This window comes from Aythya ferina (genome assembly GCF_964211825.1).
Source record: "Aythya ferina genome assembly, chromosome: 20".
Lineage (NCBI taxonomy): Eukaryota > Metazoa > Chordata > Aves > Anseriformes > Anatidae > Aythya > Aythya ferina.
Genome location: NC_140318.1, coordinates 7,046,247 through 7,118,335, shown reverse-complemented (window position 1 = coordinate 7,118,335; position 72,089 = coordinate 7,046,247). Strand labels below are relative to the sequence as shown.

Here is a 72,089-nt window from a genome sequence, read left to right as displayed (position 1 = left end):
CAGTTACTACAGAGTAGTCCAGATGCTTGAGGAGACCAGCTTGCTGGGGACAATCTGAAATATCCCTTCTCCCACAATTAACCTGAGAGCTCGCAGTTTTTACTTAGGTAGTAGACATACAGCATCCCTATTGGAAGGGGAAATGGACCAGAGACAGCGGGGGAGCCCTGAACCTGGCCATAATCCCTCCAGCCCCACCAGCTTGCTGAGAACAGCTCATGGGGCACTGCTAGGGGAAGGGCAGTAGGACACAGGGTACAACAAGTAAATACAATCTTTATGGTACATCTCTAGGGTAACATTATAGCATAGCAGTATTCTTTATAATTCTTATTTTGCTTGTTTTCATTCACTGTTGCTTCCAGTAACTTCATTTTATATCAGATATCTCCAGTGGCATCAGCAGTCCCAGTATCTTCTGTTTATTCTGTCTGTTTATTTTGCTACTGTTTTCTTTCCTTTTTTTTTTTCTTTTTTTTTTTCTTTTTTCTTTTTCTCCCCTTCTTCACAGTTACTTTCTTTTTAACTAATATTACAGTGAGGTAGAGAAGAGCTGGTCGTCTGAAAACTGACCTCTTTTAACCCATTTCTTTTTCTTCATTTTAAAATTAGAACAGAAAGCTGAGAAATGGGATGATTGGACTTTATTTCTCTATCTTGCCGCTGGCTGGCTTTGTTAGCCTGGTCAAAACCCTGTCTCCAGTGAATTTGTGACTCTAAATAACCTACTGTTTTAATATTGCTGTAACAGGAAAATGTTCAATATACTGGGCCTAATTGTTTGCATGTACTCGCCGAGGCTGGGGGTGAGTCTTTGCACACCTGGTGAGGAAGCTCACGTCCATGCTTTGGTTCTGACCTTGAACCTCGGTCACTTCTGTTGCCTTCCAAGCATGCCCACTTTGCAGTTCTCTGTATTCCTGAAATGACTTTAAATCACACATCGTCGGGTGAAAAAGATCATAAAGGAACAACAAAGGATCAGCAAATATAAAATAGAAGAATGGCAGCCTCCCCACCTTACGCTGCAAAAATCAAAAGGAGTTTTCAAACAGCCCCATTTCCAGTCATCTGGAGATTTAATTCACACGGTAATTTACTGTGTCTGCACTTTTTTTCTGCCATCCCCCCCTTCCTCCTTCTCTTCTTGTTTTTCTCAATAGTTACTCTTTTCTTGGCCTATAATAAGAGGGACCTAATGACTAAGCCTTACATGCAAATAAACCTCTCTCTCCAGTGTGTGCTGGACAGAGGGGGAATGATATGGGAGGTTTGAGTTGGGTGGGGGAAAGCCATTTATTGCAAAAATCTTTTGTATTGTAAAGTAATTCTAGTATTTAAAGAAAAGGGGACAAGTTCACAGAGAAAATTATGCCAGCTGAGACTGTTTGAGTCTGCAATTTTCTTTGCACGCTGCTGGGGCCAGTGATCGCTCTGAATTTGTGGGTGTCCTTACCCAGCCCAGCACTTCTGTTTTCAGTAGCAGATCTTGTTTGTTAACTGTTTCCTCCTCTGGTGGGTGACATGTTTTCCTGGTGATTTTTATTAGATAATGGCTCAGTGGGAAACCGAGCAGAAGAAACATTTTCATAATTGATAGCTCAATTTCAGTCCTGAAAACACTCAATGGCTTTTTCAGCCTCACTAACATTGGAAATTATTAGAAATTATAAACTGAGATGTGGCTGGAGCATATCAAAATGGACAAGAACCAAGAAGCACAGACTTGATGGGCTTCCACCTTTTTTTTTTTCTTCTTTATTTTTATTTTTATTTTTTAAGGGGTGAGTATTATGGGGAAAAGAGGTTATTGCAGAATTTCACAGAATAAGCATAAGAATCATTATTTTCTACGCAAATTAAATTAGTGTAGGACAGCCAAGCTGCAGGGGTGCTTCAGAAGCCATTATGAAGTTTGATATGTGAGGACAAATGAAGCTTAGAATAAGGTTAACCATCAGGATTTTCAGGAGAGAGTCTCCAAAGGACCTGGCAACCACGAGACAGAATAGGACTAAGTTACCTCTCCTCACCATGACAGCTACAGGATTTTGGTCTTAGCTCCCAGAATAAGATATGTTCAGCATCTGTTTATAAGCACAGGAAAACAGAATCACAAAAGGAATACGCAGTTTTGTTCCTGACCCCATGTGATTATTGCTAAAGAAGTTTGTGCTATTATTATTATTATTATTTTATTATTTTTAAATTAAAAAGCCTATACCTTAGAAAACAAGGATCCAGGATACCTTCAGGAAGGGGATGGAGATGGTAAAACGTAATGGAGATATAAATATTTAATAACCAGCATTTTTCTTCCCCCATCCCAGAACATGTGACCTCTATACATCATTCTCCCACAGCAGCATAACATAGCATAACTTTAAACATCCGAGTCCTATATGTCACATAACCTTAGTGAGAAGGAAGGAAGGAAATCTGTGCATCTTCCTGGATAATCCTGACCCAGAGACACTTATAACCAAATAAAGCCAGATGTTGGTCAGCTGTTCCCCTAATTTCACCACACTGAAGGCTGTACTTGGAGAGGAAGGAGAGTTTATTTCAAGGACCACCTTCTAAGGTTCTTCATTAGTGGAGATCTAGTGACAGATCCCAGCAGGAATAAATGCGTTTGGACACATCATATGACACTGTGTTGTTTTTTCTCTCACGGCACCTCTGCATGGTGGAAGAAACAAGGCATTTCTATTTTCCATGCTGGCCCCAGAAGTCATTAACAGCTGCTTGACCCCAGCCACCTCTGTACAGCAGCGTTTGCTCCGCAGCCACAGCTGAGCACCAGCCTCTACATATTCTGCTCTTTCAAGGACATACATTAAGGGAAGCTGTCTGCCTCCAGGCAGGCCTTGCTGAATGGCAGTCACTGTGGAGTACCTCACCATGAATAGATCCTTCCTTAAGGCAGAGATTTTATTGTTCTTTTATTAAATTGCCACAGGACAATATTACTGCCCTGACAATGATGTTGGGAAAGTGGTGTGTAATAAAGGCATGAGGCAGAGCTCTGCTGCAATGATGCTATTCTTGCTATGCACCATGCCATTTTATCACAACCAGAGTCAGCATTAGCAGAGCTGGTGGAGGTCCTGGGGATGTTTGTGAGAAAAGCAGAGCTACTCTACTAATAGGAGAAAGTCTGTGCTGGAAGTGGCTTCCTAGGGGGAATGGTGCAGGTTAACTTGCAAATTATCTCCATCTCTCATTTCACTTTAATCTGGTAACACCATTAATCCATCTCACCACCTTGAGCATGGCTATCATTGCATTACTGAGGGGATGCTGAGATTAAGCACTAAGACGTGTAAAGACGTGCCTTAGTTATGCTGCTGATGAAGGGAAAATATGGTTACAGGTTAGGTCCTTGGAGAGATCTGTCTTTGTGTCCACTTTCCAGGGGGATGCCCATTTGCAGCTTGCTCACTGCAGGTAGAGGCAGCCTCTCCAAAGAGCTGGATGCCACTGATTCCCTCCTCCAAAGCGATGTAGCAAGTTTAGTGGGTTACAGAAAGAGCTGTATTAAACCCTGATGCAGCCAATCCATATTTCATTTCATTCAGAACTTTTATGATTAGAAGCAGAACTTTTAAGTTTAGTCTTTCTATGCAGACATCAACCTGAAGGGTCATTGATTACTTTAAAAGCTAGGGTGTTTTTTTTTTTCCTTTTTCTTTTTTCTTTTTAAGTGGATAGCTGCAAGCTTTGCTTTCTTTAATGCAAATGATCTTATTTAGACCTGCTGACATTAGAAACAATTGCATGCTTTCTGAGTCTAGCATGGAGGCGGAGAAAATAGAATATTGTATCAGCTCATTTTATGAGAGCTCTCTAGACTTAAAACAACGACAACAATGAAAACAGACAAACAAGCAAACAAAACATGAGAAAAAATTTGCTGCTTGTCTGTCCCCTGGCATTCCCTTCCTTCTCCCCCCTTCCATTTCTGTCCCTTCAGGGACTTACTAGAGCCATGGGATTAATGGACACCTAATGCCATCTCTGCTTTACAGCCTGGAAATTCTCTTGTCTAGTTTACATTGATTTTTCTTTTCTGATGCATTTGCAGAATGTGAGATACTGATGGTGAGAAGCATAGATAAAGAGGGAAGACGTGAGAATGAGATACATCCTCTGTCTCTACCCCCAGTGCTGAAAACATTTCTAGACTTTGACGCTTGCACGTACTTCCAACAGCAAATACCCTCTTACTCTTTCTTGCCATCATAGAGGACATGGGAAGGGCAGCAGTGATAATCTTGCTCTCTGGTGGGCTGGCGTTATCCATCACTCAGAAACAGATGGGGAATGCATTGCTTAACAACAATTCCCAGTGCAGTGAGGTCCCTCTTGTGTGATTTGGCAATATGCTCCTTTTTATTATAGTTCTATTTTTATTATAATTATTATTAGCAACACCAAGGTAATTTCCCAGGATCTTCTCCATAAATGAATGGACACAATGGTCATCCTCATGAGGAAGCTAATACCTACCCTCCTGGCTGCGCAGAAAATGTGCTGCTGAATGCAGAAGAGCAGTAGGCAAATCTCACCAACCTGAATTATTTCAGAAATACTAGAGGGGAGGAAAGACTAGGAGTTTTGTGAAACCTTTTGCTGTGTCATCAGCCTCCTTGTGCACTGCTCACCCTGATGCCATCATCCCCAGTGACTCTGCTCCAGCTGGGGAAGGGTCTTGCTCTCTGCCAAACTTCTCCTCTATACATGGGGAGGAGCTGGAAGCACAGCCTGTTTCTCTATTCAGTGCTATTGGTCTTTCCCCTAACAAAGTACTGAAGCAAAGCAAGGCTGCTGCACTCTGTACCTATGGGGTGAAATGACCTGAGGGCAGTAGAAACAGCTCCACGAGCCTCCTCACAGCCCCCAGACCCTCACCAACAACATCACAGTACTTGACAGCTCTGCAATATTATGTATTAGTGATATCTGCAATATTATGTATTAGTACCATGCACAGGTGTCACCCATTAGTAATACAGAAAAGATGGCTAATCTTTTAGTTAAGATGCTAAACGCTGCTGGGAGCCAGGCTGTTTATTAGTAATAGTCACAAAAACACCGTATCAGAAAGAACAGAAGGAGAATGCCATACTGTGACCATGCTACTCTCATCTTCAGCATCTTGGGAGTCACCTTTGTAAAGATTTTGGAACAGAAGATGGAAAAGGCCAGAAATGACAGGTGGTGGTAACCCAACCACAGCCGGGATCCATCTTCCACTTGCTCAATGGATGAGTGATGCCTTGAATAGAGAGCTCTTTCATAGCTTGCTTTAGTGATCTGTAGTATTTTCAGGTATTTTAGAGGTTCCTTAATGGACAGTTAGGACTCCCTGTTAGACATCAATTTAGGTGTGTAGCAGGGGTAGAAAGGGAGAGGGAGGTAGACTGATGCTGTCCTATGTCATTCACTGTTTGCTGAGCGTGGTTCTCTTTGTGCGAATGACTGACAACGTTGTATTTCGGGAGCAGCAGGAGCCATTCAGCTTTGAGTGATGGTGCTGCTCAGGTGGTTGCAAAGGCATCTCATTTCCCTTCAGCTGCCCCATAATGCAGTCTCACTTCCCCAGCATCGTATCCCATCGTGCCAGCATCTCAAAGCAAGTGGGTCATGAGGCTTTTCTTTCCTCCGTGAGCTCCCAGTTCCAAGCAGCTTTTCTCGCTCTGCCATGCAAAGGAGTAAACTGTTGTTCAAACAAGTGTGACCCTGTGCTTTTCTGTCATCAGGACAGCTTTTTAGAAGACATTTAATGCTTAATATGGAGCTCTTGACAGAAATGAGCTATTCCTTGCTGGGTTCCTGACAGACTGCTGGAGAGTCTCAGGAGGAACAAAAGAGATTTATCAGAAGGAAAGTTTTCTACTACAGGCAAGGAGAAAAATAGGAGCGTGATCGTTAAAAGAGCAAAAAGCAGGAAAATGAAAGGAACCCTGGTGATAGGTCCTGTTTCCCAGCTAGCTGAAGAAAGAGACTTGCAAGCATTCAGATTAATCTTGTGAAATAACTGGTATCTGAAGTTTTCATTGCAAGAAATTACATGTTGTCACCATGATTATTTATTTATTTTTACTCCAGTTAATAACTACATTCAGGAAATTAAAAGGAAAAATAGCGTGATTTTCTATTGGGCAGACTGTAAGGAAACACATCAGCAATTGAGGAAAAATAGTACACATATCTCAAAAGCATTGTTTTTTTTTTTTTAAACCAATTCCACATATAGTTTAACCTTTAAGGGAACATGGGTTTGTTCACTCTGTTTTGTAAGACTGGATTTCTTCCTTCTGGGGGTCCCTATAAAAATGCCAGCTATTTGAGATGGATCCTGCAAAACTGCAGAGTTTCTTTTCTTCTGCTTTTGAAATTCTGAAAATTCTTTTTTTAAAATTCATTATTCACCTCTCCCATTGTTTCACTGTGAACAAGAAGAATTAGGCAGTGCCTTAGCTGACTGACTGCACAGTATGAACAGTGAAGAGAGAGTTTTCCAACAGCCCAAAGTCTAAAATCTTTGACATCCTGTGGAGTGAATCCTGAAAGATAAACCAGTGGGAAGAAATCTTTTATAGGATGTGGTTGCCTTAATACTGTTCACTTCAATGCATGTCTGACCTCTAAACCTTCCGGATTACTTTGAGAGTTGCACCCTACTTCCATGCATTACTGGGTTCAGAAATCATAAAAGAGAGGCATTACATTTTGAATGAATATGATTTACCCCAATGTGTTCAGCAGCTAACCTGAACAAGCTATGAGGTGATCCAAACTCCCTAAGCCCGGGGACATGACCACAAGAAAGGCTGGATGCTACAAAGACTCTAACATGAACAGGCCAATAAACATGGTGCAAATTTCTATCTCTTTACTGAAATCAGGAGAATCGTGCTGAATTTAATCTCTTAAAAATTTGTATTGAATCATCTAAACTCTCTGGAAAGGTCCAAAAAAACACAGGAGAATAGAGGTGTTCAGAGATTACAATTTCTGATGAAATTCAGATGGTGACAGTATACCCCATGCAAATAAAGAAGGCAAGTCAGAGTCTCCAAAAGTTAGATTTAATCTCAGGAGGGTGGGAAACCCCATGGCAAATAGAGGGAGGAAGGATGGAGAAGGGATGTGAGGAAGGATGGAGAAAGGATGTGAGGAAGGATGGAGAAAGGGAACCTGTTTCTAGCAGTATTCCATTACACATAGTATTAATCTGCTCATTACAAGACACAGAGCAGAGGAACAGACCTCAAGTATGCTCTCCCCCAAAAGAGATCTATGAAGACCATAAAAGCCACCAGCCTCAGCAATGAATGTTTTTCCTGAGGACCAGGGGTTTGTCCTTTCAGTGCCTGTGCCCTGCACTTCAGTTCTGCGATTCCAGTCATCAGCCCAGCCAAGTCCGGACATAATCCTCTCATTATTGTTTTATTTTTACCACAAAAGCACCTTGGAGAAATAACCAAGGATCAGCACCCTGTCACATTAAACATCCTAAGAAAAGAAAATAGAAAGGCTAGACTGTGCCCCAGAGATCCCACAGCGTAATTGAAATTCCAAGAACACACCCAGATTTGAGGAAGGGCTCTGTTTATTGCATTGTTCTGCAAACCAGTTTTCTCCTGCTCATCAAGACAGAAAGTTTCCTTCTTCACCTCTCCTTATTAAGTAAAACCCTACTTTTTTTTTTCTTCCTTTTTTTTTCACCCTCCTAACACAAGAGGAAAAGAGAATGAGAGGTGAGAGCTGATTGAGTGAGCAACAGCGGGGGAAAGAAATGAGTATTTATCAATGTTCCTCTCCTTTTAAAACACATCAATTCTGAAGCTGCTGACAGAGGTCTTGCTGTAACTGCTGGAAGAACCTCCAGGAGCTAATAATTTTATGTTCAGGCTTATGTAAAACCTGTTTTGATTAATTATTGATGCAAAGTTAGGAAAATGAACATTCTCCCTGCCTCGACATAGCCCTATCAAATAAATGGAGCAGCGGCAGTGGCTGCACAGCGTGCCATTCACCCCCCAGTCCTGTTTGCGGATCTTCATTAGTGGGGAGGTCTGGATCCCTTGCAGGGGGCAGCCTGTCCCCCCCATAGCAATGTCCTTCAGAGGGCTCATTTTCAGGTTCCTGCAATTCAGGAGCAGCTGTGCCAGGCAGCGCAAGCTTTCCTTATCCGCCTCAGCCAGAAGTGGACCATATTCCCTTTTGCGTGATGGTTGAGCTGGGCAAACGTGCCTCTTTTTGAACTTCTGACTTGAGATTAGTGCCTGAAATCTCTTTCTTATTTTGTCATTGTTTTGTGGAGCTGGCTGGGGGTCAGCTGAAGGCACAGTGTTCCCATGTCCAGCACAGCACTCCTGTGGGTTTCCAAACAATGTATTCGTGCACAGAAAGCAGCCCTGACAATAACTGCTTAGCAGATTCAATTCAATTCTGTCTAATTAAATAGGTTCAGAAGCACAAAGACTGCAGAAATGGCTGTCATTTCATGCTAGACACGCAGCTGCAGAGCTGCAACGCACCCTTGTAAAAGGTGCCAAAAGTACATTTAACCTTCCTTTAGGGGAAAGCCCCTCACAATGTAAAAATCTCTACAGTGCAAATATATCAAAGGGCTACACTCAGACTTCTGGATGCTGATGGTAAGATGCAGACCCACAGGTAGATACACACCTTTGCTCTGTACACAGCAGTACTCCCACCCGATGTTAGACACACACAAATCTTCTTTTCCATTCTGCAATACCTTTTTTTTTTTTTTTTTTTTTTTTTTTTTTTTTTGGCTGGATCCAGCTCCTCGTTTGTCCTGGTTTGTGTGGGACTGCACTGGTCATGGTTGGAGCCATATAGTGGAGGAGCACATCAATGGGTAAAGGAGGGAGTTTTATCAACTGCTTCTAGGTAACCAAACAGCCTAAGTCATCTGGCCATTAATGAGCATGTCATAAAACTCAGCTCTTCACTTCATCACTTTTGTGTCCTTTCCAGAGTGATGCCATTTTACATCCCGCAGCCTTTTATAAGCTCCTGATGTCCAATACAGATAGTCTCTTCTTATCATCTCTCGCTTTTTCTTTTCAGCACTCCTGGCTTCCCAGAACCATTTTCTAGGGCCTGCTTTTTACAATGGTTTCAATTCTTAGCTCTTCACTCTTCCAATTGTTCTTTACAGATATGGAGGGTGGGTGACTTAAAAGCGCCCTGGCTTAATTCAGCTCCCCTTGAAGTCACTAGTATAGAAAAAGTGAACTGCACATTTCCATTGATTTCAACGGGGGAAAGAGTAAGGCGAGTGCTCTGGGCTTTAGAAATTCCCCCCCTTGATGTTTTCCCATCACCCTGTTCTGTCATTAGCACACTTTGTACCACTGCTCCCACTTCCTCTATAAAGTATGCTCCTATTTTCAGTCCCCTTTGCACCCGTCCATCTCCATGCTTTAACATGTTTGAATTTCTTTCTGTGAGTTTTGTGGGACTGTAGCCCTCACTTGTGGGAAAATTACAGCTGCTTTGTAATGGAGTTTACACAGAGTTGTTCTCAACCAGAGCTCCATTTGATTAGGAATAATATATCATACAGCCATACACGGAGACATCATCTGCAGCCTCACAGCTAAGCAGCAAGGCTTTCTTCTCTTGCATAGCCAACACTATCACCCTCAGAACCAGAAGCAAATTATTAATGAGAAATTTTCAAATAAAAGTTTGCTTGACAGTATAGTTAATCTGAAGTTCATGTATGCACTATTTTATTAGAGGAAAATAAATTGAGGCAGGTTGTAACTAAACTTGTTGCTTTTCTTTGTATTTCCTGAAGTCCAATTTTGCAGTACAGTACAGTGGAGGTTATCTCTTTAACTGAGCCATGGATTGTACTAGAAGTTTTGTACTATGCCTTAAGAGAAAACATAAGCTGTTTACCCTCAGCTCTACAAAGTTAGACCTGCATTCTCAAATGCCAGCTGTGGAGATCATTCTGCAGACTTTCCTTGTGAGATTTTCCTGAGCAGCACAGTTAGCCACAACTTTGTTCTCTTGCCAAATGGAAAAGAGACAAAGATTTGAAGACAAACCCGTAGTGCGGTCCCACCACTGAGGTGTTTTCTTCACCTTCAGTGTCCTCCCATGCAGTGAACCAATGTCAGATGGATGGATGGACATCAAGTAGAGACTTTAACTGATGTAGAGGCTTGATGCTGCACCAAGGCAAAAGCCACCACTGGTGCCTTTCCCACTTGCTCATCTAGCTGTATACAACCTAGACAACAGAAGTCATGTCTAAACTCAGGTGAAAACTTACTAAAATGGCATCTGAGGTCTTATTGATCACTCCTCTTCAGGCAGTTGTACAAGACATTTTTCCCAACACCCAAAATTATGTCTGAAATCAGTTTAGGGAATGAGCAAGTCTTTTAATTAAAACAGTCTGTTATGATGAATCTGTTATTACAAAGTCTTACCTATGTAAAACATTAATAATACAAATTTCATTTGTTTATGTCAGCACCAAGCATTAATTTTTAATGGCGAAACGTATGAGTTATGAAAGGCATTAATGCAAAACAAATCACCAACTGAGAAGGGAAAGGAAATCCATTTTTTAGGGTAAGCAGTGGGAATGAAATATTATTGTGGTTCTAACCAGGGGAAAAAAAAAAAATATTTCTTAGGGCTCCAAGAGCAATTAAAAAAAAAAAAAAAACAACACACAAAACACAAACCAAACAGTGAAGCCTTGGGTTTTATCATCGTGCTTAGTATTAGTTCTATATCCAGAAAAGATTGTGTCCATTTCATGCAGCCCGTGCCTTGATACCATCTCTGAGGAAGCCTTTTACACAAAATGATTCTAATTGCCATGCAACTGCCATGAAAGCAGATCGGACACACACTGCATAACAAGCAACTTGCTGCTGCAAATGAGCAAGATCTCAGAGAGCCCAGAAGTTACTCATGGTGGCTTGGTGGGCCAAATTCATCACAGATGTAAATGGCAGAAGCTCAGTGTGATTTAAGAGTCACTCCTGCTTACACCAGCAATGAATTAACTCCAGGCATTAACTGCCAACTTGCTTCTACAACATCTGATTATAATTCTGCTGGATAAATCAGTACCAGGTCATTTTCAAAATGTACTGTTAGGGAGTTGGATGTGCTGTGCTGGTCCTGGGTCTGAGGCAGAGCTACTGAGAAATTATAGCTTCGATAGGACCTTGGCTTCTGCAGCACCTGGCCTCCTCACAAACATCTCACCCTTACCGTCACAACAGTTTCACAAGACAGAAATGCTATTAAGGCCCAGGCACATAGAAAAGAGAGAGATTTATCCTCGGGTAGTTAGGGAGCAAGTCTCACTGCTACAGGGCCAGGTCTTTAGCAGGTCTTGGGCTGGTAGGTTATAAGGGGTTGTTGGCAACACAACTATAAAGGTCTGCAACCTTTATAAGGATAAGGGGCTTGCAGAGTGCCCCTGAAGCCTGGAAATAACATCTATGCATAGCATGGACAGTCTGGGACTGCAGTGTGTTAACAGCTCAGGGTGGTGGATGTCATGCTCTGCATCAACAATAAACCCAGGCCACATGTTTTAGCAGAGGGATTTAGCGCAAGCAGCAAAGCGGGTCTCAGAAGTCACTTAGCTCCTGCTCCAAGGGTCTTTATGAACCACACTGGGCATTGCCCTGGCACAGGACAATCAGCATTTTCCCCCATTACCAGTCTAATCCAGCTGTGGCTGTTGAAGGACTGCTACAGAGCCAAAGAGTGTGGACTTCAGATGTTTTTTAAGATTTACAGGCCTGGGCCTTACCTTTCTTCCCTAGTTAAGACTTCAGCACCATAAGCAATGCATCTTGTAGCTTCCATCTCTCTCCCACACTCTTCCTTTCTCTCTTTCTTTCTTGTCTCTGTCTAAAAATGTTGCTGATATTAGCAATAAAGCAAGAATTTAATATCATCCTACAGGGCGCTACGACAAACTGCCCCTTGGTTCCATCGATTCAACAGGCCTGAAATATAGGAAGGCATCTAAAGGGGAAGAATGCAAGATGAACTTTGCAGATATAAATCCTGTAATATTGGATTTCTCCTAGTACATTTCAGGGCTGTGTTGTGTCACACTGGCATCTCTCCCTCTTGTGCTACAGGATCTCTGTTAGCTAAGCAACAGGCTCTTGTTGGTGAAGCATTTGGAGGAGACCACGGTATTTCACCTCAGCAATAGCCCTAATATCACAATGCATGACACATCCACTGCTTCAGACTTCCAATAGAGACACACCACCTAGCCTGGGGGGGAGCAGAACCTGTTTGGAAGGCATCTGAGGTTGGTTTTTGCCTTCAGAATCCCTGTGTGGTGACATAAATATAGAGGGGGTTGTGACTCTACTGCAGAACTTGCTAACTGTATCAAAGACCTGATAACAGGACCAATTGCAAATATTCTGTAATCTGTTATTTCTTCTCCCATGCACATGTTTTCCAGTCCAACCTGTATATATTCATTTGACAAAGTTATAAAATATTTAAGTCTTAGTCTTTTTCTCTTTTTTTTTTTTTTTTTTTTGTGTGTGTGTGTGTTTGTGTGTGTGTGTGTGTGTGTGATTTTTGTGTGTGTTTTTTTTGTTTGTTTGTTTTGTTTGTATTGTTTTTGATACTGCATGAGCTCATTTTGAGGATTCTTAACCTGAGAACTGAGATGAGGTTTAGCACATAAGGCAACTTCCAACCTGCTTTTCCAAAAGTAAGATTCCATATCACTCTGAAAGTATTTCTTAGAAATTCTGAATCTGGTACCTCTTCTGATGTGCAATTCATAGTACCAAATAAGCAGGCAGTGGCCTCCATGACAGCCTTCTGGCCATTAAAATTAAAACCAAAGGAGGATGAGAAAAGCTCACTGCATTTCTCTACCATTTTAGGAATTGGCTTTGACCTTCAACATCCTTTCTTTTGAGACTCTGGCTAATTTCAGATTATTCAGAAGGGGTCAGGGATCATACTGCATATGGTGCAGAATACAGTGGGATGTGCAATAAATGGCATTTATATTTGCACAGTAAGTTTAGTGTAATATTATCGCTAGAGTCTAGCTCTGTAGGCAAGGTCTCATGGCCAGGTCTCTGAACCAGGCACAGAGAGGATGGACTCATGTTTGCTGCAGGAACAGCAACATAAAATGCTGTTAAACATGATGCCTTGTGTTAAGTGACATCAAAAGCCCTGTGATCAATCAGCAAATCGAAAAGACAAAGCTGTGCATTTCTGGTGTCACATTTCCCAGAAGCCCAAAGTCTTTTCATTTCTTAGAAATGAGAGTGGAGAGTGGGGGGAAATGAGCAGTTTCTGGCCTGGGTTGTTTAAGATACAGCCCTCCTTGAAAGGCAGGACAGAACTAGTCTGAATGTGGTGAAGTTTGTGTATAATCAATAAAAAGAACTTGAGATCCACTTGAAAGAGGGAAGGGGTCAGTGTTGATAACCTTCACAATTCTTTTTATTTATTATTAATACCTGCTTGCTGGAATTCCAGCAGCAAGAAATAAGGAATACTAGGCAAAGAAGAGACTCTTCTCTCCACTCCCAACATCCTGACTACCCAGCTGTTTTATTTCTCCTCTAACTCCATTCCTTTCATTCTATTGTTCTTGTGTCTCCAGGGACTGAGCCTAAGAAACAGTGAGTACTTTGGGGCAGCAAATCTCAAGTTTCTGAGAATAGTGTGAAAAGTTGTTTTTAAGAATAGTTTCTCTAACAGTGAAGAGGAACAATTGTGGTAGAGGATGACAGAGGTTTGTTTTTTTTTTTTTTTTTTTTTTTCATCTCCCAACATGGAGAATGTCTCTGTTTCACCACCTCAGGGCACAGGACAGAGATCCATCCCTCGCCTCGGGATATAGTGACTGTGTTTGTTCCAGCACAGGACTGTGCTCTGTGAGGAAGAAAAGAGAACAAAGCGCAGGGCATAGAAATGCCTGATCTGCCCTTTGTAAGAAAAAGGTATGAGACTGTGAAAGCAGAAGGCTGTCAAACCTATCAGTAGCTTACCTGCTATGTGGGAGCTCAGGTAGTTGATGGCATCTCTGCATGACCTTTTGCAAACAGGTACCTGAAAGCTATGACTGCTCAGCGCCAGCTGGAGGCTGGGAGGTTGCTGTCAGACCCATCCAACTGTCTGTTACTTCCAGTATTTCCAGAAGTTTCAGGACCCACCCTGCTTTCTCCAGACTGGTACCAGTTGCACCGAACTGACTTGTCAGACATTCTGGGCTGGGTACTCAGCTGATGTACTTGAGAGTGAAATAGCCAAAAAGTGAATCACGTCTGTCTGTAATGAAAAATTAAAGCTAAAATAGTCTTTTTCTGAAGGTCTTAATCAACAAGAGATGTCCCCAGGCACAAGGCAACTAAATAAATACCTTTAGAAATGGTATACTTCCCCCCAGTTCAGAAGGTCAATCAGATTCAGAGCCTATAAATGCTGTAGGGTTTTGGTGGTTGGTTTCAGTGAAGGGAGAGAGAGAGAGATCCTTGATTTCTGTTTTCTTTCTGCTGCAAATTTGGAGAAGCAGAAACCCATCAGGAGCACTGATAGCTTCTGCATGGAAATTCTCCAGCAGCTTTACTGCTGGTACTAAGTAAATTATTTCAAATCTTGACATCATCCTATAAAATAGTCACGTGTAGGTAGGTATTTTACAAAAGCAAGTTTCCTCCACTTTTATCCTGGATCAGTTCTCCTCTGGTTATGCTGTTCATCCTCTTGCAATGGCAGGGCAATTTCCTTCAGCTTTGTGTCCTCTTCTTTCATTGGTATCAGCCACCAGATCTACATTTCCCTCCATCAGCTCTTTCCTACAGGAAAAATTCTCTAATGTAAGGTGTTTGCCAATAATCATCTTCAGCTTTTCTTCATACACCAGAATGATTTATTATAGTTATTTCAACTGTCCCTACCCTTTGGCTCTCAAATTATTCTCTTTACTGTTTACTATTATTATTTATATTATTGTAACTTCTAGTTGCAGACCAGAACAAGAACGTGTTTTGCATTCTGTGCTGCCCAGATTCCTGCGTGGGTTGTCTCTTTGTTATTTCACTGAAGGACAATGTGTGTATAAGCTGCAATTTTCCAATGTAGCACAGCTGTAGTTACCTGTGTAGATACACAACTGAATTCACAGGCATATTCAGTACTTCTTCACTTAGGCACTTCATAATATGAGCTCAAAGTGTCTGATGTGGGGCATGTGAACTGTGGGGGCTCAAATTCCTTCACATTCTATCTTACAAGACATTCATTGAAACACTTCCCCCAGGATTTCTTCTATCTGACCTTTTTTTTCTAACCTTTCCCACATCACAGTAAGGTGCCCTGGGTTGTTTCTTGTGAAGAGAGGAGGGCAGCTCAGCCAGGCACCCATTTGTAACCAAACCAGCTCCTTGGACGAGCTCGGACTTGTCTCTCCTGAGACAGTAGTTGCTAGAGGCTTCATGGTCATGTAAATGCACTCGCACCATGTTATGCTGTGCCTCAAAGTCAATTCACAGCCTTGCAAAAGCCAGCAGAAAAAAAATAATAATAAAAATCTGTTGCCTTCATTTGGCCATAGACCAAACCCTAACTGGCATTTAAACTTGTCAGCACACAGCTGAAAAACTGTTTAGCTTATGAGGGAGGCACAGCACTATCAGATGCCATTTGCCACTTGAAAATATAAAGAGCGCCCTTTCTTTGAAATGTAATCTGAACATAATATGACTCCAACACTAATGTCTATTATTTAGTACTTTCTTTTAAGTTAAATTTTAACCGGCAATTTTTTAAAACTATGTAGTTTTAATCTCAAAGAAAGTTTAAAGCAATTTTTTATTAGTGCATAACTCTAAAATACCACTTTGGAATGAAGAATTATCTCTCAAGCACTTACTAGATAGGCTTTACTTTACTGTTAGTTAATCTGACAGTGTTTTATTAATAATCAGCCCTTTTTGTATTGCTATTATGCATTTTTTCTATTAACACAGTTTATATCTCTAGCATCACCATTATAAAGAAGACTATGAAATATCTCCCAGATATGCTGTGTAGGAACAAAGTAGATAAATATTACTTACAAATCACAGGCACTATTTTTTTTCATTGAATTTTCTTGCTGTTAATAAACAATGAAACATTTAATACCAATTTTAAGAAATATTTTTATAGCTAAGAATCAGATTATTGTGCACTCTACATCCATCGTAAGGAAAGAGGAAAAGAATAGGTACTCTTGTTTTATGATTTTTGCATCTTTACTTCTGATTCATTGATTGAAACCAGCCCACCGCTCACTGTCTGTGCTTGCCTTCATTCAAGTACAATTGTATAGTAGGGATAGAACAGACAGAAACTCGAATCCAGACTTCTTCCTCTGTTTTGGGTGATTTATCCCTCGATATAGTGCAGCTTTCAATCTTACTCCATTTAAACCCAATCTAGTAATTAGCAGTAAGTAACTTCATGATCTTGTTGAATCTAATAGGTTTATGCAGGAGATCTGTGTTAAGCCTGTTAGTTTTATAAAGCACAATTCAATTCACTTCTCTGGTGATTCACACCAACGTAAGTGAAAGAAAAGGCTACAGAAATCCAGCCTCAACATAGGAGCTTCCAGTTTTTCATTAACTCCTACTTCTGATTACCTTAGTACACTAGGATTATTTCATTGTCTTCAGTGTTTGCAATCACTCCCCTAGAGTATAATCTGCAACTGGAATTAATACTGTATGAATGCCTTCTCCCCAGTCATTAAGACTGATGGAGTAAAAATGTTGCCGATATTGATCTTTTCTGGCATTCTGTTGGGAAAGTTTTCGACTGCGCTTACCATACCACTGGTCTCTCATCCATTCTTTGTTGTCTTGCTTGTCTTCCATCCCTGTCAATACCTGCCATGCTTTGGAGAATCACTTGCAAGTCCAACTAACGTCTTGCAGTAACCCAAATAAATGGTCTGTCCTCGTGTTCATTTTCAGAAGGATCTTTCCCCAACCTCACACTGATTTGGAAATCCCTGCTGAGTAATCAAGCACTGCTTCACAAGCCTAAATGCCTGATGGGACATTATTTGCCTACAATCATGTATGAGGCCACAGGAGAGCTAAGGCTGGAGTAGCTTCCCTGCCCATCAGTAGGAAGAGAAATTGGGCAGACTCAGAGGTAATTGCCAGTCTCTCCCTTATTTCCACCTCTTAAGAGTATTACCACTTATGGGATCCAATTTTGATATCACAGTTTCAAATCAGAAGTGAACCAGCTATAACCTGTCCAGACAAAATAATTTCCCATTTTTCTTATATCATCCTAGTGACATGTTTTGGGTATTTTTTTTAGCAATACCAATAAACTGTCTCTATTTTGAGCCACAAGACTATTGCTCATGTAGGTGCTCTGTTGTGTACATAAAGGGTGAACTTTGTTATAAACATTTATTTAAAAAGATGATTCTGCAGCTGCTAAACTATTTCCCATTACTTTCAGTGGAAACCTTCCCATTGATTTCAATGGGTAAAGATTATTAAGATTGAATTCTTATCACATGAGACCCATGAAACTGTAAGCTTTCCAAATCAGGCATATGTGTAAAACCAGAATCTGCATCTTGGGAGAAAGAAGTGAGTTCAGCTGGGCATTTTAATGCCAAGACAGATAAGTGAAATTATAAATGGTTCAAGCCAACGCTTCATTAAACTGGTGCAGAGATTTATGGACCCTCAAGAGCACAAGGCTTTTCCACCTTTGCAAACATCAAAGAAAATCAGAGGAAAAGAAAAAAACAACAACAAAAAAAAACTTTTCAGTCTAATCCTTATGGCCAAGAGCCCTGCTGAGGAGTCTCGGCAAGCAGCAAGCATATCAACACAAATGGGAACTGGCTTCTGAAAGGAAGGTTTGATCCAGAGTGCTGGATGATCACTAGGAGGAGTGATCAGTAAAATGGAATTCCACTGTTTTCAATTTAAGTATCCGTTTTATCTGTTCCTTATCATCAGCTCTATTGACAAGGTCTTCATTGCTTCCTAATTGTTTGTCCCAGTTTTCTGTGCTTTTCTGTGAAGGGCTAGTTTGAAAAGAAGAGTTCAGTAGCTTGGCTGTGTTATTTGTAACTCAGCTGTCATTGATTTTATTCTTTTTCTAGTTTATTAAAATGCCTGCTTTATCTCTGTTACAACTCCCTCCATACACAGTCCAACATTTATTGCACTCTTAAAGCTCTTTCTTATTCAAAATTGTTGTTAATTTGTTCTGCTGTTTTCTTCTCTTTGCACCTCTTCTTTTCCTACAGGATTTAACCACTGCTATGACACTTCCCTGCCTTCTTCCCAGGTCTCCAGTGCTTATGACTCTGACTGTTTTTTGCTCTTCAGTACTTGAACACTTTGTCCAATCCTCATGCCTTACACATATACAGTTTCAGGGTATTTCTTCTTCCTTTACTATGGTGTCTTCACAATATCCACCTCAACAGGAGTTAAGACTCAGTCCTTTTCATCCTGATGAAGACATTTTTCCAAAACTACTTTATTTCCTCCCTCCCTCCAATACTGCCCCATGTTTCCTCTTACTATCCATACTCATATGCTTTCCAGAACATATCTCCCTTCCTGTGAAAAATGTACCTTAGCCTTCACAACACCTTTCTGTGATAAAAGCAAATAGATAGGAAAAACAGCGCTATGTTGGGTGAATCCATTGCTTACTAGAGCAAATTCGTAAGCTCTCTTCCTAAAGAAAAAAACACTGTCAGCCTATTTCATGTTCATTCAGCATGGATCGGACCAACATGGCCAGCTGTCCCTCAGAAGCCTTATGGGCACTTCATGATGTTTATCTCATATTTCTTACACTGAACTAATCTGTCTCTTCTTGCCTTTCAACCTGCAGGCTCTGAATGTTGAGCAGCAGCATTGCTTATAATCACCCCCCTTGGGATTCATACCAGCAAGACCTGGGGAGGAAAGCCCTCTCCTCCCTGTGCCAAGTGCAGCTCCATTGCAGAGAGGCTCTGCTACAGGTTTATGGAGCAGCGTTAGGCAACACAGGGGTGAAGAGGTCTGAGATGGGGTAAAATAGCAAAGGCACTGCAGGAGGAATTGCCCACTGCTCTGCCTTTGCCTTCTTCACCCTGAGAGCAACATCCAATTTAAGGCTTCAGTTCTCTACTCAAAACCATCTTAAACAAACTCCACCTACCCACTCCATACCCCCCTCCCAAAAAAAAAAAAAAAAAAAAAAAAAAAAAAAAAAAAAAAAAGCCCAGAAAGCTGCATGATGCAGTAAAATTTCAGCAGAAATCCCTATATAAGCCTTGCTACATCCTTGAGTTGAATCAATGATGCAACCTCCGGAGTACAGCGTGCAGTACTGTTTACCCCAGCTGAGAAAGGACACTGCAAAATTAGAGCTCATTAAAAGGATCTGAGGAAATTCCCACATGAAGAAAATGTGCAGTTCAGAACAGGGACAAAGGCAGAAGGAATATGAGAAAATTATGAGAAATGCCGAACAGGCTGGGAGCTCTGTTCCCCGTGTCTCATGACAGGAGAACAAAGAGTCAGTTGATGGAATATTAAGAAGCAGCAAATTCAAACCTGATAAAAGGAACTATTTCCATACAGGTTGTTTCACTGCCAAAGGGAACCTCTGAGGATAAGAATTTAACAAGACTGCCCAGGGACCGACCACTCACTTGGATGATGAGAACGCCCCGAATGAGAGAAGTTAGCGCTACAAACCCTTGGAAGAAGCATTGCACATCACGCACCAGGCCTTATAACAATTCTCTTAGAAAACAAAGTGCATTAGAGAATAAGTGGGAGGGAGAGGAAGATAGATTATCCTACATCTGTTTGTCATGCAGGGCTTATATCTTCTTTAGAAGCATCTGGCATTAGCCATAGTCATAGGCCCTACTCTGACTCTGGTTGACAATTGTGTTTTTGCCATTTCCTGGTGTCCCTTAATAGTTTCTCTTCCCTCCTCCACCTGGTTAAAGCTGATTAAAAATTAAGAAATGAATTTCACACAATAATTCAAAACTGTTTTCATCCTGAAAGGTTAAAAATAGACTCGTTTTTTCTTTTGTTTTCTTTTTTTTTTTTTTCTCAGAAACTTATGGTGAAATATTTTAATCAAAACATTTACTGCAAACACAGGTGCTAGTAAACAAAATATGTCAGTATACTTTCTGGAAATATTTACAATGCAAGAGGTTAGGGAGAGATCGAATATTTTAATAAAACACTTGCTTTTCATGAAAAGTAACCTGTTTTATTTTTTATTTCTTTCTTTCTTCCTTCTTTTTTTTTTTTTAGAAAAGTTTTTTTTTTTTTTTTTTTGCAAGACTTACAAATCCTGATCAACTCGATTCCCAAAGACAAGTTCAAATGGCCCTGCCAAGAATTAAAACAACCAGGAAGCAGCAGCAGCAGCATCCTGGAGCAGGAATGAAAAAGCGAGCAACACTTGACAGTCTGAAAGATGCATCACGGGTTGAGGAGCTGAGGACAGGTGAGGAAGCCAAGTCCAGGTCCCATTGCCAGCAAAATCAACAGAAAAGCCTTTCTTGACATGGGTGGGAGTAGGACACTCTGTCCTCTCCCCAGGGTGGCTGGAGGCTCTGCTGGGGTGAGCCCTCATCCCCCTGCTGTCACAGGGACTGCGGTGGCATAAAAAGCACCGGTGTGTTCTGAATTAAATTGATGAGATGGAGCCGCTGGCAGCAAATGCATCTCTCAGTCCCTAGCACTTTGAAACAAGCCACCCCTGCTGTTCCAGCCCAGCTCCGGAGGCAGGGGAGAAAGAAGCAGGCATTTGCAGAGCCTCTAATTAGGGAGGAACGGGGAGTGTGTCCCCACGGTCTGTGCAGCAGGCTGGGGTAGGTGCTCAGCCGGTCTGGCACAAGCCGAGTTGCTTACGGTTTCCTCTGTCTGCTGTTATCCGTGTCCCTTTGCTACATGTTAATTGAGCCTTTCTTTTTCCCTTTCTGGCTGAAACATCTGCTTTTAATGCTCACAAACAATAAACCCTTTCTTTTCTTCTCTGCTCATATGGGATGTAAATCCACGCAGAAGAGGAAATGGGGGGTAAAAGGGCTGCATGCCACGTTTCCAGCATTAGCATAATAACAACGACTATGGCACGGAGCAGCTCTGGGCTACAGCAAGACTAACCTGCCTGCACGGAGCCAATGTAACCACTGTGCTTTTTGCCAGGAGCACCAGGGCTTCTGAAACATGTCGGTGGGCTCACAAGGGTGCTGGAAGCTGGCTGGCCCCCTGCTGTCAGTACGGCTGGCAGGTTTCTTAAGAAACAGCGAGCTGGAGCAGTGAGGATGTCTAACACCTCTCCTCTGCTTTAGAGAAGTCAAGTAAAATAAAATACTTGTATGCAAAATGGGCCACAAGCCTTATCTCACGTGCATACTTGACTGCATCTCAGCAAGACGGTCTCCTGAGAGCATAAACTCCCGAAACATGAGCATCCAGTTGATCTAGCATAGGCTATGTCTATCCACCACAAAAGAAAAAAAGAAAAAAAAAAAAAAAAAGAGAGAGCCTGTTGGGTATGTGAACACATGGGAGTAGGCAAAACCAGCATCCAGCATGGCTTCAGGCCTTCATTATCCTGGTGGGTCACTGGCACATGCATACAATATTCAGGGTCTCTTCTCACTATCACCCAGTCAAAAGAGTATGGAAACACAAAGCATCCCAGCCAGCTCTTCAAGCAGCTCTCTACCTGCCCTTCCCAGCACTGTATTGTCCCCTGGATGCCCAGCACAAGCCTCTCCTCTTCTTAAGAAGGTGATTTCTTGTACAAAAAATCCTCCCCTGGATCTGTCCCAGATCTCTGCCACTCTTCACCCCCTGCCCTGCTGTGGGAGCTGAAGCAATGGGTCCAGCAGGGAGACATGGGCACCCACAGCCACAGCTAAGCTGGGGGAAATATACAATGCTGAGCCCTTCCCAACACTAGGTCTTTGGCGTCTGCCACTGTAACAGCAGCAATGAGCTATCTGTGTCTAGCAAGCACCCCAGAACCACTGCTGGGATCTGCTGTCAGCAGTGGGTCCCTTACTCCCACCCATATTCATTCGAAAACCAACAGCCCCCCTCCAGCCTCAGACTGTGTGTGAAGGGACAGAGATAAAGGTATTACCATTAAAGAATGCAAACTCACCTTCTGGAGCCACATGCAAGTGAGACGGCCGTGGGAGCCTAATGCTTAGGACTCAAAAGTCGCTTTCAACTAAATTTTCCCATTTCTGAAAAAAATAAAGTGTTACAACTACAAGCTGTTCCAGCAAAGCCTCCTCAACAGATAATCGGATTTACATAATTGGGTGCTGGTGGGACTTCAATAAATCATCAACGTGGCAGTGTGTTTATTATAGCCATGCAGAGTCACTGTTCTTCTCCACATGGATCCTGGTGCCCAAAATATACCAGATACAACCAAGGGGGAGACATATGTGGCTAGTGCTTGTGGGCAGGAGAAATACAGATGGGCTGTGGCTAATTGCCACCGAGGATTATCAGGAGCCATGAGATTGGTGATTTTGATAGTCTGAGGCTCCTGGGACTTAGCCACGGGTTCACATCTAGCCTAGGTGACAGCCTTACAGGAGACACTTTTTGTAGGCCAGCATAAAATCACTTGTATTTCTCTGTCTGCATCAATAAACCTTGTGCTGATATTTCTGGCAGGTCACCTCTGTGAAAAGCCCAAATGCCAGAGAAGGAGAAAGAACTTTTCCTGCTCACAAGTGGTTTTTCCAGCTCCAAACAATCCAACAAGAGGGGAAACTGTTATGTCATTATGGTGGAGGTACATGTATGAATGCAATCTTTTATTGCTCATTCACTTTTCACCAATCCTAGGCTTATCTACACCTAAAATGAGCGGTGATCCAAAACCTCTTTGCAAAAAGTATTTTTCTACACATCTCAAAATGGGGATAAGTCCTTCTCCAGGAGGGTAGGACTAAATGTGGGAGAAGAACAGATCTACCAATGTGCTGCAGTTACCTGCATATGGATAATGCCACATGCCAGGGACAAACAGTGAACAAAGGCGATTTGTGAGCTGGGAAATGGGATTGCCAAAAGAGATGGAACAGAAATGAGGTTTTAATCCCCCAGCCCAATCTTCCCTGGTACTGGCTGTCTGCAAGAGCAGGATTTTATCAGTGCAGTCCACGGGGAACTTTCCTGACCTTCAGTTTGCTGGAGCCTGGCAGAGCATTGCACTTCTCTAAGATGTGTGAAGACAAGTTTTCAAAATATACAGATGCTCCTGTGAGCTCGAGCCATAGCACGGCACAATACACACCAGAGCATATTGTGTAGACTGAACTCCACAGAGGAAGTCTGCACATAGCTTACAGGTCCTGCAAATTCACAGGAACAGGTATATCAACATTTTCTGCACTCTTCATTGCCAGTGAGCTTACGAAGCCAAATGCCTTGGGACCTGTGTATTTTCCAGGCTAGATGAAAACAACCTTACCTATTTGCGTTTGGAGGGCTCTCCAGGTTAAAGAGGAAGAGAAAACTGTGTATAAGACCCACAGCTATACTACACAGGAGACTGTTGTGAGTGTTTGCTTGAAAATTTAGATTTGCTCATATTGCACAGCCTCCTTCAAGAGTTTTCTATACCCAAACTCCCCCTTCTCCCCCCCACCCAACCCCCAACACAGCCCCTCTGCTTGCCTGTCTGCCAGAGAGACACTGCCAGCACTAGCACTTTCTCAGCTGCCAAGGCACATTGGCCTGGGACTTCATTTCTCTGTATCACAAGCTACCAGCAGAAACCTTGTCATTGCAATTTTTCACATATTTTCTTCTTTTCTGTGTTTTTTTTTTTTTTTTTTTTATCTTTCTGAAATCTCAACTCCCCAGCTCGTGGCCGTAGGCTATTATGAAACTGGAACAGAACTTAGTTGCAGTCCTAAACAAAATGAATAAGGTGAAAGAAAACGGGCACAACAAAGAAAAAGTTAATGTTTGGAGTAATAAGCATCAGAGTTGCTGTTCATACTGGATCAGGAAGGGCAGGAGAGTAAGAAGAGTCCCACAGCTTCTGTCTATGCTCTGTGAGCAGCTAGACTGGTGGCTTTGTCTGATGACCTGGCAGGTGGCAGGTCCATCCAATTGCTGTGTCCACAATATTTCTATTTCGCATCATGGCAAATTTCCATTAAAGAGGCTGCATCCCAGCCATGGGCTTGGAATTAGGACCAGCAAATCCACCATGTACACAGATAGGGGACTGTGAGCAGTACAAGTCTTTTGCAATGAATGGCCCAAGATGAGATGCTAAAGAGATGCCCCAGGGCACAGGATTGTGTTTGACAAACACAAGGCACTGTTATTTCATGTGCTGTCCAAGAGCAGCAAAGCAGGCAGGCAATCCTTCCATTTTTTCCTTCTTTTTCTTCTCTCTTTCTTCCCTCCCTGCTTTCCTTTACTGGCTCTTTTTTCTTCTCTTCTCCTTTCTTTATTTTTTCTCTTACTCTTTTTAACATTTCAGCTGAAGAACTGAGGCTTGTTGTTCCACCGGCTGAGTAAACTTTGAGGGCTTTAAGAAAAATAAATAGTAAGTCTTGCTCGCCAGGTGGGTTCTTCCTCACTTCTCGGCTCCAGTTGCATCCCTAATTTAGAATCTGCAGCCAGTTAACGAGCACAGAGGAGACACGGACTCAGTGCAGAGCGTGTCTTTCTACACACACACACACACACACACGCTTCCAGATGTTTCATCTTTTTAATAAAGATTCAAGCCATGTGAGAACGGCTTCAGATTTGAAAATAACAAAGCGACCCATGAGAAGGGTACTTAGAGCACCGGTGTAGGGCTGGGGGCTTTTTTTGTTTGTTTGCTTAATCCTGAAATATTATGCAGAATCCAGCCCTTGAAATTTTCTTATTTCCTCACACTGAGAGTGGTCTCCAAAGAACTGAGTAAAATCTGCGCATTAAATCAAATGCATTTTCCTGACTACACCCCCTCCCCACTGTAACCTCTCTCCACAGTCTTACACAGACACACAACTGCTTTTCATAGCAAGGCTATAATTTAACAGCTAATGCCTTGCATGAGTACCACCCCTTCCCAAATTCTCCTGCTTTTCAGTTTCTATTCAAATTCAAAGCCAGACTATTTTAGCTCTACAGCCCTGGGAAAAAAATAAAAAATAAAAATTAAATGACAATATTTGAAGAAGCTGCTAGTAGTTCTTTCTCCCCTTTCAGTTCACACCCAGGCAATGTCAAGTGTAAGTCTATTCTTTCTGCCTCTGCAGATACAGAGACAGTTGGGAGACCAATAAATAATATTCTAAGGCTGAAACATCCTATTTTAGACAAGAGACGGGATTTGATAAGTTCTGGTGAGCACCCAGAGACCTGACTTAAATCCAAAAAAGCATGGATGGCTGGTAACAAAGGGACCTGGGCCCCAGAAGGGGTCAGCTGGGCAGTGAGAATCTGCAGGATCTTCTGCTCCTCAGCCCTCCCCAGGTGCAACTTCTGCAGTCACACCAGTGCAACTGGTCCAGCCCATGCCACGGGACCTGCCCAGTTTGTCTGAGATACATCAAGATCCAACTAGTTACTTATGAAGTAATTAATTGGTAGGCAAGACAGGGCTGTAATGCAGCAAGGTTAAGCCTTTACGCCTTTGGACAGATCACTGCGCCAGTCATTTGCCTACTGTGGCAGCCAACACCTGTCAGCAGTGAGGGACACAGTTTGTTTCCAGCTCCATGCACTTAAATATTGTTGTACACCTAATAGCAAGTGGAGAGGAAGTCCTGGTTGCAAAATACAGCCTCAGATGCAGCCAGCTTCTCTCCCCTTCTCAGAGCCAAAGCAAGCATTTCCCAGCCAGGCTGAACAATTTGTGCCTTCACTGTTTAAGGCTGAATTATGCCAAGGTGGGGAGGCCTTTTCGTAACTTTTCCAGCATTCTTTATGCTTTACACCAGGCATGCCAAACCCAAGCTGTGGGGTACAGCAGTGAAGCTGATCAAAATGAGATACAGTGAGGAGAATTAGGAAAAAAAAATAAAAATAAATAAAAAATAGAAGCATCATAATCAACACCAGGTGTAGGCCAATTAAACAGCCGTTCCCATGTGCTCACAGGAGGGCACTCACTCACAATTTACCCAAACAAATCCATGCTTAAAAACTCTCAGGAGTTTCACAGAAAAATCACATTTCTCTTCAGGGCTCTTTAAAAATATTTGAAAGCTCTTTCGTCTGTACACACCAGCTTTGCACACCAGAAACAGCTCCCTCTCAGCCCAGGAGAACCGATCAGCCTGGATTAAAGTGCTGGCAGATGCCTGTTCCTTACAAAGGAGCAAAAGAGTCCTTCTTCCCACAGCTCTCCTCCTTCAGCTACCCCTTCTAATCCTCCTCTGACTTTCTTCAAGGGGGTGTTGGCTTTTGGCTCATACTTTCAAAAGGCATCTTAGGGGCAGCTAGGTGCTCAAGTCTGATTTATTTATAGGATCCAGGCACTCAGCTCTCGTGTGCCTTTGAAGCCCTCCAAGCCTCAGCACTATATGTATTCCAAGCAGAGTTTTCCCTCGCTGTCAAATTGTTTGATGTGTGAGAAGAAACACGTCAAACTGGACAGAGTTTTACTGTGTCACACCTGCTGCCTACCCTACTTCTATCTCGTCCACAGCAGCTATCCACATCTCAGCCTCTCCCGCCAAGAGAAACATGGTACCCGCAGACATCCATACCTGCTATCAAGCCAATCTCCACCAAAGTAATGATCTTCCCGCTTCTCTCTTGGGTGGATGAGAACTCCAGACCCACCTCACTTCCAATTCAGCAAATCAGCTGGTGTCACTTGAGTGTGGTCTCTACCATTTGTGCCAAAAATCCCTTTGGTTTGGTCTGCTGGAGCTAGCTACCTTGATTTGTCTGGTGGAAACAGGATAAATTCGGAGTTCACCCATGTCCATTATAACAATCACTAATTGCAAGATACCTTCAGTCCTCCAGTGCCTTCTCAAGATTCCCCATTTAGCTGTCATGGAGGGCACTCCAGGAAGCTTTTGCAATCTACAGGGAGAAAATTCATGGAATAGATCAGGAAACATGTAGCAAAGGATTTTGTAGGGTTTTGTCTGTCTTTCTGCTCACCTTCCTGGCAAATACAAGTCTTAGTGTGACATGCAAAGGACTATAGCACCAGCAGCATCACAACAATCCACAGGACAATTCTGGAGTGCAGCCAGGTACATTTATTTTGTCCCACCTTGGGACAAAATAAGAACTATTTTAGGCTTATAAGGCACCTCTGTAGGAGTCAGGGTGAGGGAGAGGATTCTTCCATCCGCCATCCTGTTTTTCAGTTGATAAAATCCTCCTGTGTTGTCCTTTGTCAACTGCAGTTGAACCTTCTTCCCCTTACACTTCTACAACAATAAATCCCATCATCTCATGCTGACAATTGATTTTGCACGTGTAACTAACAGACATCACAGGAAAAGGGTAAAGTGTCATCCTCTGGGTCTAAACGTGAATTTCAAGGCTGCCTTCAGCTATAAACAGTTATTGATTATTCACTTGGAAAGTCAAAGGCAGAGAGGGATGAAGCTATATAAACCTTGGCAGGACACTGGCTATAGATGCTGGATTGTCTTCATCATGCTAGTCTGATGGCATCTGAGCACACGTTCATTTTTGACCTTGACCTTAAAATAACTGAAGGGGTCCAGGACCTCCCTGGATCCCATCACAGCAAAACAGCAGCTTTGACGGAGTGGAGTAGGAGATATACAAGCTCACCCCTCCTTGGATTCCTCCCGTTGTTTGTGGTCCTCAACAAAATTACAAAAGACAATCATCTGGCTGTTGTACTGCTTAATGCTGGTCGTCATCTCTGCTTGAGGTTGTTGATTGTCATCAGGAAGGCTGCGGCTGCCTCTGCCACTTAACATTAGGATTTAGCACATCAAATGTCATCATCTTTTTAGGTTTTTATTTTCAAGGGATTTCAGCTCTAGCTATATCATATGGGGGAGAAAGAATGTATGTTTAGCAGGAATGAAACTGCCTGGAAGCTCTCCTAAGGGTTTTAAATTTTAGAAACAATGCCAGATTAAAGAAGCAGTTCCCTGAACAGCAGAACCAGTGAAGCTGGGCACTTGATGGATTTATGTCTCAGGACTCAAAGCCCCTTTACATTTTCTGATACCTAATAAGGGTTGAGCTAGCACTGCAGCCTGGGGATATTATTAGGGCTCCTCCTCTCCTCCATCCATCTGTCTGTTTTCATGAAATCCAGAGCAATTTAAAATTTTTGACAGATTGACCCATCTGCCAAGTTGGTTTGATGTCAGCCAACAGGTTTGGAGGTCGTTATGTGGGGTCTGGTGGATGCTCAGACTCTATCACAGATATCTCAATTCCCTGGGAAACTAAGCTAAAACTCCTGGGTTCCGGCTCTACAACTCCTCACTGTGCCTACTCTTTCATAATAATAACACACAGTGAGCATGCCCGGCCCCTGCAAAATGCTAACACATTCAGCTTGTGCCAGGGCTGAATCCCTACCCATCCCACAAGCAAAATTCACTGTTAGCACCGTGCCAGATTCACAGAACACCCGATACTTTTACAGCTCAAGGAGGGTGATCCTTATGAGCTGAATCTGAAGGCATGCTCAGTAGGGCAGTCTCTGTCACTGGGGATGAGGGAGATGACAGATGTTGTATAAGGCCATGGCTGAAAGAGGAGAGAAGCAATATATATGTATATCTATCAAACAGTCTGGTTTGTGCAAGTAATAACACCAGAGATTAGATCAGTTTTACTAATGCTTATTTCTGCCATTTCCTTGTTGTTGTTGTTGTTGTTTATTTTATTTATTTTTTATTCCCTTTGGCTTGGAGTATGTAAATAGACTGACTGCCTGCTTCTTGATTCTGTTTCCAAAAAGCACCTTTGCTTTGCATTGCTTTTGCCAGGGAAGAAAGTAATTGATGGGGTAAATCCAGTTATATATCTTTTTATTATTATTTGATGACAGCATTTCCATCATTGTTACGATTGATCAAGCCTTTAAATCCTGTTCAAAAAACTACATCTTTTCTCAGTTCCTGCCACTGCCCATGTATGTACTAGGAGTTCATATCCAGCAATTCTTTTCTCCTTCTTCCTGCCTATTCCTTTGACAGGGGCTGTCAGAAGAGGTTTCCATCTGCTTTCCAGAGCTGAGTAACTGGTTCATTATAAAGTCAACATGACAGGTTATGGAAAATAGAATGAACACCTTTCCATAACCACCGTATTTATGCAAAGAGAAATCAGTCTTCAGTGTGGCTGCTTATTTCTGCAGATGTCCCTGGGCTGGGAAAACAGCACAGACCAGAGACAGTAAAAGGATTTTTGTTGTCAGTGGTGTAGAAGATTGCAGCTTGAGGGAAAGAAAAAAAAAAAAAAAAAAAAGAAAGAAAGAAAAAGTCGGACATTAAAAAATAAAGCGCATGTTAGAAAAAATTCAGAAGATTAGAGAGAAAGTGTCTGATCTAAATGGGCAAGAGCAGTCCTGTCTTCAGACAGCTGTCTGTTTGCCTAGCTTTGAGTTTAGGATAATTGAGGTTTTGTCAGTCTGAAAGCCTTGGGAAAAAATATTGTAAAAATAGACAAGAGATGGAGAAGTTCTGAGACTCAGAGGTCTCCACTTGCAGGGATGAGGCTGTGGCAAGGTCAGGTTGGGATCCACTACCAGGTACTTCAATTAGAGACAGTTACATCTCTATCAGGAAGTGCCTTCCCTTTATTTTGTGGTTACATAGTACTGAGACATTTGCCTTGAAAAGGGTGGCTAAAAAAATGTACTTCAGTGGGCTGGCTTGGAAAAACTTGGGGGGGAGGAGATAGAGAATTTATCTTTCTCTTCTCTTGGTAGCTTCTTGCTGCACCTTCTCATCTCTCTAAGGCAATATTGCAGTAACCACTGTAGGGCAAAGTCTGCAAGCAGCTTGAATCCATTTTGCTAGAGATGCAAAGGTTAATAAAACTCATTCTAAAATCATACACACAGCCCTGATTTGGAGACAGTATTCCCTCAGAGCAGACTTTGCTTAGATTTGAAGCCCCCTTGAACTGACAGGAGTCCACACATCCAACGAAAATTAGAGGTTAGAATCTAGCTAAGGAATGGTTTCCTTGCTTGCTTTGACACATCCTTCCAAACTCAGTGAGCAGAGAAGGTGCTATGAGGATTGCTTGTATTTTGCAGAAGTAGAGAAATGCTTAGCACCCAGCAAGATTGGTGCCCTAAACATGCTGAGCACAAACTCAGCCTGAAGATCCAGCTGCCTGCAGAGCACATCACACCCCTGCAACCAGGACCCTGGTTATCCAGAGGACCTGAAGTTCAACATACAGTGAAATCTCGATTTCACAGGGATTTCACAGCTGAAAATGCTCTCCCACTACAAATAAATACATACGAGTGAAATCCATGCATCAAGCACAATGCACACTTACAGGAGGATGCCACCAAACTGGGGGACTGGTTTGTGCACCCATCACAAAGTGAAACTGCAGTGGGAAATGCACAGCCCAGCAGGACAGCCCACATTTCAATAATGCCATCACATTTTTCTGGACCCATCTCAAGTTGTTTATATCTGAAATTGACACATTTTATTGGGTCTAAGTAGTATCATAAAAACAATAAAAAGCAGCTCTGACATTTTCTCCTCCCCTGCTGTCTCAGCTGCCACAGCCCTGACCTTCTCCTATCTGTGTACAGTCCATATTTCAAGAGAAAAGAACCTCAAAAACTTTTTTTTTTCTCTCTCCAATGTTTGCTTCTTCTTGCATTATTAGAAGACATTTTAGAGGGGGTAAAATGACCATAAAAAGTGATACTTCTTCAGCAACTCCAAAGTTTTACTTTATTAAAAAAAAAAAAAAGAAAAAAAAAAAAAAGAAAAAAAAAAAAAAGAAAAAAAAAAAAAAAGAAAAAAAAAAGTAAAAAGAGATCTTAACTATAAATAAATAAATAAATAGGAAATGTTTGAGGCAGGGACATTACCTATCTGAAGAAACCCAGTGTGGATGGCCCATGAAATTAGGCTTTTATCACTCCAGAACATGACTATCTTTATCACATAGACATGATCACACACAAAAGACTTTAGCTAGTGCATAGTAACTTCTAATTTTCCCTGTCCTAAATCCCTTAGGAATGGAGAAATCAGCTCTACCTGACCGTATCCATGTGCTTTAAAATCTATCAGGTACCACTTTAGTCTCTGATCACATCAGATAGTGTAAGTCAGACAAGGTTAGTGCTGGCAAGCAGGCACCGCCTGACCTCTGGAGTAATCTGAGGTGCAGAGAAAGGTAGTTATGCTTAGCAAGTGTCACTGCTTCTACTGGGTCTCCTACCCTCCAGCACAGCAAAAAGGGGTTCATGTCATGGTGAGCAATGGGTGGGCTAACAAAAAGGTCATCCATCCTGTGGTATATGGGAAAAGCAGTCATCTGACTCTCCCATTGCTGCACTCTCAGAAAATGATGGTTGCTCTCTACCTGTGACACTTTGGACCTGTTGCAACCCACTCGAGAGCCAGCACACAGGGTCAGAAAGCATGAGGTGATCCCAAGTGTTGTGTTGTGCCTGAACCAACAAGATCAGCTTTCTGCCTCCCTAAAATTGTATTTTCTCAGCTGGACACAGTTTTCTTCTTTACTCCCTCTCCTACATATATAACATAGTGAGAGAAACCTTGTTTGCTCTATCCCAAATGCATATGCGGACACACTTCAGAGGTTTATGAAGCAAGCCTTCCCATATCCAACCAGTAGGTCTGCTGGTAACATCTGTAAAACATTCTGAATAATTTTAAATAAAATATGTTGTGCACACACATACCGTCATTGTTTAATTCCTCTTAAACCTGATTCTTTGCATCAGGTTTGTTGCAGTCCCTGACAGAGACACCTGTGAAGGGTTAAAGCAATAATGCAAGGAGAATGCCTATAGGCAGCCAGTTCATTTCCCAGTATCAAAGATATTTATACTTTCTCTATGCCTGAGTTATTGTGATAAATATGTTGAGGTTGTATTATTAGTAAGATAGTTGCAATCTCATGGAACTACTTGCTGTAATACAGAATTCATGAGCTTCTGGCAACAGACTGCATTAAACCACTTAACAGAGGTCACTTCTCCAAAGTTTAGACATTTACATTCTAACCAGCAGCCTGGCTGCAAGCAGCGATTTATCCTCCACTACTCAGACACCAACCGGAGGCTGCTGGGGAGCTGAGGACGACAGCTCGGTGGCTGCACCACCTCCCGTTGACCCACAGGATGAAGCCGAGGGGAAGAGGGAGCTCGCACAGGCCTGAAAATGACATTTTATTCCTCTGCTTCAGCAAAATAATAAACTGCACCCACAAGGTTAGAAGAGCTATTTAATATGGCCTCAAAATAAATAAATAAATAAACAGAAGGAGCAAAGCAAAGTGGAGATGCTGTAAAGAAGCCACAGGTACTGAGACTTGCAAAGAATACATTAGCTTTTTCTTAAATCAGCATCTTCAAGGACTGCAGTGATAGCCAGTGCATCAGAAAGCAAGCCGAGAGTGCCACCTACTCCTTTGTAGACTAAGAGTGGGTCCTGAACCAGTTTCCTGAAACAAAAGCTCCCTTGGAAACCCACCTACATCCTGCTTGACTAGCAAAAGGAGCTAAGAAAGCAAGGGCATAAAAAGAGAGAGAGGCTCCATTTTGTTCATTCATTTCACAGGAAGACTCAAATGTGCACATAAATATACATGCACACTTCACTGGTCAAAGAAATGAAGACTACAGACTGATAGTTGCTTTGATGGCTTAACAAGAGATTGCATTTCTCTCTGCTAGCAGTTTTCGTTACCTGGGCGCTGCAAACACCCAGGCCAGCAGAGTCTGTTCGGTGGATGAGTTCCCCCGCGAAGAGCTCTGCCAGATGTGTCCCCTCCGGGTGCGACTGCTCACAGTCTGCATCCTGAGCATCATCCCCACACAGCCTCTGGCTGCAAGTCCTGAGCCTCCTCCAAAGCTGCAAAGATAGGATGCTTTTGCCAAAAAAAAAAAAAAAAAAAAAAAGAGAGAGAGAGAGAAAGAGAGAGAAAATTATTTATTGGGGAAAGAAGATTTATGGGGAAAATTGTGGTAATAAATCACCATTTTAAAGTTTAGGGTGTTTTTGTGTGTGGTTTTTTTTTTTTTTTTTTAAAAAAGATTAGTTCATAAAAATGCAACTGGTTAAATAATATTTTTTCTATTACATTAACACATTCTAAAAATGATTTTATTGGAACTAAAACATCTATAGCAGCTTGACCTATTTATCATTTTAACATATATCTATAGTCACAATAAATTTATTAAAATGTTATATCCCATAATCTGCCTGATCAAACTCAGATAAATCGTTGTACTTTGAAAATCTTGTTAACAAGCAATTAATCACAGCTCCTGAGTGCAGCAAAGAGCTAATTTTGATATTTACTTTTCTTGGTGCATAGGTAATGGGTGCTCCAGAGTTCTCAAGTACTCCTTGAGATCAGTAAAAGTCAGGTGTGATATGTAGAGATGCCTCCCTTCACCCAAAAAACACCTCATACAAATACCTGCGATTTCTATCATCCCTAAAATAAAATAAAATAAAATAAAATAATAATAAAAACAGAACATTTGCATTTTCCCTTGCATATTCTGACTTCCATAATCTATAGCCAACTACTTTATTGCCAGTATCTCACTTCCCAGCCTCACTTTGGTTTGAATACATCCAAGTCAATGGATAGCTTGTGTGTTCCTGATCAGTCTTCTCCAAACAACATACATACCAAAAATGCCAGTCTGGATAAGATATAAAAATATTATTTATTTCTAGGATTAAGTGATACTGTGGCAAGCAGGGCAAATCCCTATCACCTTAATCCCCAACTATTGCCACCAGGTTAACTCCTAGCTTAATACAATCATATTATTTAAGGCTTCTTTTTTTTTTTTTTTTTTCTTTTTTCTCTCTCTCTCTCTTTTTTTTTTTTTTTTTAATAATGAAAACCACTCAGCAATCTCCTCTCTTTGTTCTAATACTGTAAATAATTGATCATACTGATAAAACACTTTGGCTGGACAAAAGCTAGTATCTTCAGAATCAATCAAAGTAACACGAAAGGGCTCAGCATGGAGCCAGTTTCACAGGGGCTATTAAACTATCATTGTGGTCTGGGCATTTGTTTGAATAAATTGTTTGTGTTTGTTATCATTTCTTAGTAAAACTAATTAAGGAACTAATTGATTGTTTTGTTGTTCTACTAATTAACTCCATATGGTGCACATCTCCATGGAGATACTGTATGAGTTATTGAAACTTCAGTGATTTAATGCGTCACTATTGGGTATGGGGACAATTCTTTAAATCTAAGCATAATTTCTCTTTAAGTCTCTTTTTCAGATGTACTTTCTAGCTTTTCTACTCTCTCTTTGGTTATAAATATCCTATGCATCCAACTGTACAAAACCAAGCCATTTGAAAGGCAAGCTGGGCAAAGATGGAGATGTGGACAATTACTGTGAGAGGGGTTTATTCTGTGCATAAACGAGAAAGATGGTGGTAACTTAGCTTCTTAAGTTCTTTCTTAGCTTCAGGCTAATGAGAGTAAAATCTTTGGGTTCCCTCAATCAGTAGTCAACCGAGCAAAGTGGGTTCTGTAAATCAGTCATTCAACTGTATCCCAGCTCTTGTTCCAGCTTCTAGAAGAATCATCCTCTATCAATGTTAAAAGCCAACAAAGACCAACACATAAATAAGTCCTTCAAAAAAAACCTCCTAAGTGCCCATCACTAAGATCAGGACATGTGCAAATAAGTCTCAGAAAAGCATTTAATGGTGTTATTTGTGTTATTCTGTGGGCAACTCCTGTTCCTGGGATTCAGAAGATACAGATTCAAATCCCACCTTTGTTACAGTCCTTCCATGAAATTTGTTCAGTAACTTTATACCTCAGTTCATTATCTAAGAAGAATGTTACCTCTTCTTTTCTCCTACCTTTCTTTATTTTGTCTGAGAAAAAAACTGAGTCAGGACATGTTTTATATTACATAAGTACAATCCACCACATAGTATCTCAGGACCCCAAGCACCAGTGTAGCAGAAATTATTCATGTTTCTTGGAGCAGGAAAGCTGATCCCATATGTCCCTGACTATTTTTACCCATTGTAATTCACAGCCTGATGCCTGCTATTGGGTCACAATGGTAAGAATTGAATCTGGGACCTCTGATTTTAAAAAGCATTAGGTTTGTCACTCAGTCAGCTCTAAAGTTTGAAGGTAGAGCCATCATTCTATCAGACTAAATTAGTGTAATTATCCTTTCTATTGAGGACACAGCAGCGGTTGCTAAGACAGCCCTGTGGCTAGTGCACACAGACTCAGGTTTTATGCACCAAACCAAGTACACTCTGAAAATTAGGTTCAAAAACTAATTTGTACTCCAAAGAATTTTTTTGGTGAATAAATAAACACAGCATGGGGTAAATATTCAGTGCTCTCTTTAGTGGCTGGCTTTGATGAAAGTGGATAAATCCCTTCAAATTTCATCTGTAGTTCAGTCTAATGATGATGAGAGACTGGACTGGACATAGAAGAATTGCCGTAGTATTTCAAGGTTTCAAGCTGTCTAGCTCAGATATAGAAGGCTGAGTGCATAAGCACCGTGTTAAAACGACTTCCCCGGGGTCTGCGCTTGATGATGTGAGAAAGCTTTTGAGTTCCAGTGATCCTGAAAGCCACACTGGCAGATGCTTTAACTTCCAGTAGTGACACCTATGTATGCAAAGAGGCAGACAAAAAGGCCTGGTCCATTGGGTTTGCAGTAAGGCACCTAGACAAAACACATATTTGTATTCTCACTCATGTCCTGAGCTAGAAAAGGAGCTAGATCCAGAATGATGCTAAAAACCTTGGTTAGATATCTCTGTAGCCTCAGTTTTCCCAGTGGTTGAGATATTTTTTCTCAAGTCCAGCCATTTGGGGAATTCTCTGAAAGCCGCAGCTCCTACAGCCAAGTGAGAATTTGGTTAAGGGGTTTTTTAGGCCTTTTTTCCTAAAGAAAAGGGGGGGATATGTATTCAGTCTGTGGATGTGTTCATCCCCTCACAACAATAATGGTGGAACATGTAGGCCATTTTCAAGCCATGTGGTCAGAAAGGTAAAGCACTCTAAAGCACACTGAACTCCTGTACATTTTGTGAAGATAGGTGGTTGATTTCTTCGAAAGAGACCTCTGCTTCCACAGAGGGAATATCTGGAATATGAGGCCTACTAAACTATTAGGTACCATAAAACACAAATATATCAGAGCCATTTCAAAACTCTCAGCTACAAGGCTTCAACAGGGACTCACAACAGGACATCAAAGAGACGCATACATGTGCTATGGCACCCTCAGTGCTGTGCCTTTCCAACTGTGTTCTCTTTTGTTTGCGGATAACTTTCTAATTCCTGTCATTGGAAGAAAAATAACAGTAGAAACTCAGAACAAAGTGCATTGTAAAAAATCAAAATTTTGAAACCAATGCTGAAAAATATTCTGGTCCATATATATATGTAGACACATATCTGTAAACAGAAAATCTGAGGCTTCTTAAGATAGATTTATGTTCTGCTTTAGGATTTGAAGGCCAGGGGCTGGCATTGATGGACCTTGTTTATTGCATTTATGAAAGCATTCATTCCTGAAGTTGCCATATTGTCCTGGACTACGAGGGGGGCGAGAGAGGAGCAAACACTACTCCTAATATGCACAGGGCTTGTCTCAGGCTGAGGTCTTCTCCAGTGCGCCTGCTTGTAATGAATGGAGACTACCACAAACTACTCCATCCCTAATTCCACCATAACTGAGTCTGCTTAAGTAGGGCAACGTCCAGATCCACCTGGACACTACCTGACACAGAGAGACAGAGAGAAAGAACTCCAAGGAATAGGAGAATATTTTTTTCTTTCTTGTACTCTTTAGTATTCAGCCCTGACCTATTTTAGCCTTAAGCGTTGCATTGTGACTGATGATTGCTCTCCTCTGGCCTTTGTTTTCAGCTTTCAGATTGTTGATGTATTACAGAAATGATGTTGTCTGAAGCACCTCGGCTGATCACCGAGGCAGCAATCAGCTCACCCTTCGATGAGCCATTGAGACAGTCAGGCGAACGGCCGCATTAGCCTGTCAATTTTGGCTCTTCGAACAGTTAGAACAATTTTGGTGAATTACAAGCAATAGAAAATCACTTTAGCTGCTCATTAGCTGGGAGACAGGAACGATGATAAATGCTGAGGGACTTTGAAAAGGCTTATGCACACACAGCCTCCTCCACAGCAAGGCCCATTTAACCCTGGTGTTGCTCAGAAAGTAGCAGTAGTTACAGGCCAGCTGCCTACTGGGCTCTGGCCATGGATTGGCAAAAAGCAATCCCTAGCAGAGGCCAAGGCTTCCAAAAGGAAGCATCTGTGGGATCTGAACCTCCATACCTTCCACTGGACCAGAAAGTAAGTCTGTCTCACTGTTGTAAGCAATAGACTGCTATCTTCTGTGCAAGCCAGTTAGCTAGCTATGGCAGGGGGAACACAAGCACAAAAGATTTTTGCAAGAACATGACACAAAGATGTTGTTTACCATGGTTTGATCTGTCCATTTGAAACATAGTGACTTCAGCAGGCTTATTTTATTCTATCCACACACATGACTCATTTTTAGATGCACAAAGCATACACTGGACAAAGGAGCAGAGAGGATCTATGGGAGTGATGCAACTGCATTGCTTAAGGTTGCTTTCTTACATGGAAGGAGACCACTGTAAATATTAACAAGGACTATAAAGGTCTCTTGGTGAAACTGTTTTGTGAGGACGCAAAGTCCTGTACGAGCACTGCAAGCTGCTGACAATGCAAGTAAGGGCATGTTGCAATGTCCTATACACAAGTTTTGGAGGTTTTGTATTCATAATTATAGGAAAGTAACTCAATCAAAGTTCTTGAACTGGCAGGGTCAGTCTAGGATCCTCTCACAGGTCATGCCGCTCAGATCCAAGAGGTGAATTACTAGATAAATAGGAGAGGATAGGATGGGGGAAAAAAAGGCAGTAGTAGAGGAAATTCTGACAATATAAATGTAAAGCTGTAATAACCTTACTAGTCAGACGCTCCTGAGTCACAATGGAAGCTGCTCAAATACCATGATGACAAACTTTGTGCAAGAACCTGAAAAGAAAACAAAAAGGATGCTACAGTGACTGTCTGGTTAATGAGGGGTTTTGGAGGTATGGATTCCAATTTCATCATGGGTATATAAGGCTGCTAAAGACATAATACTAATCTGGCCCCAATTTTGAATTGCAATACTTCGTGGTATTAACTTAAATAGATGATGTCCACAAGAGTGGCAACCACGAATGAGGCCAGCTTGGTCTACAAAGCACCAAGGATCAGTGATGAAGAAGCTTATTGTGAGGACTGAATAATCCAGATCTGGCCCTGAAATTCTGAGCATTCATAGACTGAACTGAACCCTCTGAGCACTTTATCTCTTGTCTGCTGCTATTTTAGGCAGCGTGCTGAAGGACTGGTTCCTCCCGCCATGTCATTGAGAATGACAAAGCCTCTCTACAGCATTCAGGAGAATTGGATGGATGAAGGACAGGCAGGACAAAGAAGCTGATATTTTGAGGAGTTTCCTTTATTCAGATCAGGTCTTTTAACTTGCCCTCATGCCTTTGTTCTGCTGATTTAATGATTCCTTCCTCCACGCCTCCCCTCTATTTCCATTTGTGTGGATCAACCACAGCAGCAGGAAACCCTTTAATTGGGCAAAAACAGTTGCTCAGCTGAAGGGGTCTGCAGGTAAAGGAACACATTCAGTGAGGTCCTTTCAGCATGCAGGAGAAGAAATTGCCATATCTTCTCTACTGGCATTAACAGGGACCATTTTCTACACCTTGGCTCTGGCTTCTCAGATAGCCGCATTGTTGTTCTGCCTCCCTCTTCATATCAGGGGAAGAAGGCTGGTGCAGCAAAGAAAGCTGGCCTGGGAACTCAGAGACCTCAGCTCACTTCCATTTTTCACCACAAGCTTTCTATCAGCCTCCCAGTAAGCTCCTTAAGTGCCACACTTGGGCATTGCTCTGCAATGTGCTGCAGTACAGAAGATGTAGGCAACTAAGTCCACTAACTTTCAGTTAAGCTTAAGCTCCTAATTCAATACATCACTGAATATGTCAGTTGGATATCTAAGTCACTCAAGCTGTATGATTTTCAGCAGAATCTCACATCTATTCCTTCACTAATCTGAACATTAAAGTGACTATTCACAGGCCACACTCTGAGTCATGGTGGTAACAGCATTTCTATACCAGGCTGGAGTAATGTGAGATTACTGTAGTGAAGCACCAAGGTATTTCAGTGAGGCATAAATAGCTCGGATCTGCAGTTCTGGGACTGTGGTCCAGTCTGTGGTTTGCAGCTGGTCTCTGTAATTACAGAGTATCACCATTCACAGAAAACATCTGTGCCACTTTTGCCACCAAAACAAAAGACCTCAGAAAACTGAGAAGCTCGTATAACTAAAAAAATAGACAACATCGTGTTTTAGAGATTGATATCTCCATGACAATCAGAAGTAAGGGAATGAGATACACCTGGAAGACAGACCTACCAGGGGACTTCACTAGCTGACACAGTGAAGCAACTGACAGATGGAGAAAAGTGATACACAAGATAACTTGATAACTCAGATAACTGATGGACTGAGACAACTCCATACTTTGGTTGATTAATACACTGAGGTGTCATAAAAAGAAGCAAACCTGACACAGTAGTCCATCTAATACAGTGATGTGACAGATGCATCAAGAATACTGATGTATCAGGACTATGAGATCTCCAGTTGAGCTGGTGCTCAAGCCAGTAATTGTTACTTACTGATTCTGCATTCAGATGGACAGAAGCTGGTAGGAGAATATCAAAACTTCCACTAAGACCTCTTTAAATAATAATTACTCCATAGCAGTGCTGTGAAATCTGTTATTAACCTGAGGCCAAAGGCCACTTTGTTAATCAGTCAGGGCTCATATTCTATCAAAAGAAGCTGGGACTGATTGCTGGCCTAATCACAGGGTGATAGCAACTGTCAGACGTGACATCTCTACTAGAATAAAAACAACCCTGAGGGCCCAACTCTGCTGCTGGGGTTACAGACAGTGGCTCTTCTGCACAGGGATTTTGGGGAGGACACAGCAAAGTGCCACTTCCATAACTCATAAGTGTGGGGGCCTAGGGGCTTTTGTTGGGACTTATCCCCTCCTCCGGTGCTTCACAGAGTAACAGCATAGGAAACCGAGCAATGAGTCTCCTCTTGTGAGCACACACTTTCAGTCAGATTACAGGGCCTGGTATCCTGTTTGTTACTGAGACCGTATGCTGAAAGCAGAAATTGGTGATGTGCTTCATCCCATCCAGATCCTTTGCCTTACACAGCCCAGATGAAATCCTCTCCTTCGCTGATGGACAGCAGAAACCTTATGCATAACTCAGGTTCCAGGCAATCTTTGCCAAAAAAAGGAAAAGCCTGTACAAGAGTGCAGAATGAGGTGGAAAGATGCAGGAGAGAAAAGCAAGAATAGAGTGCCTGAGAGCAAGTAAGGGACAGAGTTATTGAAAAGCAAGAAAAATGAAGGAATTGGATTGGGGGGAGGCTATTAAATTGTAACAGCACATAAACATGCATTTGGAGGAGGGAATGGCCTAGCTGGTCAATTATAAAGCAGCTTTTGCCCTTCAGCCAACATTATGCCATCTGCCCTGGGCGAGCTCCACCCCAGATTCATTGTCCAGGGACTGTGAAGGAAGACACAGCAGCTCCAGGTTCTTTACTTTCAGCTGCTTTATTGAAATTCTCCCCATCTCTCCTCATCTTCTGCTTGTATTACTGGATTATTGAGTCTCATATTCATCTGTCTCTAAAAGATTAAACTGTCCCCTGGAAAAGGCCATCACGTCCTGGAGGAGGAGATCCCATTTCCACTCCAACCCCCAAGAAATAGAGTCTCTGGAAAGTTTTTCAGCTTGATAAGTTCCCATTGTTATAAGAAATCTTCTGGTTAGAAATGAGAGCAGAGCCTCAGTGACAAATGCTGCCAGGTTTCTATCCCCCATGACACAGAAACCACATCTGAAAAGCAGGGAAAAGAGTGGAGAAATGAGGCATCACCACAGCCCCTGGCCAGCACAGCAGGGCCCAGCATCTTCACCAGCTCCATTGGGCAGGACTGGCTCACCAAGGTACAAATTGCAGAGAAGAAGGGATAAACACAGTTACCAGGCACAGATTGATGGGGGCTGCTTCCCATGGCTTTGTAAAAAAAGCAGCAGCAGGAACCTCACCTAGCATGTGTGGGGGTCACAAGGGCTTAGCCACACTGCTCATTCTGTCTCCCCAGGAGCTGACGCTTTAGCCATGCTTGTCTTGTAGCTCTGCACTCCTGACCTTGCCCTGAGACTGTCTCTGTAGCTTCCAATCTCTGCCTCCTGTTCAAAACAGCAATTTCCTTCCCATTGCTCAGGTCCAGTCCCTGTCAGTCATCTCCAACCTCCCTCTTCTCCCTCCCCTCCCAGCCTGCACAGAGACAGACCAAGCTGTGTATAAATCTGTGTGGTTTTATTATTTTTTATTATTTATTATTTTTATTTTATTATTATTATTTTCCCTTCTCAGATCCAGGCCTTTGCTCAAATTTGAACTAGCAGCTTCATCTTATCCCCGTTCTTGACAGCATCAACTTCATACCTTGTCCCTGGCCTGGCAGGAGTATTATCGAGATGCCACTGACACTACCTGCACCCTGCTGGCAATGATCCCTTCTCTGCCTGGTGGATCTCCACAGATTCTGAGCACTTCCAGGACCACAGCCAGTGCCCCTTTCCCAAAACCATTTCAACTGCTCACTGATGTTCCCACATCCATGCAGCGCAGGAGGCAGCGCCACTTCCCTTCCCCATGTGCACAACTCCAGCAAAGAGGGCAGCCCACCAGAAAGCCTGGGGTGTTCTTATAGTGTTCTCCATCTGCTTCACCAGCATACAGTGAGTCCAGAAGAAAAAAAAAAAAAAAAAAGGGAAAAAAAAGCTACCACCACAGCCTTCAAGCTGCACTTGAACTGTTCCTCTGCTATCAGTCTTCATGCCACGATAACATATGCAAAGCAACCCCCAGCCCTCACTGCTCCCCCACTATAAGCCACAAATCCAACTAATTAAAAGCCAGACTCATCCACATCGCAACGAACATCACGGTACATCTCTGCATTTGCTTGGAGCGAAATGCTAGGAGCGCACGACAGCAGGCTGTCGCTGTGACTTATTACTTTGTCATACTGTAAATATTATACAGGCCATATGGATTTTCAATACCTGAGCACCACACTGCCATTAATATCAAATGTAATAAGATATTATATGCATGACAATCACAGAAAGAAATTGCATAGCTCAGAAACTGCCTGGTGGAGCTATGCACGGTTTGGTTTTGCTATGAAAAAGTCAGAGGAAGCCATAATGAATCATTTAGCTGACGAATTTTATCTCTTTTTCTGTTTGCAAACTATCTGCTAGCAGATTGTCATTTTCTCAAATGTGTCCATTATTTGGAACTCGTCAGTGGACAATCACTTATGTGTCTAATCATGGGCCATTTCTGAAGGATTTGTTGTGGGCGTGCATTGCTCTCAACGTGAGATGATTTGAGCAATTCCCCGATCCCGCGCTGGGGCTCATCCCAACTGGATGAGAGGGCTTGGGAGCCACTGTGGATGGTAATGACTGTGCATTAGAGACCTGCTTAGAGTGCCTTTGGCAATATTTGTTGAGGAGTAGCTAAAAGAGGATTTGTGCAGTACCTGACTACTATTGCAAGAACGTGAGCAGAGCAGGGCTAGCTGGCTGCCAGAGGGGATTGGAAACACCAGTGGGCTTCTCTGACCTTGCTCCACACCACACAGCTCTGATGACCACAGCACTGAAATTACAGGCACAGTTTGCCCTTGTAAGCATTGAAACCACCCACCAAAGTCCACACAACACTGGTTGCTTTCCTGGCTAGTGAGACCAAGACAGTTTCTGCTATTATCTCCTAAATCCAGTGGACTTGGTGACTTGCTGAATTTAAGCCAGCAGGGCCAGTATGGAATTGGAGATGGAAAACCATCGCTTTGTCTCCTTAGGATATTAGCTCTTATTGAGATACATAAGTTGTAAGAACCTGACAGAAAACATCTTCCTTTCTATATCCTCCCTATTGCTCTCAAATGTCTACATAAGCTGATGGTAACACTGTGAGTATACGTAGTTTATGGGAAGCTTGCACTGACCATTAGCATAACAGACCCTGCTCCCTAGTGCTGAGTGTGATATGAATAGCTTACACACACTTTGTTAGAGATTTAATATAGTGCCTTTCACAAGAGTCAAAGCACAGCACCAGGCAGGAAAACAAGTCACTCACAAAGCACATGGATAACCTCATATAGCAAGAATGAAAGGAGATTAGACAGGGTGGGAAAACAATATAAAAGAGCTTGAGTTAAATTTTAAATGAGTTAATGAGCCTGTCTGAAGGGAAATCTCTACCAGGCTGCAGAGCAAAAGGCTCAAAATTTGGAATTTGAAACCAGGGACAACATAGCCACCAAGGATACATGTGACAGTGAATACATAGGAAACCCGGTGTCTGAATGGTAGCAATAATGATCACAATGCTGGTTCGTTTTTAACAGGTGTCTCCTAGCTGTAGGTGTCAGAGGGATTTATAATGAATAGAGATTCTCCCCGTTCTACAGGTGGGAAACTGAGGCACAGAGTGATGGGGTGACTTGTGGCCAGATCATCACTGGGGAATCTAGAAAGAAAACACAGAACTGATGACACCCAGATCTGTTCATTCTCTGTGCCAACAGTTCCCAAAGTGGCCCTCAGACAACCTGTAACTCACAAGACTGAACTAAGTTGCCTTCTGAAGGAAAAACATAATATACAAATTGTTTTCATTTAAATATCTGACCTTTGAGAAACATTGGGGACTATAAATGCTCTGCAGTCCCAACTATGTTTGAGATGACTGAATTAAGGTATCCCATTTCTCAGCAGCACACAGAGGCAGTCAAACAAACAACTAACTTTCTACATGCTTCAGATGGGTTCCTTTTGATTCCCTTACAGCTCTGGGCAGGTATGGGTGGCTCTGACTGATTTGTTCTCCTGGCAGAGCTGCAGGAGCAGGGAAGGGGGCACTGCGCAAACACACTCGTGTCTGCAGGAAAGGGGGAAAAAGAGAGAGAGAAATTGCCTTTTTGAAACCAGTTTCCCATGACAACGTTAGAATGGTACAAGATAAGGATAGTTCCCCCTCCATGAAATACAATAAAAATAAAATATAAAGAGAGAATGGCAACAAGGAAAAAGGCTTTTCAGTCATGTTAGAAAAGCTATTACAAGGAGGTGAGCAAGCCTCGCCGTGCCATGCGGAGCTGTATGCGGCTGCCCGCAGCACAGCCGGGTGCAGCTCAAGTGGTCTGGGCTCATCTCTAAATCTGAAGCTAAGGCCAAACTTGCAAATATTTACAAAGCTTTCAGTGAACCATTCGCTGTTGCCTGACTCCGTGAGATCTTGTTTTTCTTCTTTCTGACTCCACCTGTACGACCTCTTCAGCAGCCTTCATTTGAAACATCCAACAAATCAAACTTTTCTTTGACCATTTCTTTGGTCAGTGTGGTCCAACACACCCCTCTTGTTTTATTTGTTTTCTTCACTATTTTGTCTAAGTCTCACCTGCAGCATCACAAGGGAAAAGATCAGTGTGAAAAAAAATGCATGGTTCTTCTTAATTAAATCATAATAATTTCCAGAAACAAGGCCTGAAGAGGAAAAAAAAAAAAAAAAAAAAAGGATCTGAAAATATCTGAAAAAATCTGAAAATTCAGGTCTGAGAAGAGCTGCAAATATCCCTTCCAATACATATAGGGAGCCTACAGGAAAGCTGGGGAGGTGTTCTGTTAGGGAATGTAATGATAGAACAAGGAGTAATGGCTTTAAACTAAAGGAGGGTAGATTTATACCAGATGTAAGGAAGAAATTCTTTACCCTGAGGGTGGTGAGGCCCTGGCCAGGCTGCATCAACCCTGGCAGTGCCCAAGGCCAGGCTGGATGGGACTGGAGGCAGCTGGGAGGGGTCCCTGCCCATGGCAGAGGGGCTGGAACTGGACGATTTTTAAGGTCCCGTCCAACCCAAACCATTCTGTGATTCTATGATTTTTATTTTTATTTTTTATTTTTTGGTATTGAAAGTTTCCAACCCTGTGCTTGCACTCCTGAAAAGCATTTTGATGGAAACCAAGGCAGAGGAGACAATTTCTTCTGGGGAGATTTTAGGCTGGTAGAAATATGGAAGTAAAAGAAAACTCTTATAGGCTGAACCAATGCTCCCTGCCATCCCTTCTCAGCACCAATAAGGGTGTGACCATGCTTCTGCACTAAATGCCTAACAGTGCTGGATCTAAAACTTATTTGCATGTAATAAACTAATACAGCCAGCAATCAGCAGTCCTCCTGCAATGTGAGGGCTGGGATGGAGCCAGTGTGGGGCAGAGTTTCTGCTGGGGCTCAGTGAAATAAAAACAACTTCTGGAAATGTCTGATAAATAAAGGCAAAAAGATCTTAACAACTAAGTTAATACATGAATGAAATAACAATCTGGAGCTGGAAATGAAGCCCAGCTTTTGTAGCTCTGAAACAGGAGACATCGGAGACGGATTTATCTCAAAATGGAAAGACATGGAGTGACAGAACCTAAAAATAAAATCTCATTCTTAGCTGTGCTGAATAGTAAACGATTAGCAGCATCCAGTTGGAAACACCACTTGGGCTATGACAAATACACTGACAAAAATTCAGCCAAAAAAAAAGGAAGGAGGGATAAATTTTTACTCTGTCTGCATATAAACTAATGCTGAAACCAGTAGGAAGTGTCAGGAGACCCCTGAGCAGAGGTGAGGATACAGAACTGAGCTGTGCACAAAATTTCTTTAAAAATAATTGGAACAACTAACTGCCCAAGAGGAATGGCCTGAGCGATACGCACCACAAACAGTGAGAGCTGCAATAAACAGCTTAGAAACAACTCCAAGCTGAAAGCATCTTTCCCACAGGTTCAACAGCATGGATCTGAGGAAAACAGGAGCCTTGTAGCCCAGCTGGGAATCTGGCTAATCCCTGATCCTCCACACATTTACACAGAAGAGGAACTTGACACACAAGCCATCAAGGTTAAAACTGGCAATCAATAGTTAGCTGCCTAACTTAGATATTCATGTGATAATGAGAAAATTTACCTCTCCATGTGTCAATTTCCTCATATGTAAATGAAGAACTATGATTAGACACCACGATAATGACACTTGGGCAAACCATGGATACATTTTTAAATTAATTTCCTTCTGCAACTTACACCTGAAAGCTAATAGATGAATGGATTTAGCCTGGTTTAAATGAGAGCTGAGTATGAGTTTTAAGAAAATACAGACTTGATTTTCAACATTTACACAAATTTGTTAACTACAGGGTTGGTGCTATCAGCAGCTTCTCTCATTTTCCACCCAGAAAAGCACAGAGCAGCTCCTACAGGACTCAGGTTACCACAGGAGTGGGGTTTGGAGCAAGCATCTGCTTTTAGGGGATTGTGACTGAAACAAACACATTTAAAGTGTTTCAAATTCCAATCTACAATACCCTGATACTTAAGAAATGTGCATAACATGCATTTGGAAAAACTGGCGCGTGGAAGGGTCAGCTCTCCAGTTCACCCTGAAGTGATACCACCTTTGGTAGTGGAGTGGGATCGCTATAGATAGACATTTGAAATGTGTTAAGCAGCAAGTTTCATACACTCTCAAAAATATGCTTGCTGCAGGACCAGATTTTAAGAGACAGCGTGCAGAAACCATCTTCTAGCTCATTGTGGAGGTATATGAACAACAAACATTTGTAATAATACACACAAGACAACATGTTGTGCCATTATCAGCCACTGAAATCCTGTTTCCTGCACTAACATTTCTAATTAATTACCAATATACATTACAGAGCGAGAAAGCCTCTTACTAGAAAAGGTCACACTTCCTGCCACTTCATTTCACCCTGCCTGCCTGGCTAGGAATATTCACCACCTATCACAGCATCAAATGAGTTCCTACCCGTGTCATATTATTTACAAAACCTTTCACACAGCTCCAATACGCCAGGACTGCGAGTGATAATAAACTCTATTCTGACATATCAACAGCTCAAGGAAATTTTCTATTGCAATTTTCAACACAAAATGAAACATCCTAGCAGGAGCCAAAGCTGAAGGAATCTGTTCCGAGAGGAATGATTTCAGGTAATTTATCATTATGAAATGAAAATGCAAAAGCCACTGAAGTCTTCAGAAACGATACAATGCTGTAAAGTCCATGATCAGTGAGGGTTTATATTCAGCAGTACTTGGTCCAATAAACATAGAGAAACTAAATCACCTTTCATATATTACGGTTACCTTTCAGGGCATTAGACAGGGAACTTTTCATTGCAGCCAGGACATAGTGCAACTTGCATGACATTTCTTTCCCGAGTTTCCCTCCGCTGTTAATAATGAGAATAGTAAACTGGAAACTGAACAGTATATGTGGGGTTAAATGAGATATTGAACTACTGCCCTCAAAGTCCTGTCCATCAGACTTGCTCATAGTATGTGTCTGTGTGTCTGGGGCTTTGCTGAATGCAAACACAGTTGACAAAAGTGAACAGAAATTGACAAATGTTTTCAGAAACTGTAAATTGGTCAAAAAGTGTAGTCCCAGGAGGAAGAACTTCCAAAAGCTGTGTAATGAACCTGTATAATGTATCTTTGAATTTCTGTGAGCAAAACAGAAGGTCTTCTAGGCTTGAATAAAACATTTCTGTTTGACCTTAGTGTGAAATATATTGCTTTCTTAAACAGGGAATTCAAGATACAAACCCAAAGCTTTCCTGTAGAGCTCTAATCAGGACTCTGTGTACTGCCGAGCTGGTGGACTTCCTGACACAAACAAGTCTAACTTGGACTTTGCAGCTCACATGGCCATGCCCAAGAAATGCTACTTGAACTCCAGGTGAGCAGCAGAAGTCTCCTAATGCAGGGGGAACTGTTTCAAATGCAGCTTAGTGGGAAGAAGAGCATGTTAGATCAGAACAGCAGATGGGTTTTGGGAATGCTGACGGAAAGGTACACAGAAAAGGCAGCATGAGGATACCAAACTAAAACAAACAAACAAACCACCCAAGGCTGTTGCATGCCAAAAGTAATGTGCCAGAATAGTCCTGCATAGAAGGCTAGAATTGCAGAAGTCATGGCAAGTCTGGCTTGAGGTTGAGGGAAGTGAAATTGCCACCTCTCCAACTTGTACTCCACCCCATCCATCTGTAACGGTGCTATTAATCTCACTTATGTGCTCAGATACCTGCTGCTTGATGACTGGGGAAAAAAAAAAAAAAAAGCAGGGGGTCACTCAAATGGTTCTTTAAGAAAATTTCCCTAGACCAGACAGAGTTGAGAACTGAGTTATATTTAAGAAGATTTTATACCATAAGACTGACGGTTCATTGGTCTGATTATGGGCAGTTTTGAACCTCATAAGCCTGGTAAACATCAGGCTCCTTGAGACTTGCTGAGTGTATCTAAGTAGAAATGATGCCTTTCCATCAAAAATGTTTGTGTTTGTGCTGAGACTGACAATCTGTAAGCGGGGCAGCAGACAACAGGAATGATGCAGAGAGCACAGTGTGCTGCATGATGGTCCTTGTTCTCTTTGCACAAGCAGAAGGCAGGGGCAGACACATCTGTCTGTCTTGCATCAGGTAGAGTACACTGCCCGCCGTCAGCCCCTGCCTTGCTACCACCACACCCCTCAATGCCCCATTTTTTTCTCCACCAACACTGACCCATCTGTTAGACACAGAGCTGCAGCTGCAAGAGGTCTTACAAAGTACAACCATCACCTGCCAGCTGCTATGGGAAAACGTTACCCCAAGGAGATGAGAGAGGCATACCTGAGGACTGGGTGCACACCCCAGTGTGGTACATCAACCCAGCAACTCGCAGCAATTAAATATTTTAAAGATGAAAAGAGATGCATAGCTTGGCTGAAGGCAGTTAGAAAAAAAAAAAAAAAAAAAAAAAAAAAAAAAAAAAAAAAAGGACAGACACTCTGATCCCCAGCTAGTTGTATTAGAGGAAAAAATCCAAAATCCTCACTGGAGCTTGTTGGACTTTCACTCTTTAGTTTCATGCTTGGAAGTTCAGGTCTGGCATTCACAGCACACTAAAAGAGGATTTTCAGCTTATTGGCTCCCACGGATCCCTGAAAAAGGTGTGATGGCACAGTTGTCCTGCCTCCACTGGTACCCAGCAGCATCTCAGAAAGTTAAAATGATGTTCCAGAGACAGAGAGAGGGAGAAGACCTGGCAGTCAGGCGTGCTGCAAGTTAATTCAGATTAACTCAGATGATACACCTTAGGACAGAAAAAAATGTGTTTCTTTCACTCTGTGTCTCATGCAGATGAAGGGTAATACATATGGAACTTGTTTTTCAGCAGCAACTTGGGAAGTAGTCGAAGTTTTAAATCTAGGGCAAGTAAATCAAGCAGAAATGCAGAGAAAGGACACGTAAGTTGTAGTTGTCCTTCTCTATCACTGAGCAAGCGAGCTGCAGGAGGTCAGAGCACCATGGTGCATCTTTGGCGAGCAGCCTCTGCTACCTGGGAAAACAGTTCAAGGGAATTTGGAGCAATCTAATCATGTGTGGCAAGAACAGAAAGCTAGGAAGAAACCACTGGGTTTTGGAGTTTGTCTGACTTTGCTCTGCCTTTCCTAGTGCAGGCAGCAAGGGCAGCATCTGACCAGGAGAAAAAAAAAGATGGTGCTGAATGGGTGAGATGGAAATGTCACAGTTTAACTGTCTGAAAGTCTTGGAAATGTTATTCATATCCCCCAACTATCGAATGTTGAGATATTTAAATAAAAAGCCATTAACTTCTATTTTCCGGATGCTATTCATTGCTCTCTGCACCAAAACTCTGATTGTACTCAGTAGGGGATCTTCTGGTATGACAAATAACTAAAACAGCCAGGATTTCAGTTATTATGGGTCAGTTCTGAAAGGAAAAGCTGTTTTTAGAAGGAAATGTGCTTACACAAGCTGCTAGACTAAACTATCACAAATTAAAGTAAAATTAAAAAAAAAAAAAAATCAAAACACCACTCTTTCTGCAGCCTTGAAAAGCTTGCCTAATTTTTTTTTAAATACTTTTATAAAAGTATATTCCATTTTAGCTGGTTCAGCTGGTCCAGGAGCACAGCAAGGGCTGATTTAAATTATGCTAAGCTCCACACATCTCACAAGAATGCCTTCACTTGGAAGATCTCCACTGGTTTTGCAAACATTGAAAGCACTCGTGGGTCACCAAGTTAATCTGAATCGAAATTACTAGAGGATACATCTGTATGCTGAAGGGAGAGCTGGAGGGGTCTGGCTGCTGATGCTGTCCCTTTAGTGCTACTAGACTCTGCATTTCTCTCCCTTTAACTGGTCATCCTCCAGTGGTATAAAGCTAGAGTGGCAGGTATTCCCACTCCCAATGGAAAAGAAATGCAGGAAGTCATTTTCCTCAGCTGAAAGCTGCTGGAAAGGAGGGTTCATTCTTCAGTGAAGTCAGGTATGGCTTCCTTTTTTTTTTTTCCTTCTTCTTTTTTTCCTGTGTTTACCAGACTTGAGAGCCTCAATGGGAGCAGCTCAAAAGGCCCAAGAAAATACTAATACAAAAAGAAAAAAAAAAAAAAAAAAAAAAAAAAAGCTACAGCTCTATTTCAGCAATTCTGAAGAGAGAGACTGAGAGGACAGACACAATCTCAGGGAACTTCAGTGGGTTGTGGGGAGGTGAAGCACACTGAAAGAAAATCAGGAAATATTTGAGCAAATACTGCCACAGCACCAGCCCCTCCTGCCTATTTCCACTCACTGCCTGCGAGCTGGGAGCATCTGTCCACATCTCCCTGTGCCAGAAGGATTACCACAAAGAGGAATTTACATTCTGTCAATTAAAACACCATCAAGCTAAGGATTAAAGTCACAAACACATGAATTAGAGATGGTGCCACGGGACTCTACCTATCTATCTTTAATGACATTTCTGGGTGCATGCTATAGAAACATTAAAGGTGCCTTTAATCTGCTGAATTTCCATGCATAGCATTTACTTATAGGGGTGGCCAGTGAGCTGCCAACAAGAAGAAGGCAAGCAAAAAACTACTGGCATGTCCCCCTCACAGAATGTATGCGCAAGTGGTAATTGCCATCGCTTAAACTGAAACATTCATAAAGTGTTGGATTTTACTGTGACTGTCACTAAAGCACTGCCCTCAAACCTTGCAAAAAGTGCCTGGTTGTAGGATCAAAATTAAAGCTGGCAAAACTTATCTGGTCCTTACCCCACACCAAGCAGGAGTCAGGCTGCTGTGCATTCCCCTGGCATTGGGTAGAGGACTAAACACTAACATTTACTCCATTAATCCATGTTAAATTGTAGCTTCAGGTCAAAGCTTGTGACAATGAGGATGCAAGCTATAAAAGGTTTGCAAAATGTACCCCCAAAAACTGCCTGATCATGTAAAATGAGCTGGTGATGAAGGAATGGGCTCAGGCTGTGCCAGATTGCCCATCAGGAGATGAATGTACCAGTAGCTGCATGTTTTATGGCCTGAGTTAACCCTGCTGTGGTTTACATTGAATCAAGGTGGAGCAGATGGCAGGAGTATTTCCACGTTAGTAACCATGCCACATTTCCAGTTCAAATGGCAGCACTTGGCTCCGATAGCAAGAAACAAGCAAAGAAGTTTGAGTTATTCTGTATTCCAGTGCAGAAGGACCAAAACATTTTGATTTCAGAGTATGTTACCTTCTGGGTATATTCACTGCACAAAATGGCCTTTCTTCCCTGATGACTGTGATGGCAGGCGGCACAAAAATGCAATGGAAAAGAATAAGAATGGCACATTTTGTCTCATAACTGTCCTCACATCACATGCTTGGGAAAGAGAAGAGCATTGTAGAAAAGTCAGTGCTGGAGCTTGAAGAAATAAACAAACAAAAGTTTAACCCCTGAATCTGCAGCCAGCTGCCTTTGCAGTATTCAGAACTTTAAACAGAGAAACAACTCTTCCTTTGGCATCTTATATTCATTGTAAATTTTTGTGGGGAAGGAGCTGTGAACACTTTGTGTACTCTGATCAGGAACAGCATCACTAGTTGCTAGCTTAATAGTCAATAATAAATGAAAGTGTGAGCTTGTGAGTGCCGGGGTTTATTCCCTGGGCTTTGCAAGCTAGCACGGTGGAGTATTTTTCAACCCACTGGCCCCCAGGCTTCACTGAGCTGTGGCTTCTGCAGGAACAAATGGAGTCTGGTTACAGTTAGGGAAGATTATTACAATTTGATTATAGGCTTGGCTCTGATGGTTCACTCCGTGCTACCGAGAGACGAGAAAGAGTACAATCCCTGTCCTCTGGAGACTGCAATACAAATGAGGAGAGAGAAGATAGGAAACCCACAGCGGAGAAAATGGAAAAGGCTGCAGACTCAGGGTCATTTGTCTGTATATTTTGATAATGATGAAGTGGCAGCAGTTTTCCCAGCAAAGGTCAAAATTTGTGCATTTCAGAGAAGAGAGGCAAAGGAGTTTTGTACTTCTTCAGCCAAGCTTATCTTTAATCTGCAGCACCTCCATTTATCCCGGTGAATCTACTCCTCTTACTTAATTTGAGTATAGGCTTCAGCCCTTGGTTGGAAGGGGCGACAGGTACAGAGATGTACCACAGGAATGAGTTCAGAACCAAGGCAGGAGGAGAAGTGAGCAATTACCATGCACTGAGCACTGGCACCGTAACTGAGCTGTGAGCAGGCCCTGCCACCACAAGGAGTCCTGTCAGCACTATTCTTCTCCTCTCTCTCTCTCTCCCGTGTCCCTCATCCAGCATTTATGGGACTCTTCCCTCCCTCTGAGCTCTTCTTAGATTTGGTCTTTGGGTTTCCTCCACCATTAGTACTTCTGTGATGTTTGCACTAAGATCTAATGCACATCTACTCTTCCTGGAGTCCTGCAGATCTTTAGTCATAGAATCACTGAACAGTTTTGGTTGGAAGGGACCATAAAGATCGTCCTGTCCCAACCCCCTGCCATGGCCAGGGACCCCTCCCAGCAGCCCAGGCTGCCCCCAGCCCCATCCAGCCTGGCTTTGGGTGGTTTAAAGGTTAAAGCTTGAGTCCAAGCCCACATGAGGTTGGTCCTTCTAGGTCTTTCCAGCAATAAATCATGAGGCTTTATACTATACAGAACACATTCCAAATGTCTCCCTACAAACAAGTCAAAACTCAGTGTTTTTATTCCCTCTAAGCCCTGAGCTGTTATCTCTGCCTCTTCCTCATTTCTAACAATTGCAGCAATGAAACTCCATAAACACAGGTGCCACTATGGGGAGGAACAAGAGCGTCTTCCCCTTGGTTTCTTCTCTGCTTTACCATTGCACTCCTGACACAGCTGTGAGCTGCCTGCCAGTTTTCCCCAGCCATTCTTCCCCGGCCGTGGCTGCACCACCACCCCAGAGCCCTCTGTGGCTGTGATGAATGAGCCGCTGCCTGCTGGTGAGAGGCAAACATCTCTGAACTCCCCACTGCTTTTACGAGCGCCGAGCTCAACAGCAAGCCCAATCTACAGGCAAAAGCAAAGCAACTAAACAGCAAGCTCCCCACTGCTGCAACTGCTAATGAGCCACTTAGTTGGCACGAGCCCTCCCGCTGGCCATGGCTGAGCCCCTTGCTGCCAGCTCCTGGCTGCCAGGCACGGGGACAGGGAGAGCCGCGTAGCGGGGACAGGCCAGCACTGCACACACGAGGCCTTTGCAGCCTCAGCCAAGGGTAAAAGCTGGCATTTTGCAGCCGTTTCTACAGGGACCTAAAGGAAATGGATTTTTATTTCTCTTTCTTCCTTCTTGCTCCATCAGGAAGAAATCCTAATGAGCTCTTTGCTCCAGAAGCTCATTGCTGGTTTCATTTTTGCACAGCAAGACTGACTTGCGGAGCTGAAGCAAAGTTCATGGCATCCATTTTGCTCCTAAGCACCTCCTAAACTGGCTTACACCAGACCAGGACACTTTGTGGCAATAAGTAATACCACACATCTCAAGAAATAACAGCTATTTACCTTCCTCCTTTTAAGCCAGACTTTTACAGCAATGGGGTTTTAACATCTTTGAAGTTGCTGGCCCCTATGTGTGGCAGAGAGCTTGTTCCTAGCTGCTGTTGCCTGGAAAAAGATGTGAACGTGAAGCTTAAGAGACTAACACCAAGTGACCTTGCAGTATTACACAGCCCTGCTAGGGGAGGATGTGAGTCTGGCACCCCTGCCCTTCTGTTCTGCATAAAATTTATCTTTAAACAATGGTTACGGGCCAAATTAAATCATGTGGAAAACACACTCCAGCCCCCTCACTGCATTTCTGAATGGTGTTGCACTGAGGCACCACAAAATTCAGTGGAGTTACACCCCTTTCCATCCATGAGATCCACAGAGCTTGGATCCACTTGTACTAATAAAGGCAGTCAAGCTGCAGCCATTTACACCACTGTTGTTTTTGGCTTCCTACATCGACATTAGTTCTTGCTACAGCGTTCCATGATATTAGGTGCTTTTCTCAAGCAATGAGTGATGAAGACACTTATAGTGAACTTTATAGCACTTCAGTTGACAATTTTCTGGGTTGAATGTGCATCTCCCTCATAGCAGAGGTCTCTGCACCACAGATGGTGTTTTACATATAGCAGTAAAATGACATAGTTGGAGCTGCAGCATATGTGCCTTTGCTGTGTCTCCATATCCCATGCAAGTCCACTGGGCTTCCAGCTAGCTCCCATTTTGCATACATCAGCTTAACATTCAGCAGAGGCAGATGGGATGCTGGCCTCTAGTTCTTGCTTCAATTGGTAAAAAAGATTGCGGTATTAAAGTGGAGAAAAAGAAAATGAACAGGACCTTGCTCATGAACGTTTTAATGTTTCCCTCCTCTACGAAGACACAGCTTTGTAACGTTATAAAATTACTATCTCTTTCCCAGTCCACCCTAGGAATAAATTGGCAGTGCTCACTTTCCTGGGCTTCCATTTAAGAGAACCTTACGGGTGTTTTAAGCTTGTGAAATATTTCCCACCTGATTCATTGAGGGATTATTATTAAAGTGAATTTAGCACTGACTAAAGCTCCTGGATTGTCAGTCCTGGGAACCTGATGTTCTTTTCAGCTACAAACTATTACAACAGGGACAGAGGAAGATTGCCTCTGTGAGGTGCTCATCAGCCCACTCAGCCTGGCCTCAGCCGGGAGGAAAAGCAGAAGGCCATTTCTCCTGTCCACTCATGCACTGCCTTCTCCATCAGCCCTTTCTGCTATGGTGAAGAGAGCTGACTTTCTGCTTTCTTTGCCCTGCAGATCACAAAGGAAGGTGTTGTCTCACCTGACAGTGCCTGAGGGGCAGTGCTGCAGAGGTCTGTGGCAGAGTCAGGTCATGAGCCCTGATCCAAGAGGGTCTGGGAGATAGCACCAGAGAGTGATCCTCAGAGGCAGTCACAGCAGAAAATCAGAGAGAGAGAGATCAAGATATAAAACTTGTTGGCCTGGCTTAATCTCTAATAAAAATGATCTGGGCTTACACATAGATAGAAAACACACCAGAAATGGTCTGAAGGGAGCTTGGGGAGATGTGAGCAAGGTCATAACTCAAAGGTACCTTCTAGCTGGGCTGGGTGCCACTGTGGGATGGTCTCCACAGTCTCTTTCCTGTTTCTTCCAAACCATCCTTGCTCCCTTGATACCACCAAAAGGAAATAGTGTTTCCTCCTTGGTAGAGAGCAAGGCATTAAATTCTTCCCAGAGCAGCCATCTGCCTGAGGATCGACATTTTCAAATAACCCACAGGTCACACTCCTGATGTCTTTAACAGTGCCTTTGCAAAGCTGCAGCGAAGAATATATCCAGCATAACCCTATCATGCCTCTCCTTGACAAGCCTTTGTTTCCACTAAAACCCCTAGAGATGAAGCACTGCCAAATCCCTCCCTTGCACAGACAGGTAGAGAGGAGGTGTGCTTGCTGGCATGTCCAGCTTTCAAGCCACTCCCCACCTCTCCTGCACTGCCAGGGTGGTAGATGTGTTTCTGGAGTGCCTATCTCCCAGACTTGTCATCCTTCTGATATAGAGACTCACCTCGTTTTGCTCCTACCTTCATTTTTAAGGGTGACATAGTAGGGGGTATAAAAAATACTAATGCTCTGTATTCCTCTGTATTTTCAGATGACTGCACAGACTATTTTAGTTCACACTAAAATATTCTTGAGGAGGAAGCTGAACTTTCCTCTCCCTTTATTTTTGATTCCCTCAGAGAATTAAGATGCAGCTGAGTTGATACAATGCCATGAGCTCTTGGCACTATCATCTCACAATGTTTGGCATTTTAATCTTAAAACTCCAGCTTCCAGAGCCATGAAGACTCAACTACCAAAAGCAAGGAAGACAATGTGAATACTTCCCCCTTTTCATTGAGAAGAAAAACTTGAAAATTGCAACCTTGTGCCCCCTCCAGGCTTTAAAAAAAAAATTAAATTAAATTAAAAATTAAAGCAAACTTCCAGACATTTTCCTTTCTTCATTAAAAGAAGAAAAAATGAATTAAAAAAAAAAAAAAACTTTGAAAAAAAAAAAAGAAAAAGAAAAAGATTTTGGAGCCAATCTTGTGATTTCTAGAAGCACTGCCTCATGGTTCCTGAATGTTCAAGGTTGGCAACACCGACCCTACCCTATATTCCAGGAGCACATGACAAGGAGACTTGCTATATCAGCTAACTTGTAAACACTGTAAACTGTCTGTATTTATGTTGAATAATCACTTTTGCAGGGCAAGCAAAAAACAGAGCTCATAGCACTAAAAAAAAAAAAAAAGAAAGAAAGCCTGAAATCAATACACCCTTAGTTCTCTTGTCTCAGCAAAAGGAGAGTCTCAGGAAGCTTTTTAACCCTTTCAGACTTTGAAAAGAAGGACAAAAAATGGGCTGAACAGGCCAGCCTCTGCCTTGTCACACTTGTTAACATCACCACTCTGATCTGATTCAAGATGTTGTGACAACAGCCTAAGCCCATGTCCAATGAATATTTTAAAATATGGGACATGTATGGTAAAATATTAAGGCCCACAGCAAGTCTAACGAAGCGGTGCGGTGCCTGGGTGGAGATGAGCCCTGGGGAGCCAAATCCTCACCGTGCTGGAGGCCAGAGATGCTGCAGTCCTCCCCATGGCACCTGTGCCTTGCCTGATGCATTGTTTAACAGGAACAGCAGCCCCACCAACGTGGCCAAAACATCAGCCAAGCTGTCTCGTGGGCCTGCCCTCTGCCCTCATCCTACTGCCTGCACTGATGGTAAGCAAATGCATCACATTTTATACGGATAAGTCTTCTTGACACAAATGACCCAGGAAAGCTTTACATCTGCATCACAGGCTTTCTCTGTCCCCCCTGGATGCTCCCCAGTCCCCAGAAGATCCCAGAGCCTTCTGGTGCTTCACGCTGAGGAAATCAGGCTAAGATTGCCAGCTCAGCTCCCTCACTCTTAACATATGCAGGTAGCGCTACTGGTCCGTGTGATGTCACCCCAGAATTAACATGCTGATTAACAGCTGGCTTCCTGCCATTCTAATAGGCTCTAAATACCTCTCCTAGGAGCTCCTAAAAGGAATTGGATTTTGGAAGGGGTGGGAGAGGATATTTTGTATTCATGGGGTCTTCTTCATACCCATAGGATGTTCGGTAATTCTCAGTAATTGTCCTATATTCTGGTTTTAAAGCTCGTTGTTTTCAAAAAGCAGTTCATTGGCAGATGCTCTTGCAGTCTCCATCCCCCATTCCTGGCTCCCCCTTTCCCCCCTTGAATTATTGATCTTTAGCCAGAACAGGATTTGTTTTCATTATACGTGAGCTGCAATCACCACAGATATTAGTGTAAACTCCTGGCAGCAGATTGATTAGTTCCTTGCATAAGGAAGCAGGGGGTCCCTCCCACAGCTTTATCAGGGATCCCCAGAGCCAGTTATTCTTTACAGGACACAAAAATGGAAATTAGATTTCAGTTAAATACATCAGAAATTAGATTAGATGTTATTACTTCAAAAAGTCGAGCTCAAGAGAGCAGCGCACCTCAAAAGATTTTACAAAAAGATTTTGTATAGAAATATCAGTAGCATCACTCCTTGCTTCAGTGATTTCCAAGGGGAAAAACTTGAATTTCTCTTCCCACTACTCATGACCAACAGGTCTAAGAACAATCCTCCTCAGCAGGGTGCAAAAATACACTGCAATAACGATAAAAATCCACTCTCCCTTGGGAATTGGAACAGCAAAAAGTAAGTCTGTGGTCTCCACAGCTCAGGAGCATTGCCGGTGCGGATCTTTGCTTGTTGTGAGCAAGGAGCTAGAGACTGAAAGCTGGTTTGGGAGAGGGTTTCTGCCATTGGGACCCAACACAGCTGGTATATTATGAAACATCAGGATAGCAATGCATCCATCTAGAAGGTGCTAAATAGTCTCTCCAGCAGTCACTGACATCTGGATGTGCCGCAAGGCCACAAAAGCCTTCCCCACACCACAGCACGTGCAGGGATCAGGAACACCACGAGCACTGGCAGCACTGATAGCAATGGCCAGGCAGCACTGCCCCACAGGGCACCTGATGTAGCACATCACATTTGTACAAGACATCGTGTGTGGAGCTTGCACTTGTGAGAGATGTGCTGGGACGCTACTGCTGAAAGTTTCCAAAGAAAAATGTGACATGGGGTCTATAAAGGAATAGATTGGCACCCACCTGGGTGAGTCTAACAGCAATAAACAACAAAAATTGTTCTTTTTTACTATGGAAAATTTGGAGTTTTGAGATCATCACTTATTGGTAGAAGACTTAACCAATTTTCATTCTGTTCTTAGCTAGTCCACAGAGTCACTGTCTGACCTTAGCCAAATCAAGCAAGTCTCTCATCAACTTGTATCTTGATTAACACTTTTCTTTTGGCTTGGATGAGTAGAGTCTTGGCAATCCCTATTGATTCAAAATGCTGTTGCAAAGGTCAATTTCCTTACTCACCACTGTGAACCCTTCATGCTTGCTCCTGTTACCATCCCCTAGATACCTCCTATCTATCACCCCTAACACAAATAACTTGTTTCCATTTCAAACCTTTTGTTGACTGTCAGACTAAATAGAGATAAGATAAGCCCTAATTACACTCGTTATTTTAGATAGATTTGATTCCATCCAATCACACTCGAATTATTACAGAAAGCTGCAGGTTTATTTAAGTAGAAATTAAGCAATACAGTTAACATTTCTATTATGAGGACTCTTGCAAACAACTTGGTAATAGGCTGTTAGCACTTTTATATTCATAGCCTCTTTGGCCTGGAAGAAGAAGATGATTAACATATGTAAAAGCTCCAAATGATCAGCATCCTTGATGCTGATCCAAAGAACCTCCAAAGAGCCATTCCTCAGACACGTCCTTTTATAACCCAAACCATTTCATTTACATATTAATTTACATATGTCCCACAACACTTTAAAAGTTTCTTGTTCGATAGGTTCAATAGCAATTCATTTACATTTATCTCACTTCCACATTTGTAACATCATTAGAGTCACAATGAGTTTAAAATACTGTAACAAAATCCTTGGTGTCAGAACAGCCCCACCTCAGAAATGTCTTATTAAAATTCCTCATCACCCAGTCTCAAAACATCTTCTAATCATATTCCAGTGCAACAAATTAGCAAGTCACAAGGTTGTAGCTCACGTTATCCAATTAAATGAAAACGAAGGACTTTAGCTCAAAGACAAATTATTCCTACTGCTGTTTTCAGCCAGCTTGGCTTTCCATTTCTGGTCTCTTTCTGTCTCCACAACTACCAAGAAATGTCCTGCTAGCAGTAAAGGCACATTAATGCCAAAGCAAGTTTCCTGAATGCCCCATTGTTCCTTGCCTCCCATGGACATTGTTGCCTCCTGCAAAGATGACCCCACAGCCCCACATCATACAGATTAACTGTTGTTAGAGCTTCCACCACGATGGTGTCGGTCTGTAAGCAGGGCTTCAAAATGAATGATAACCCTTTACTTTTTCAGCTTTTTGTCCCTAAAATAGTTCTCGTCTTTTGTTAGTCATTCCTATTTATATTACTAGCTCTCTGAAGGTATTTTATTTAGAAGTCAGCAAAATGGAGCGCCAAATTCCCTGACAAACATAGGTGATATTCCTTCCTTAATCATCATGATCAGCACTATCACTGACCCTTTCATACCACGTCCCAGTCTCACTGTCATATGCAGCTGTTATTTTGGGAGCCATTTCACACTTATAAGGTGGTTCAATGGCTTTCATCATTTTGGCAGTCAGAAAACTTGCTACCATACAAAGACAAAGTTTCCCAGGAACAGGGAAGCTACTCAAGAACCTTATTCTCATTTTCCAACACTAAGAGTGTCACTGATAAAGGCTTTCACAGGTTCTCTATGCAATGGGCTAGAATTAACGAAGGGGTGAGTCATTTTTCATTTGCAGAATTTTAATGACTATCAACAGCATTTGCATTCATTATTCTTGCATGACATACCAAAGAGCTGGGAAAATTTTTGCACTTAGAAAACTGCATTACTGCAATACTAGTTATGTCAAGGCCTTAATATTTATTTGAATTATTCTTGGCATGTTTTTTCTTCTCAGAGCACTATGGAGCATATAATTACTGGAGTAAATATATATCCCCACATGCATGTTTCTATAAAACAGTGTAAATATACCACAGAACTGATCGTCTCTATAACATAAATATTTTCCATTGGAGGATCATATGACTTCATAAGTAGAGTTCTCTTTCATTTTTAATCAAGTGGCCTTGGTGCTTGTGAATCTATGTCACAGTGAGAATCCATAACCAGGACTTTCAAAAGGAATAACAAATTTTTTCATGAAGGATTTAGAACGTCTCCGTATAAAAGCCTAAATTTCAGAGTGGTAGATACCTCAAATCAGACATTTCCAATAAGTGACTTCAGCTACTCTGAAAAGCCACAGCCCAGCAATCAAGTGAACACCAGAAGCAATAATACTGAGAGGTGCCCTGCCATGTTCAACAGGCCCAGTTTAGAGAAGTTGCTCGTAAGAGTTCAGCCCTGACAGTCAATTTGGTTGCTGGTTTCCCTGGTGAGAATGATGATGAATGAGTCAGTTCATGCCAAGGAAGACAACAGCTTTTCTGATTTAGATTTTCCATCAATAAGAAGAGCTCAGAGAGCAATAAGTTGTGCCAGTCAGGTCAACAACAGATTCCGGAGTGTTCTGATTTTTCATTATTTGATAAAATGGATAAACCTCATCCAATACCTAGCTAGCAGTAGGTTAAAACCCTCTTCAAAGAAATTAAACACTCATGCTCTCACATCTGTGAATGAAGACAAGTACAGGCCACTAAGACTGGCTCATATTCAAGCAGCCATGAACTACTTTTCCAAGCAGAAATAACAAAGAGCTTCCCACGCCTTCGGCAGAAGATAGCAGATAGGCAAGGAAGGCATCATGTGGGAAGGGAGGAAGTTAATGTGCAGTGTATCCCCCACTAACATCATGGTGCATATCTGGCTTATATGATGGAGAGTGATGGTGGTGTCACTTGCCCAGGCACACACAAGCATCCTGAGGTGTCTGCATGCAGCCCTGGGCACCATCAGAGAATTTCTACTTGTTTTCCAGCACTGGAAGCAAGCTCTGAGCCCTGGTTCAAGTTTGTCTTCGGGCTGACATGATGTAAACCTGTAAACTACATCTCAGATAGCATAACAGGTATGGCAGAAAGGGCAGTGGTGAAACTAGTGCATGGGCTAACACTGACCAGTGCCCTGCCACTTCCACTCCTCAAACCTCAGCAATCGTCAAACACAAGGAGCCTAAAACCAGGGCCAGTATCTACACTTCTCTCTGTACCTTAAAGGGAACCCTGATTGACTGGCTTATTTATTTTTCTATCTTATGGCAGGTAAGCATGAACTTTTACTGACAGAAGGCTTATTTTTCTTTGTTTCAATTCTAGGGGTAGCTGTGCTTTTCTTTTATGTTGGAATATGCCTTGCAGTGCAGATTTTCAGCATAATAAACCTGAGCTACAGAACTGACCTGTCACAGATCATTGCAAACCTGGCCTAGATTTTAAAGCCATCACAAAACAGTGAAAGACTCCATATTTTATCTTTTATCCTTTAAACCACAAATATAATTTACTTCATTCTTTCATAGGACAGTGAATGCAAGCATCACAAAGAGAAAGTAGAGGTATCATTTAAAACGGTTTGGGGAATCTATAATCCCTAGGCCAACACTGCCTGTACTTTATATGATATTTACTCTCCCTTGAATTCCTGGCCACGAAGCTCTATGTTCTGTTGACATTCCCCTACTAATTAAAGAGACATTTTATGGTACCAAAGAGACATTTCCTTCCCTTTCAGTCCCAGACCTACAAATTCCCTTATTTCTCATCCTTATTTGATCAACAGGTAAAGAAATGACAAATTGGCCATTTACAATTCTCTAGATGAAACCTACATCTCTGTGTGTCTCTAATGAAGCTAGTCTAATGTGTCATGAATTTCTGATGCTATCTTTCGGAAACACTTGCAATGCAAAGCTTGTATGAAACAATGTACCTACAAAGCTATATTTTACAGTCTACCTCCTCATATGGTACTCACACACACATGTGAAAAAGCACTTAACAGTAGTTATCTCTACTCTATTGAAAAAGGAACTTTCCAATTTTCAGTTATGTTAATACAAAACCTAATATCCTGTGGAAGCTGATGTGAGTTGTGCATGCATGAATTATTATCGATTTTCTTGCAAAGACTTATCTCTGAACTACAAACAGTCTGAACATAAAAGTTAAGGTGAAATACTATCTAAACTGTGTTACACCAAAGGAAGCTATTTCCATTCTTCTGTGGGTAAACTGACGGGTATTGCTATGCTATCTAGTTAATCCTTTCTGGATGAGTATTAGATTTTTCTTGGCACAGCATCTTGCACTAGTTAAAAAAAAAAAAAAAAAAAAGCAGCTGTTGCCAAGGCATTAAGCAAGAAAATGGTGAATGCTATTCTTGTAAAAGTAGCTCAAATAAACTATCAATGCACGGGATAAAGTGGAAAATGCATGAGTCAGGATAAGCCATTATATCTGCTGGAGACTGTGGGGAGCCATACACACCACCCATGCTCTGCCTAGAGCATCAGGAGAGCCCTCCTGCTGGAGATGCTTCTTGTGAGCTACCTTCCAGGACTGCAGCTTTCTCTTTTGGTGGTGACTCAGAGTTTAAGCTTGTCAGAAAATAATTATTCCGCCTACCCAGGGAAAACATTGATCTTTACATGAAAACCTCTAAACTGTACACTTTCGCACATCATGTACACTAAACCAGAGATTAATAAATGATGCTGCAGTACTTCACAGGCATTTCTGCTCTGACTTCATTGTGTTTTCATTCTCCCATGTGCGGTCTGTTCAGTGGGTGGACTACGTTTCCCCCAGCATACTGTAATTTCATTTCTTAGCTGTTTTCCATTGTTCATCATTGGAGTTCCCAGCTGAAGTGCACCAAGAGTTTTGTGTCGAAGTGAGGAGTCCAAACCAAAGAAAAAACAGATAAAAAGGAGAGAACAGCAATGCACTGGTGGAGGGTAAACGCATCTAGGCAGGCTTTACTTTATGTTAATTTGCAAACAGAAACTCCAGAAAGTGGAGTGTCTATCTGAAAGAGACTGAAACTCCCAACTAGAGAGTTACCTTCTCTTCCATCCCCACTGCTCTGCCAGGAAATGCTGCAGTCAGGGAGAAGAGCTTTGTGATGAGAGGGGACTTCACTGTGCTCTGCTTATGCCCTCGAATGGAAAAATCTGTTCCTAAACTAGCTCACCAGGAAGGAAAGATGCTGAGACACCAGCTGCACTAGAGTTAGCAGGGGGGAGGATGTAGTGTCTGGTTTTATGCTCAGAGCAAGTCTGTTGATTTGGTGAAATTACTAACCATTTGTACTGCTGTAAATGAAATCAAAAGCAAGCTCGGAGTTAATACAGGGGCTGTACTGATCCCACATATAGCTGTCACTGTTTTGTTTTTTCCTTCCATATCACAAAGGCAAGTAACTGCACAGGATCCACAATTACACTATCTTCTGTTCACTACAAGGAAAATGAATTCATCCTGATCACTCCAGTAAACACTAAACCCACTAAGGCACATATTTAATCAAATAATTAGGAGAGGTGCAGTGGAAATGTGTGCTGAAAAGATAATGTTGCACTTTAAAGGATTCATTATTGGTTATTACATTTTACATAGAATGTCATTTTCTTTACTAGTTAAAGAAAAGGTGAAGGAGGAAAAACAAAGTCCTACAGACTAAATGCTTGAGCTCCATCTAAATTATAGACTGCTCAGAACACGTCTGAAATTGGAGGTGCCACCTTTCAAAGAAGCACTGCCATTATGTTGCTAACGTGGCCTTATCTGATTTTTCTTTGTTTTAAAATTATTCCCTACATTCAGCCACTTGAGCAAAGAGATCCATGGCTGTTCTGCTGGAGGATTTACATCCCATAACCCCCTGAACCAGCACGGCCAGACTCCTCACAGAGCTCAGCAAACCTACAGGAGCACACAGAGTAGTTTGAGCCCCAGAGCCAAGGGCAAACATCAGTACCTGCAGGCAGGAGCCAAGGCTGGCAGCTTGGGTGAAGACCCCAGTGTCATGAAGGCATCAGCAACACCGTGGAGGGAGATGTAGAAAAACAACCTGTAAAATACCTCCATGCTAACACCCAGCAATAGTTTTGATTTACCACGATGTAAATAAGAGGACAAGCCAAACCACAAAACCTCTTAAAATCATTCCACATGCTTCACAAACATCAGCTTCCCTTCACCCTCTGCTGAGGACTATTTTAAAGCCAGCAGACTGACAAATAGTTAAAAACCACCTATTGAAAAGCGTCTGCTGCTGGTTCTGCTGTTAGTATTGAGATTTCCTGTCAGCCTTTACAGAAATTCTTTGGGAGTCTGACAGGATTAAGGGGATTAATACATTAAAGCATTATTACAGCTTTCACAGGGGATTTTCAAAGACTTTACACTGTGATCTATTTGTCCTGTTACATAAAACGAGCATTAATAGGCCGATTGAAAAGAATCTCTGCAATCAATAACCTTAATTTTTGTAAACATATTCTGCTATCAGAATGAGGTGCTGAGGTCACCAGCCCTCCCACAGCGCGTTACTTAATTTAAGCTGCGTGAATGCCTTTTCAGTGCATGCCAGGGGCTGGTCAGGGTGTTACTACTGACTCCTGACAGGGAGGGAGGTTTGTTAACACTGAGTCACAGGGCCCCGAGGTGTACCATATCACCCAATGCCTGAACTGTGCATCAGAGACCCACACCACCACTGCATTGCCAAATGGCTCCATTCAGAGGACAGAATTTTTACCCTAATTAAATGCTCACGGGGAGATGGGTGGCTGTTAGTTGCTGCCTCTCTCCCACTAGTGAAGACCTTCATGCTGGAGGCATCAGGCTGCCAAATCCTCTTCTCTCCCCAGTGGCATTCCAGGCTCCTTGCACAACTAGCTCAAAGAGGAGTAACCCTAACACCTCCGTCCTTCAACAAGTCAACTCACTCTTAATTTATTTTAGGACCACAAGCAGCACTTACCCTTGCTCTTTTTCCTTTTATGTGGGCAGGGCACGCACACCCCTGCAACTCAGCACTCTCACCTCTCTTGTGTTTCTCAACAGGCAATTTCATGTTGTCCCTTCACATAGACTTTGGTGTTTTGTTGAGAAAGTTTCTCTTCAGAAATGTTCACAGGAAGCTCACAGGAAAAAGGGCAAAACCTCTGTTCTCACTCTCTAACTGCTTTATATAACTCCCAAAAATATTTAGCTATGGAGGGACAGCTTCTCATCTGTTGCAAATCAGCATAAATCAGTGCAGGTTAGGATGAGGGCAGCATTTTCCAAAGACACTTCTAAAAGGGGGTGTGTAGGGCTCACCCGTAGGGAGGGGTTGCAGGTCCAAGCCTTTTCTTTTGTGCTGTACTTTTGTATTAATGCGGAAGGCATACTCTGCTTATATGTGTTCTGTACTTTCAGCCAGTACTTTACCTAACTAGCCCCAACTAAACTGGAATCTACATAATTCATAGACATTAAGGGATCTGTGAACCTCTAAATTAGGAAAAGAAGCATTAGCCTTGACTTTCAGATCAAGACCTAAAATAAAGGAAGATTAAAATTGAGAATTTTATTTTTTAATCCAAACTAGGTATCCCATTCTCGGTGAAATATGATAGCTATTGTGCGTCTAATTTCCCTAGGCTGTTCTGAAAACCCAGGTACCATGAAATCCCTCAAAGCCTGAGCAGGGGTCACTCACCTCACACCCATTATCCTCTCAAAGTGGCTGCTTAGCCATTGTGTCTAGTCTCAATTAAGAGCTATTAATGAGCTACTTGTATCAGCGCGATGTATATTATTGTATAAATGTGATTGTCAAGTTTTTTGTTGCTATGAAATGCTAGGTTGGCTATGTGGAAAAGGCTTCACACTGAGATTTCAACATTGCCATGCCAGGCGGAAAAGAGTATGCTGTCTTACAAGAGGTTAACACCTTGTTAAGGAGTTACTTAAGCATGGAGGCAGTCAGTAGGCTGGTGGGTGGAGGGTTAAAACTGATTTGAAGTTATGTTGGGAATCAAAGATATCCATGTGGGGAGAGACTGCACTTGGAACTGTATATCAAGTGGGATTTAAAAAAATAAATAAATATTGCATATCCAAATCAGCATCTTCTCCCCTGGCATCAATTTAAGAGTATAGGTTTTGCCTAAGAGCAGGAGACATAGGCACGTGATTAAGGAGGTAATGCAAATGTCTTGCCAGCTGGATAATGGAGAATCAGGGAAATCTCTTGTATCTATCTAAGCATAGCTAAATAGAAAAAGTTTTCTTTTATTTCTATCCTCCTTTCACTACAATACTGCAACTGTGCTATCTGTATCTTTATTTGGCAAAATATTTTTTCTATTTATATTTACTTCTATAATTTCTTTTTTTTTTTTTTTTTCTTTTTTTTTTAATATATTTGACCCATCTCTCATGATCTATACTCAGATCAGGTCCCCAGAGTATCTGGACTGCAGATGTGGCAGCTTGCATCTGTGAGAAGAGGCTGGGGCTGCCTTAAGAGGTGATCATGAGAGGGCTGCAGGGAGCAGGATTAACAGGGACTGCTCCTTGGCTTGGTGAATTCTGTACCAAAAATCCCACAGGTTTGCTCCTGGCCTCAGTCCACTCCTTTCAGTTTTGTGTCTCAGGAAAAACAGTCATATTTTTACTGGATTGAATAAGACTGTCTGTGTGCACACATCAGGGGAGCTCTTCCAAGTCTACAGAGACTTTCCAGAATTTCTCCATTTCATTTTCTCACCCTTCATACACTAAACCAAAGTGATTTGCAACACCTGATATAGGCAAGTTGTTAAAAAAGCAACTCTAGCAAGTGCCTGCTGCTATTCCTCTTAATATTGAGATCTCCTGTCAACCCCTTCACAGAAAGACTTGGGTAGTTTGACAGGATTAGGAGGATTAATATATTAATGCATTATTACAGCTTTTATAGGAGATTTTCAAAGACTTTAAAAGTGAGATCCATTTGTCCTGTTACATAAAACGTACAGTAATTGTCTTAATTGCTCCATTGTGACTAGGTATTGCTGCTCAAATAGTACTGCATGTCTAATTGTGCCAATTGTTCCAGGATCTCGCAGCAGCACAGAACAACAAGGTGAGCCAAACACGGAGCTGCTCTCCAAAGATATCTCCAGTCATAACCTGGATTCTCCATTGTGTCTCTGAACTGGACATGGGGAACAAAGCTGATCCTGTACTCCTAAAAATCCTGTCAATGCATGCAAAGCAGATAGTGTGCAAAGGCAATCATGGGCACAGACTTGCTTTCTTTTGCTCAGAAAGTAGACACGAGTGCAAATTTCAAGGGAACTAGTTAGTGAGTGAAGTAAAAAACTCACTGTTGAAAGAGGGAGATGTCATTTCTCCCCTGTGTTGTTTTCTCAGATGAATCAATCATTAAACATACCCCAAAGCCATGGCTTGAGCAGCATGCAAAAAAGACAGGGAGAGAACGTGCCCAGCTGCGTGCTGCGCTGCTCACGCACAGCTGCTGGCCTTCTGGCCATGCACACACGTGGGGATGTGTCAGTGCCAGAGTCTGCACTGGAGGCATGGGCTCACAGTAATTCGTTCATAACTTTGCATAATTGCTAGGATTCAGTTCTCCCACAAAGACACACTAAAAGACACAGGAAATGTCCTTTGTGTCCCCCAAAGAAACAGGTGAAATTGGTATCAGAGATACAGCTGGGTAAGTCTCACTTGGAGTGAGAGGTGATTCCTAATAGATTATCTGTTCAGGTAATTCTCGGTGAAACACTTTTTGCACCCAAAAAAAAATGCTTATTTCCCATAGAAATGTGGAAACAGCCTTTCAGCTCTCTCATGAAAAGGACACACAGAGTTACTGTAGACTGCCCCTGGAGTGTTGGCTGTGAGGGGCAGCCCATGATGTGGGGGAAAGTACTGGTGCACAAGAAATGAGAATAGCTGGGTTCTGCTCTAGACTATCTAGTTCTTTTTGTGTCTGTCAGAAACTGCCACCATGTGCTTCCAAGAAAAAATGCTTGAATAATTAGAATAGATAAATGAGAGAGAACCTGCACTTCAGGTAAGTGTCTCCTAAGCTTTCAAGTACCTTATGCTAGGAAGCACAGGAGCTGGTATTCTTCCTAAAAATCTCCCTGTGTTTCCTGGTATTTTGGGGGTGTTCAGTCCCTACCCCGTACACCAAGCAGACCCCCTGCCACATGCAGAGGAGATGAGCAGAGCACTTTATAACATAGTCACAAATAATATACCTCGAGGTTTTTATTCCCATTATTTCTGCAGTTCCCTTGTATACAGATTCCACCTGACTAAAGAGTCAACTGGACTTACAAAATGTGTTCCACAGAAATCCAAATGAAAATATCAGTGGGGAAGGCAAGAGGATAGGAAAAAGTGTGAAGTCTGTTGTGTTGAAAGAATTTATCAGCAAGCAAATAAAAGAGACTTAGAGTCAGGAAGAAGTCCGATCTAATCTGCCGAGGTCCTTTGTCAGACTGCTACATCCCCTTCCATAAAGAGAGCAGGTTCCCTTTTCAAAAGCATGCAAGATCACTGCACAGGCAATTGATGCTATCCCCTGTGAAAGCCTTTCTGCAGTTAGGGAACAAACAGCATCACACTGATTTCTTTCCCCCCAGATTTGCTGCAATGGAAATTGTATTTCTCAGCATGCCTTCTACAATGAAATTATTCTTTGAGTTGTTATCCGTTCCATAGGGTACACTGAAGTCACTTACACAACATCTCCCCATTTGAACTCTCTTGGATTGCTTTGGTCTTTGGAAAGCATGGGTAATGTCTGCTGCAAACACATGCTGTTGTGTTTTATTTATTTATTTATTTCTTACCATTTTCTTTAATGTTTTGTATCCAGGCAGGTCAGTAGAGGGGAATATTTGTTTCTTATGCCAGGTTGGAGGTGTCCACAGGAGTTGTGCTCACCATTCCTCTCCATCATCTATTGAAAGGTCTGCATCCACTTTGAGCTGCCAGAACTCTCCCCTCCATGGTAATGAGTTTGCCTCCCGTGTGTGACTTTGCAAGCTCTCAGCTTTGTAAAGGAAAGAGATGGATTTACCCAAATTTGACTGGGAAGAGACTCGAGGCTAAGTTTTAAGAATCACCAGAACAAACAAATTGGGGGGACATATATATATTGATGGACTGTTTGCATTTCTTCTCATTGTAGGCTTAAAAAATGTTAATTTGTGGGTTTCAATCCTGTTAATAAGCTGTCAGATCTAGATGAAAAATTATACAAAGTGCAGTAATTGAAAGAAAAAAAAAAAAAAAAAAAAGAAGAAGAAGAAGAAGAAAAGCATAGAAATTAAAGAGAAATCTTTGTCCTAATTTGATTTGTGACTTCATTGTAACAGAATAAAGTGTGTATAGATATTAACAATTCATTTACATAACCAACTCCAATCAAGCAATTCAGATAAATGTGCATTCACTTCTGGAAAGGTGGGAGGATTCATTTTAACCTATTAACATCCCTCCTTTCAGATGCATTCTTGTCTACTTTATTCCATTACCAGATAAAGTTGTTTATGGGTGAAGAAAACAACTTGCGGGATGGCACGACATTTAATTTTCAAAACTTCAGGGTTCAATAAAGCATTAGTCTTGGTGTACATGCACCACAAAAGGAAGAACACGCCCTGGAAAGCAGACTGAAAAATGGACACAAAGAAGCTGTATTGCCTGTCGTCTCCATGTGAGAGATGGGAAACTGAGGCACAGCATAGACTGCCTTGAACCAGCTGGAATGGATTTGTTTTGAAATTGGAATGGAATTGTTTGTGAAAAACAAGGATCACTAAGATCACCTGAGGTGTCTCCACTGCCTCCTCCCTTTTCTCCTGTGTCCTTCATTCCTGTACCAATATACCAATGACAAGATCTCTAATATAACTTGCCACTGTTAAAAACTCTTTGTGCACATTTACCACACAAAGCACATATGTGTTCTTCTTGCTTGTCACCTGCAAAGTAGTAGAGGCAGAGGAATTTAAGTGGCTTGTCTGAAGTCAAAGAAAAAAACCCTGAGGCACAATACGCCATGAGGACCGACGGATCCTCAAGTCTCCTGTTTAAGTCTGACTTGCCTGCAGCATTGTGCCACGCAGGTTGCTCCTTACTTACATTGTCCCTGGTTATAATTAAATAAAATAGTTCTGTAGATCTCTACTGAGCAGTAAAACAAAAGGTTCCCAGATCTTCCATTTACTGGTGTAGGTAAGGCCGGCTTTGTCGCCATACATTACTCAGATCTAATTAGAATCGTAAAGGGTTTTCATGACTTTGTAGTTTTCCCTGCTCAAAAGTAAATCCATCCTTAATACTATGGAGAACATATCCTGAGAAAGTCAGAGAGAAGAGAGAATTAAAGGAAAGCCTGGGCGAAGATATGGGAGAAGATGCCAGGTACAATCACTGAAGCAAGTAAAGTGAATTAGTTGGAGAGGCAGCTAACCATTCTGCTGAGAAAAGGAACTGGGGACAGAATGGCAAAGCAGGGAGATTGGGATGGTGATATAAAGCTCACAGAGATGGCATTACAGAGTTCGGCAGCCACGTGTTTTGTTCTTATTTACATGGGTATGAGTTCTAGATGGCCAGCTTGACATGCGAGTTATTTGTACACTATTTGTCTCTGTGTAGCAAAGAACAGAATTTGGCTTCCTTTTCGTCATAAAGTCTTTGATCTGTCACAGGAGAGTGGATTTTTTTTCTCTTCTGCCAGCTGTCGAGTGAGTGATGGGTCGATTGAAGGTTTAAGCCACAGAAAATAAATTTTCTGAAGCCACTCGCTTCCTATTCATTTATACACAGTAATAACACACTTGTTTTATAGCCCATTCGGGATCACTTTGTTGCTTAGGTGGCCTACTTACCACCAAAATCATGCACTCCTGCCTTTTCC

The 72,089-nt window shown here is 42.2% G+C and overlaps 2 long non-coding RNA genes across 2 annotated transcripts; one reads left to right on the top strand and one right to left on the bottom strand.

Annotated features, from left to right (window-relative positions):
- Positions 1-15,441: 15,441 nt before the first annotated feature.
- LOC311421889 lies at positions 15,442-21,155 on the top strand. Its single transcript, XR_014685099.1, has 3 exons — positions 15,442-16,294; positions 17,046-17,229; positions 20,385-21,155. It is a non-coding gene; the product is annotated as an uncharacterized lncRNA (long non-coding RNA).
- An 11,364-nt stretch (positions 21,156-32,519) lies between these two features.
- Positions 32,520-66,326, bottom strand: LOC311422004. Its single transcript, XR_014685133.1, has 3 exons — positions 66,135-66,326; positions 38,300-38,372; positions 32,520-33,182 (listed from the first exon to the last, which is right to left on the bottom strand). It is a non-coding gene; the product is annotated as an uncharacterized lncRNA (long non-coding RNA).
- Between the last annotated feature and the right edge of the window lie 5,763 nt (positions 66,327-72,089).